The sequence below is a fragment of the Balaenoptera musculus genome, chromosome 1 (genome assembly GCF_009873245.2).
Source record: "Balaenoptera musculus isolate JJ_BM4_2016_0621 chromosome 1, mBalMus1.pri.v3, whole genome shotgun sequence".
NCBI lineage: Eukaryota > Metazoa > Chordata > Mammalia > Artiodactyla > Balaenopteridae > Balaenoptera > Balaenoptera musculus.
The window spans coordinates 175,331,353-175,403,441 of NC_045785.1; the positions used below are offsets into that span (position 1 = coordinate 175,331,353).

Genomic DNA, 72,089 nt, shown 5'->3' on the forward strand with positions numbered 1-72,089 from the left:
CTGAAAAGTAGCGACAGAAAAAGACACATTAGAGCATAAGAACTATGATACAAATTACTGACTTTCTCATCAGGAATAATGGACGCCAGAAGACAAAAATGCAACATCTTAAAAGCGTTGGAAAAAAACCACAAAACAACACGACTGTCAACCTAGAATTCTATCCTATGAGAATACTCTTCAAGCTAAAGGATAATTGTGCCCCAAAGAATGATTATCAGCTCAAGTCATCATGCAGCATTCACCCTGTTTTTCTTCTCCTGCTTCCACCTGTCTGCACACACACAGAGTAAGCCCACACATCTCCCAATTCTCTTTCAGACCTTTGGACAGCTCTTTAATGTAATTTACTTGTGTCCATGTTTTCAGTCTCTCTCTCCATAGTTCTATCAGCCTGTGAAGAGCACATCTTACACACAATTTCAGCAAATCTTATGAAAAATAGTAAATTTCTGTCTCATACTCCTCTGAATATAGTAATTCAAATATAGTCTTAGGGACTAGAAGATGTCCTTGCTCATCTGCCCTTGCCCTCATTCACCTTTACAAAACTAAACCTCATATATATATATAGTGAGTGCTAATAAATACTAGAAACTAAAGGACTTTGTGGTGGAAACGAAATCTGCATTATCAACATCTGTTTCCAGCTAGACTTGCCATAAAATGCCCTCCTGTACAATATTTTTTTTAAATTTTATTTATTTATTTATTTATTTATGGCTGTGTTGGGTCTTCGTTTCTGTGCGAGGGCTTTCTCTACTTGCGGCAAGTGGGGGCCACTCTTCATCGCGGTGCGCGGGCCTCTCACTATCGCGGCCTCTCTTGTTGCGGAGCACAGGCTCCAGACGCGCAGGCTCAGTAATTGTGGCTCACGGGCTTAGTTGCTCTGCGGCATGTGGGACCTTCCCAGATCAGGGCTCGAACCCGTGTCCCCTGCATTGGCAGGCAGATTCTCAACCACTGCGCCACCAGGGAAGCCCAGTACAATATTTTTAACACTCAATTTTCAGCCAAGGTGAACTTAAAAATATGTTCAAAGTAAAACTTATAGAATCAGGGGCATATATATAAATATATACTAAATATTCTTTAATTTCATTTCTGCAAATGTTTTGAGCTCCTAGCTGGTATCCCTAAGAGGGATCCCTGTGAATCTTTAAGAATAACTATTTTCTTAAAATCAATAATTAAAAAAGATTGAAAATAAAATAAATTTTCTTTTAGATTTCTTAACTTTTTTTTTTTAATATATACAATTTTAGAGGAATTAAAGCATTCACTACTGGAGATCAAAGACTTGGAAAGACTAAAGCACATGCTACTGGTGATCAAAGGCTCTGATAATTCCAGATCTTCTTTTCTACTGACCTCTGGGAATTTGTAAGAATAAATCACTTAATATCTATCATCCCTGCCTTTTTTTTTTTTTTTAATGCGAGTTATGGTCTAGATCAGCATTTCTTAGATATTTGGGTTTCATGAAAAAAAAGAAAGTGGAAGCTAAACCAACTTTGAGTTGCCGTTTCTTTTTTAATAAGAACATAAAATAAACAATCATATAAACTGCCATCTCTACTTACAATATTTAATTAAAAACATTTTTAACATTAAAAAAGGCAAAAGGGCAAATTCAGAATAAGTGCTTCATATTAAAAATAGATACAGTTTAAGGAAAAAATTACATATGATCTTTTTTTCCCATTTTCATCATGGACTGGTAAAAATTTTATAAATGTCTAAAGTCATTCCATGGACCTGTGCTTAAAAATCATTGAATTAAATGCTTCTTACTGTCCCCTTCAACTGTGAAACTCTATGATCTACCTTCTTATTTTGATACAATATGTTAAGCAAACATGATTAACATTACATAGCATTATGTCAGTTAAATGTAATTTACCTAATTCAATGTATTTAAATAAGTAAAAATACTTAATTTTAAGAACAAGGGAAAATATGATTGGTGTAGCACTTTGCCACACACATTTTAATGCGTACTACACACGTTAAAGACCTTTTTAAAAAGTTCCTGTGGGAAATGACAGTGTCATTTGGGTCTAGCATCATTCTGGTTGCACAAACTAGAAAGAGAAGTTGCGCTGTGGTAATACTAGTCTTTATCTCAGAGACCAAGAGTCATTTTGCAAATTTGTAGTATCATTTCCCTGAACAACTCCGGACTGAATTGTACTTTAGTTCCTCAGTTCTATATTTTTGCAGAGGCAGAAACACAAGCTCTTGATTTTTCTTTTTAAAGTGTTGCTGACGGGTTGAGATAACTTTTTACTCCATCATGTATAACCATGGAATAGCATTAACAAGTGAAAGATGTAATAAATTAGACATCTCTACATTTTAGAGAGAGAAGATGGAAACATCATTGGTTTTCTTTTCTCAATTAAATATGTGTGAACCAAAAGAAAAAACTTTTTTCAAGTTAATATATGGTTCGGGAAAAGAAGAAACAAGCAAAGAAGCCAAAATCAGGTAAAAATCATAATTTTTTAAGTCAACCTTATACTTTTAAAAACATGATTGACATTGAATATTTGTTAGCACTTGTTTTTAAAATATCTGGTTGAAAATATATTGACTGTAATATTATAACTGAAAAAAAATCTATTTATTAGGAGTAAATAACTGTTAAATCTGTAAGTGTTTTTATTTTTTTTTTAAAGTGCAACAATTTTAACCACACAGGAGAACTAGTAATAATATTTATTGAAATATAATCTCAAATACTTTAAAGTCACTGAGGAGAAAAAAACCAAGTATATTTCGCATATGCTATCCTAATTCCTCCATAAACAGTATTTAAATGAAATTCTTAAGAAAACCACTGAGTGTGTCTAGAGTGAGGGAGGTGGGTGAGAAGGGGTGTCCAGGTGATTACCAATCCCAAATCTGTTTGACAGTCAGAAGGAGAGATATCAATGGTCATCCAAGTTGTCCTGAAGCTAATGCCTTTTCATTACAGAGCTAAGGAAAAGAGAAATAGGCTAAGTGTTCTTGTGCAGAAACCTGAGTTTCACGAAGATACTCTTTCCAGCAGATCTGGGCAATTAGCCAAAGAAACAAGGTGAATAACTTGTAATTATTTGGGGGGACATTTGCTGATTCTATCACTAAAGATTTAAGAAAGAGGAAATTAGGGATTACCATTTTATTGGATATTACACAGTAATATAAGGAAGGTTAGTGATCTCATTTCAAAAAAACTAGAAATATTCCATAAAATTAAACCATTTTAATAGCTTGAATTAAGTAATCTCATAAAAATTTAAAGATGCTCTTTTAAAATTATATACCTGTCAATTTTAAATGATATATTTTACTCCTTCATCACTTTGTATTTTAAACTGGTGAAATACTCATTAATTTAAAAGTTTGCACAATGTCACTGAGAAGTGCTATTCATCTCTTTCTTCAGTAGTTTGGAAAAAATGCCCTAGGTACAGTATCAAGTAAAGCACAAAAAGAGATGTTTTGTAACTTTTAGCCATTTCTTTAGTTCAAACAGAAAATGGAATAAGCTTATACACTAGGATAATATAAATTTTTCCAAATATGAAATACGGCCAATAAAAGATCCAAGACAAATATATTCAATTCTCAATTATCAACATTTCTAAAATATTTGTTGTATTAAAAATGCTTCCTATTTCTTACCCCTTTAAAACTTCATCAGTCAAACTTCCTGTATCTGTTTAAAAAAAAAAATTGTTGCATATTTTGGTAAGAGTTTCAAGGAAATTGCAGTTTTAAAAAAGTTTGACTGAAAGACACTGTTAGATTAGGTTCTTCTATTTGCCAAATTAAGAAAGATAATTGACCTGATTTCTTTGTTTCTAACCTAACACATGATTATTTTTCCCTGGAAAATAAAATAATTCATGAGAAAATAATGTTATTTTAACACATTGTTTTATAGGCAAAAACCAAAAGAAAGTTGACCAATGTTTTTGAACTTTCCAATATAAATACAATTTCCGTTGTATAATAATCAAAGGAGAAATCCTGTGAAATAGGACTGAAAAGAACAGTGTGATAGCACATGTTAGAGCAGATTCACAAGTAGAGTTTCTGCACACTCCATTATAAAACATTTTGTTTCTTGAACAGAATCTCTCCTGAAGAAGCAGTGATATGGGGTGAATCATTTGACAAACTGCTTTCCCATAAAGGTTAGTGCTACTTTTCCCAAATACTTTATTCTTTAATGGAAAAGTATACAAAATATGTATGTAACTATACAAAACAGGTTGTCATAAAAATTTAGTTTGATTGATAATTTACAGCAATGAGTTTTTGATCTACAAAAATAAATAATAGAATAGTCAACTAATAAGAGGATTTTTAAAATCCTCTTATTTTATTAAGAATTACTTATGGTGGATGAAATATTTCTTGGTGCTGGATGAATAGTTTCACATTTTCAGTGTTTTTAGTTTGTGAATGAGACCCTTGGTTTTATTAAATCCCAGATTATCTGTGTTATTTTTACTGTTAAGTGATCAAAAATCTAAAGTAGTTCTTTTCATGGACATTTAGGAAACTTTCATGAAAATATATATTGTTTTAATTTTATAAATGCTTCACTCTTCGCATCAGTCATCAGAATTTTGCAGAGTAGTTGAGAATCAGGTGGGCATTTAAGGTGGAGCTTTGTAGACGATATGGAAAGTGAGGACAAATACTGAGTTTGTCCAAGCACGGGTCAGAGGACAGGCTGCCTGCATTGCTAATCCTTAGAGTCAATTTCATAAGGTAACAGCTGAGTAAGCTTTTTTTTCTTGCCTTTATTCAGTCCACGATTTCTTTCAGGGAGCAAAACTGACAGATTGAACTGAGTAGGCGATGAGGCTAAGCAACCACAGGGTTCATTGCTTTCCACATTAAACCAGGCAGAGTCTGCTTAAGAAACAACACTTTATCACTACCAAAGAGCCACACACTTCCTCTAGCCCACAGCTTTTATTTGTATCTCCAAGTTCTTCTATTCCTTACCTCATTTCTTTGAGTTAGCCGAGGCTAACTACTGTTTACAGCATTGCCAGTGGTTTTCTCATCCTAAGGTGTCTACGGGAAGCAGGAGCTCCTATTGCTGGGAGTGCAGTACTTGCAATTCAGCCTCAAGTACTGTGCACTCTTTGATGAAACCAACTTTTCTAATCTGTCTTCATGTCCGGTAATTTTCTCCTAATTGTCCATCCATCTGTAAGGTTTTGGTGACCAGTTCGTTTTCCCCTGGATTTACTGACAGAGAATCCTATTTCTGCAGACTCTCCCTGAAGACTTTCCCTCTTCCAATGAAAACAGATTCTGCCTCTGAACTGTAATATTGACTCAGAGAAAGAAAAGTATAGGTAGAGAAATCAAGGCTTAAATTTAGGCAAGGATGTAGTGAAAATGGAGGGTAGTGGTAAGAAAGGAAGTTCATGCTGAAAAAAATTTAATGTGTTACTCCATCCTCATTTCACCTTAATGCTCTATCACTCCCTATTTTGGAGAAAAATAATGTGAACAGCTTTCTTCAACTTTTCTTCATTCCCAATATCCACCCATTTCTTGACTTTTGTTAAAATTCTTGCCAAATATATGTAAAACCTATCTCCCATTCTCATTATCTCCTCTGTCACTGTCTTGGTTCAGGTATTTATCTAATTACAACCTGTGTAAAACTTTCCTCCCTAATTCATGCCCCCCAAACTTATTTCTTCTTTTAATCTCCTATTATTTCCACCATTTGGGCACAACTCAGCCCTTGAGCCTCTTCACTAGTCAGAGCAAGGAAGAAAAGAAGTGGAATTCATTTTTTTTTTTCCAGTTTGAATGTTTATTATAAGGAAACATGTCTTTTCATCTGTGGATCTCCAAACCCAGCACATCACCTGGTAAATATTAAGTGCTCGAATAATATAACCAAATTTGTTGCTAGGAAAAACTTAGTCCTGGGTCCCTTTCGAGATTTGAGTTCTGGTTCTCTTCTGCCACACAATCACTTTCTTAATCACTTTCATATTCAGCTTCCTCAACTGTAAGTGGAGATCACAATGTCTTTAGCTCCAATAGAAATAAATTTCTGTCAGGATTAAATGAGATGATGAATAAGAAGCCAATAACTGTTTTCTGTTTTGTTTTTTTTTTTCTAACATCTTTATTGGAGTATAATTGCTTTACAATGGTGTGTTAGTTTCTGCTTTGTAACAAAGTGAATCAGCTATACATATACATATATCCTCATATCTCCTCCCTCTTGCTTCTCCCTTCCACCCTCCCTATCCCACCCCTCTAGGTGTTCACAAAGCACCAAGCTCATCTCCCTGTGCTATGTGGCTGCTTCCCACTAGCTATTTTACATTTGGTAGTATGTGTAAGTCCATGCCACTCTCTCACTTCGTCCCAGCTTACCCTTCCCCCTCCCCATGTCCTCAAGTCCATGCTCTACATCTGAGTCTTTATTCCTGTCCTGCCCCTAGGTTCTTCAGAACCATTATTATTATTTTTAGATTCCATACATATGTGTTAGCATACAGTACTTATTTTTCTCTTTCTGACTTACTTCACTCTCTATGACAGTCTCTAGGTCCATCCACCTCACTACAAATAACTCAATTTCGTTTCTTTTTATGGCTGAGTAATATTCCATTGTATATATGTGCCACATCTTCTTTATCTATTCATCTGTTGATGGACACTTAGGTTGCAAGAAGTCAATAACTGTTTGACACTACACAAATGTAAATGGTTTCTGCTATCATGAAAAATAATTGTCAACAATAAATTTAATAATCTTTTTCTGTTTTGCAACCTGCTCCCAGCTGTATAAACATCACTTACAGGGTTAAATTTCAATGGAAAGAAATATATAAGCTGGACTTCTTTCTTTAACTTAATAAATTGGTATATAATAATTTCATCATACTCTCACGACCCATTAGAGAGAATAAAGATTCTCTCTAGGTAATTAGTCCTACAGAAAATCCTCCCCTGGCATTCTATAATCATGTTGCTTTACAAGTAGTCAAAACCAAATGGAAAAAAATCTGCTCCTCTCTGTTCTCTACTGGTGGAAACACTAAAGTTCTGTAAAATCGCAGCAGTTTGAACCTAGACGGGGTAACATGAATAACAAAAATCAGCACTGACCCACTTGGACATTATTATCATCACTCATGATCAAAGTGCTAATTAAATTATATTGGATTCACAAAAAATTATGTTAATGGTATTCTTTTAATCAAGCCCCCAAATTCAGTTATTCTAAATTGCAAATCTTATTGTAATATTAAATTATAAAGCTTAAAATAATCACCTAAGAAAGTCTCATGGTTGCAATGGTCAAATTCCACTCATTTCTATTGACTTGACTGTAGGCCAAAAAGAAAAAAAAGGAAAGTTCCTATACTCATACATACACAAACACACACACACTTCAAGACCTTGCTCTATCAGATTTTATAGAATTTCCCTTTAGTTAAATGTGTAAGTTTCTCAAATTCTGTATGCCATATCTATATAAAGGAAATGGAAATTGTATTACATTTATTCAAATGGGAAGTGAAGTGATAAGTCAAACAAAATACATCGGAAATTTGAGTATTTATTTGAAAAAAAAAATGCCTGATACTAAAACCACTGCAGAATAATTATTAGCATCTTTAGGAAAGGAGCCATAGAGTAGATGATTCTTATGCTAGATTTTAGGGGATTAATCAAAAATTCACTAGCTGGACAAAGAGAGAAAGAGATCATCCAAGCAGAAAGCCAACATAGGCATGGGGCATTAAACAGTGCAATTTATTTAGCGAACTAGAGAGAAAGTAATTCTTTATTGAGAAATATAATTTGAAAAAGGGTGGCTTAGGGTAACAGGTAATAGCTGAAACTTAAGCAGAAAGAACAGTGTTTTTGCTGTGTTCCACAGAAACCAAAGAATCCATGGAGTGTTTTGATAATTCCACTGTTATATTCATATTTCATTCCTAAAATGTAGCTTAACTCTTTTAAAATTAAAAAAAGCACAGAAGGTAAAATCCAAGGAAATATAACAAAAGTAGGGACTTTAGTTAATAATAATGTATCGGTATTTGTTTATTAATTATAACATATGTAGGGGCTTCCCTGGTGGCGCAGTGGTTAGGAATCTGCCTGCCAATGCAGGGGACACGGGTTCGAGCCCTGGCCCGGGAAGATTCCACATGCCGCGGAGCAACTAAGCCCGTGCGCCACAGCTACTGAGCCTGCACTCTAGAGCCCGCGAGCCACAACTACTGGGCCCACATGCCACAACTACTGAAGCCCACACGCCTAGAGCCTGTGCTCCGCAACAAGAGAAGCCACTGCAATGAGAAGCCCATGCACCACAACGAAGAGTAGCCCCCACTCGCTGCAACTAGAGAAAGCCCGCGTGCAGCAACGAAGACCCAATGCAGCCAAAAATAAATAAATAAATAAATAAATTTATATATATAAAATATATATATAACATATGTACCTTACCAATGTAAGATGTTAATAATAGCAGGGATCTGGAGGTGTGGGGTGTGTGGAAGCTCTGTCCTATCTTCATAACTCTTCTGTAAATCTATTCTAAAAGTAAATGTTTATTTTAAAAAATGAACTCAAATATGTTATACAGTAAATTTAATACACTGTAGTCCATCAATAATTTAACTTCCATTCCTCATTTGTTTCTCTGCAGATATTAGGGTAATTTTTTTCCTGCCTTCCCTGTTTATTGACAAATTTGCCTGAAGCTGCAAAATGAATCATAAAAATCTATGATTTAAAACCATATATATCAATAATTTCTAAATGTTGTTTAAGAAAAACAAAAAGAATAAACCAAAAACCAGTATCAGACTGTCATTCATAATCATCAATTTCAAATTTAGTTATCAGTCTTCTTACCAATTGACCTTATGAAAATAAATGTTACCAATGTGAACTTAGCAAATCAATTAATTCCAATAAAATTACACATATATGTATATTACACTCACATATTTGTGAGTGTTTGTATGCATATATTTATATGGTTCTGTGTAAGACAGCTTTGAAAGTAAAACAATGCTGCTGATAGTACGTAATTTTGAAAACAATTGGCTAAATAGTTTAAAAAATGCCGGTAGAACTTGCAATGTTTCATGTAGGTTTTAGAAAATCATTACACGAAATGATGTCGATGTGTGGAAGATTTCAACAGGCAGAGGAAAAGGTTATTCCTGAGTAGAGAAAAAGGCAGGAAAAGGGCTAGAGAAATAAGCGATTTGAGCATAACCTAGGAAAGCAAGCAGGTCCCTTTCACTGAGGTAAAGAGTAGTGAACAATCACATTGGAAAATCAAGTTGGGGACAAACTCAAGAAGAGTTTGTTTGTTAGAAAGCTAACTCTGATGCATAGAAAGGTAGAATTCTATGCATATAATAGGACTACCTACAAGGTTGTTACAAATATCAAAGTTAACCTCAACGTAAGGGCTATTTTGGAAAGAAAATGGAAGAACTTGGTGACTGACTGAATGTGTACGTATGTTGTAAAGTGAGATGGTGAAGAAATAGGAGATGAAGAAAAAGGAGCCAAAGATCTCCAGATTTTGTTCCATATTAATAGGAAGGTAAGAGTGCCTTTTATAGATCAGAAATAGAGGTAGAAAAAAAAAGATTTGGAGAAGATAACAGGTGAGAGTTTGAACTTTTTTAGTTGCTGGTAAAGTTTATCAGAAGTTTTGCAGGATTTTATAGGCACACATCTAGAATATGGAAGCATGATTGATTATAGAAAGATTTTCTAACCATCTCACATACTTGATAAGTAAAGATTTGAAAGAGAAGGTTATTTCCTATGAAGGGAATCTGTCAATAAAAAAAAACTTCCAACTACTACCTGTTTATTTTCCTGTACGTCCTTTTTTCCAGTCATTGCAAATAATTCCAATATTTTTAATCTTTTTATTAACAACTATTCGCTTGGACTTTTTGCACCTTAAATTGTGATCATATATACTAAGCTTAATTTCGAGAATAATTCATAATAAGTTAGGATAAAAGGAATATGTAAGTCATTTCACCCCCTTGATTTAAAAATATGAACTGATACTGTGGGAAGTACATATTACTGACTTTGAGGAAAGGCTGCAAGGAAGTGCATACTTCTCTTTTGGGGAAGGAAATTAGCACTTCTCCTTACACTTTTCACCTTGTGGCTTTTTAAGTTGCCCTTTCCAATTTTCAGTTACCGTTTTCTGCAAGATAAGGGATTCCAGGGTTCTGCAAATTTAACTTTCTGAATCAAGCTGACCCATAACAAACATGCAATTACTTGATCTATCTAAAAAATAAAAGTAAGTAAAATCCAGTCTAGATTATAAATGGGCCACACAAACAAATCATTACTGCATGAGTAACCACCACACTCTGTGGCAGGTCCAAAGTCAAATACCAAAGGAGAAGCAAGGCAACCTAGTACTTAAGATACCACATTGTACTTGGGTTTCCAACTTCTGAGTTCCTTGACTTTTTGTTTCATTTGGTTTCTTGGCATCAGAAAAATACTCCAACAGATGTCAGAGTTTCAATTTAGCAACATGCAATTACAAGCATTTCATATTTGTATGACACATCGAGACAGCTTCTTCCAGTGTGAATTCTAATCCCGGGTTCTATCAAGCACTTTTGGCAGGTGTCTTCACCACTGCTTCCTTCTAAAGGACTGTTTAGTAAGTTACTGCCTGTGTGTGAGAAATGGTTCCATTGTGACCTGACTTCATGCAGCTGCCAAGTGAGTAAGAGAAACAGGAAGTAACTAGTGTGCTGGGATAATCCTGCACGATATTACGTATTATTTTTTTTAAAGTCATTTACTTAAACTTTTAAATAGATGAACTACTTTCTCATTCATCATTAATTTGTTTCTTGAATCAGTATTTATTCTCCCCTATTATATTCATATTATGCCAACAAGATCCATTCACTTTGATTAACTCACCACGAGCACTTTTAAACACACAGCGCTTTTCCTTACATTAATGCTGTGACTTCATTTTGAATGTCTGTATCAAACTCAAGCCTAAGCACGGTAACGAAGGGCTTTTGCATGATACTCCAAAGCACAACGGCTGGTACAGAGCTGACACTCACTCATGCTTTGTGAATTAGTGAAGGACCATTTAAGTAGCATTCATGTTATTTTCTGGAAGGCTTCTATAGTCATCTTAAGTAAGCTGACTTTTCTCTGCTGCTCCAAACAGAATTAGTCACCCCTGCAATTCTCATTCCTTAGTCCTTGGTCTATACATGCCTGTCTTGCCTATTAATCTCTATATTCCTCAACAGTAAAGACTTTGTTGTTTCATGGCAGTTGAAAGATAAACGTTCTATAATTATAAACAAAATAAACCTGGATTCAAACCCCTGTGCTATCTTTTCCCAGCGGTAAGATTCAGGGCAACTTAACTCTCTGAATCTCAGCTTCTTCATCTGTATAAATGGGTAAAACAGGACTTAACTCCTTAGGGCTGATGTGAAAATTAAATGGAACTGCCCCAAAAAAGGCATATAGCAGTGTGCCAAGGCCTTAGCAAAGACTCAAAACTTCTATTGTAATTAATATCATTGCATTTTCAGTTTATAATACAGTCCTCAGGTTCATACTAGGTGTTTCACAAATAATTAAAGATAGACGAAGGAAGTTATTTTTAATAAGTAACAATTTCAGTTGTCTGGCATATGGATGATCCCTTCTAGGTGTCAATACAAAAAGTTTCTTATAATTGAGATTTATTAATAGGAAAAGTAATGACCATATCCTCCTAAAATTGTCACAGTAATTTATCAACTTGCTTGAGGAATAATTTGGTATTTAAAAACTGATCAATCCGTGCTTCTATATGACATATAGATAGAATAAAATGAAATCCAAAAAGCATTTCCCTTCACTGGAGTCAAAGTAACTTTATTCATAAGCCCAATAAAACATATTCTTAATTTCCTCTTTCCAATCTTGGTCTGACCTGGAAGAGACTGTTCTGTTGTAAGATAGCAGGCATTTTATTTGCTAACTTTCCTTTAATTTCCATTTAAATAGTAACAGAGGAGCAAGTAAGAACAAGACAAATGTCTCTCATTGTGGGAGGGGAAGAGGCAGAACCCACATCATGAACACACAGGACAATACCACCCAATGACAGGCTTTTCAATATCAGAGTGCACATTTCCATACGACCACTTTTGCTTTTTTAATTAGGACTACCTGAAGATGTTCTCACAATCATTTTGCTGTCTTGCTTCCAATTGTTTCCTAATATCTAGTCAAGGAATTCTCCTCAGAAATCTACTTTATAGCAGCTACCGAGCAAATAAGAAATTTCAGAATTCTATTAAAAAATACAAAGAATCTATCAGTTGAAGATAATTATGAGAGATAAATTAAGAGAATATACATATATTTAGGATTCAATCCAGCAAAAAGTGGATGTTAATTGGAGGAAAAAAGGGCAAACATTTTAGAAATTTTAAAGAGGAAGGAAGTATGGGTGCTAAGCAGCGGTTTTTGATTACACTAAAAATTCATCAAGGGGGGATTCTCAATATATTTTTTTAAAGTTCTGGCCAGAGGCTGGGGCATGACTACGTAACTACCTAAAGTTTGGTTTAAGCCAATTGGTCTACAGATGGTTGTTTTTGTTGAGGTTTTTCTTTCACACACCTAAACATTGCCCACATTTCAAATTCTACTTCAATTTTGATTTAGGGGTTGAAAGGCATGTTTTGCCTTAGCCTCCTTGTTTCCTTCTGGGATCATTACAGAAGAAGAAGAAGGAAAAAAAAAAGACAAAAAGTAAAACCAGAGATTATGCAACAAAACCATCTTTGTAGTCACATAAATGGAAAAGGAAGAAGTTTTCAAGCTGTTGCCAATCAGTAGCCAAATGATGCTTATTCAGCCTATTTTCTAAAGTCATCAGCCTGGGGCTCCAGCTTTACCTGAAGTCGGAAAGGTTGCTGCTGCGATGTAGTTTTCAAAAATTAAAGGAATGTAATCTTCGACAATAGTAATGACTCAACCTGCTTTTTTATAAGTTCAGGTACTGAGCTACAGAGGGTAAAAGAGTTGTGGAAAGGAAAATCAAACAGACCACACTAAGGAACAGTAATCCCTAAGACAGCTGGTGGGTTAACAAGTCAGGGTAAAACCCACTTGTCTGACTCCGTTGTTCACTTTGATAGCTATTTTGGCTTAAAAATAATAAAAACAGAGATAGATCATTAACTTTACTCTGAGAATATATACATTTTTAGGTATTTGGGGAAAATCTTCTATCAAAATGCTTCAAAGAATCATTATCCATTTATATTTTCCTGCTACATTCTGAGCAAAGCACACTACACAGCATGAGAAATAAATCTTGAAAATCAAACACTAACTGTGCTAGAGAAATAAGAACAAGAGTGGCTCAATATCACCCACATTGATCATTCTTCCTCCTCCTCAGAGACTAGAATTTGTTGACTTACACAGGAAGCGCTTAGAACTAAGGCCTCCTTGAGACAGCTGTATTTGACTAGGAATTATCTTACCAGCATCTAATCACTGTGGACAAGTTCTGGGTTGCATGTCAGTCCTATGATGCCTTCTCAAATTTTTGTTGAGACTGACCTTTGCTTGTCTTCCCAGTTTCTTCGTTAAGGTTTAACCACTAACATCTGGTGCTCAGGATCAATTTACCAAGGAAAAGAAATGGCAGACTCTCCCCTCACCCCAATGAAAACACCAATGGAAGGAGCAGCGGAGTAGAAGAGGCCCACAGGGCTCGTCTATCATGGTAGTGTTTGGAGAGATCCCATACCTAACACTTAGGGAATGTCTGTAGGTTATGCCATTTCTGGCTGTTGTTTTCTTACATTAAGTTCCTGGATCTCTAATATAATCAAACAGTTGCTTTCAGCATTAAAAACAAAAACGAAAACACAATGCTTCATGACAAACAGGACAAGTTCTAGATATAGGAGAAATAAATGGTGACATGTACCACATGATTTGAGGATTGTAGTAGTTTCCTGTGGCTGTGTAACAAACTATGATAACTTTAGGGACTTACAACACAAATATATTATCTTACAGTTCTGTAGGTCCGAAGTGTAGCATGGATCTCACTGGAAAAATAATCAAGGTGTCAGCAGGCTGTTGTCCTTTGTGGAAGGTCTTGGGGAGAATCCCTTTCCTACCCATTTGGGTTCTTGGCAGAATTCAGCTCTTTGCAGTTTTGGACCAAGGTCTCCATTCTCTTGCTGGCTCTAAACTAAGGCCACTCTCACCCTCTGGAAGCCACCACATTCTTTGGCTCTTGACCATCTTCTTCCATCTTGAAGGGCAGCAACAGTGCTTCTCACACTGCATTCCCCTGACCCACTTCTCTGTCTTCCTCCTCCACTTTTAAGCACTCATGTGATGAGATTGGGTCCACCTGGATAATCCAGGATAATTTGCCCCTCTCAAGGTCCTTAACCTTAATCACATCAGCAAAGCTTTTGCTCCATGTCAGGTAATGTAGTCACAGGTTCTGAGGATTAGGGCATGGACATCTTTGGAGGACTGTTAACTCGACCTATGACAGAAAGTGCTGCCTTCTTGAGAAAGATATACTTCTACAATTTGTTTGTTTGAAAAGTGAGATCTGGGACAATTGAATTTATATGAATCTCAGTTTTCTCAGCTATGAAAATGAATATAGGACATATTCCAGACATATGTTGTAGTATTAAATGTAGTAATGCATATGAACAGCACTTAGCCCTCAAAACCTCTACACATGTTAAAAATGCAAACCCTCTTAGTTATCACCATAATTCTACCATATTCATTCTTCTTGCTTCATTCTATATGGAACTTATTATATTACAAATAATCACGGACCATGAGGAATAGTTCTAGAGAACAGTGAATAGAAGAAATGAATATAAGTGAAAATAAGTTGAGTAGACAAAAGAAAGCTATCATTTACTTCAAATATTTTGCCTTAATGCTAGAATGTATGCTTCTCCCTCTTTAAATTCCTGACTTTAAGTCTCCAATATTTTGTTCAGAATCTTTACATCTGTGATCATTAGTCTATAATTTTCTTTTCCTTTTCCTTTGTTAATCTTTATTTCTGGGGGTGGTGTTGGTGTTACATTTGTCAGGTTTTGGTATTAGAGTTATCCTAGCCTCTTAAAATGAGAAGGAAATTATTCATCCCTCCACTGTTTTCTGGAAGTTGTATAAGATTAGAATACTTTTTTCTTAAATGTTTGATGAAATTCACCAAATCTGGGCCCAAGATTTTTTTTTGGGGGGGGTGGTATTTTTATTATAAAAATCTATTAAGATAGAGTTTCAGATTTTTCACTTCAGTGTCAGTTTGGGTAGGCTTTCTTTAAACAATTTTCCCATTTTATTTAATTTATATTTATTGGCATAAAATCATTCATAATATTTACTATCTTTGTAATATCTCTAAGATCTGTAGAAATATCACTGATTTGCTTCCTACTACTATGAAACAGCCTCACTAGGAGTTCTATTTTATTAATGTTTTCGAAGAACCAACTTTTGGCTTTGTAAATTTTCTCTATGGTTTGTTTTCTTTTACACAGACTTCTTTTATAATTTTTTTTTCCTTCAACTTACTGTGGCTTTAATTTTCTCCTGTTTTTAAAGCTTCTTAAAGTAGAAACTTAGATTTTATCTTTTACTAGTATAGCATTTCATGTGGTAAATTTCCCCCTAAATACGGTTTAAACTGCATCCTACAAATTTTGATGTGCTGTATTTTTATTATAATTCAATTATAAATAGTTTCACATTTCTCTTTTGATTTCTTCTTTGATCAATAAATTATTTATATGTGTTGTTTTATTTCCAAATATTTGGGGGTTTTTAAAGCTATGTTACTAGTTGATTTTTTTTTAAAACCTTTATTGGAGTATAATTGCTTTACAATGGTGTGTTAGTTTCTGCTTTATAACAAAGTGAATCAGCTATGCATATACATATATCCCCATATCTCCTCCCTCTTGCATCTCCCTCCCACCCTCTCTATCCCACCCCTCTAGGTGGTCACAAAGCACCAAGCCCATCTCCCTGTGCTATGCAACTGCTTCCAACTAGCTATTCTACATTTGGTAGTATATATAAGTCCATGCCATTCTCTCACTTTGTGGCAGCTTACCCTTCCCCCTCCCGGTGTCCTCAAGTCCATTCTCTATGTCTGTGTCTTTATTCCTGTCCTGCCCCTAGGTTCTTCAGAACCATTTTTTTCCCCCTTAGATTCCATATATATGTGTTAGCATACGGTATTTATTTTTCTGACTTACTTCACTCTGTAAGACAGACTCTAGGTCCATCCACCTCACTATAAATAACTCAATTTTGTTTCTTTATATGGCTGAGTAATATTCCATGGTATATATATGCCACACCTTCTTCACAAATTCATCTGTCGATGGACACAGGTTACTTCCATATCCTGGCTCTTGTAAATAGAGCTGCAATGAACATTGTGGTACATGACTCTTTTTGAATTATGGTTTTCTCAGGGTATATCCCCAGTAGTGGGATTGCTGGGTCGTATGGTAGCTCTATTTTTAGTTTTTTAAGGAACCTCCATACTGTTCTCCATAGTGGCTGTATCAATTTACATTCCCACCAACAATGCAAGAGGGTTCCCTTTTCTCCACACCCTCTTAAGCATTTATTGTCTGGAGATTTTTTGGTGATGGCCATTCTGACCGGTGTGAGGTGATACCTCATTGTAGTTTTGATTTGCATTTCTCTAATGATTAGTGATGTTGAGCATTCTTTCATGTGTTTGTTAGCTACCTGTATATCTTCTTTGGAGAAATGTCTATTTAGGTCTTCTGTCCATTTTTGGATTGGGTTGTTTATTATTTTGATATTGAGCTGCATGAGCTGCTTGTATATTTTGGAGATTAATCCTTTGTCAGTTGCTTCGTTTGCGAATATTTTCTCCCATTCTGAGAGTTGTCTTTTCATCTTGTTTATGGCTTCCTTTGCTATGAAAAGCTTTTAAGTTTCATTAGGTCCCATTTGTTTACTTTTGTTTTTATTTCTATTGGTCAAAAAGGATCTTGCTGTGATTTATGTCACAGAGTGTTCTGCCTATGTTTTCCTCTAAGAGTTTGATAGTGTCTGACCTTACATTTAGGTCTTTAATCCATTTTGAGTTTATCTTTGTGTATGGCGTTTGGAAATGTTCTAATTCCATTCTTTTACATGTAGCTGTCCAGTTTTCCCAGCACCACTTATTGAAGAGGCTGTCTTTTCTCCATTGTATACTCTTGCCTCCTTTATCAAAGATAAGGTGACCATATATGCGTGGGTTTATCTCTGGGCTTTCTATCCTGTTCCATTGATCTATATTTCTATTTTTGTGCCAGTACCATACTGTCTTGATGACTGTAGCTTTGTAGTATTGTCTGAAGTCTGGGAGTCTGATTCCTCCAGCTCCATTTTTCTTTCTCAAGATTGTTTTGGCTATTCAGGGTCTTTTGTGTTTCTATACAAACTGTGCAATTTTTTGTTCTGGTTCTGTGAAAAATGCCATTGTAGTTTGATAGGGATTGCATTGAATCTGTAGATTGCTTTGGGTAGTATAGATCATATCTTGGGTCACAAATCAAGCCTTGGTAAATTTAAGAAAATTGAAATTATATCAAGTATCTTTTCTGACCACAATGCTATGAGACTAGATATCAATTACAGGAAAAAATCTGTAAAAAAATACAAATACATGGAGGCTAAACAATACACTACTTAATAACCAAGAGATCACTGAAGAAATCAAAGAGGAAATCAAAAAATATCTAGAAACAAATGACAATGAAAACACAATGACCGAAGACCTATGGGATGCAGCAAAAGCAGTTCTAAGAGGGAAGTTTAGAGCAATACAATCTTACCTCAAGAAACAAGAAACATCTCAAATAAACAACCTAACCTTACACCTAAAGCAATAAGAGAAAGAAGAAGAAAAATACCCCAATGTTAGCAGAAGGAAAGAAATCATAAAGATCAGATCAGAAATACATGAAAAAGAAATGAAGGAAACAATAGCAAAGATCAATAAAACTAAAAGCTGGTTCTTTGAGAAGATAAACAAAATTGATAAACCATTAGCCAGACTCATCAAGAAAAAAAGGGAGAAGACTCAAATCAATAGAATTAGAAATGAAAAAGGAGAAGTAACCACTGACACTGCAGAAATACAAAGGATCATGAGAGATTACTACAAGCAACTCTATGCCAATAAAATGGACAACCTGGAAGAAATGGACAAATTCTTAGGAAAGCACAACCTTCCAAGACTGAACCAGGAAGAAACAGAAAATATAAACTGATCAATCACAAACACTGAAATTGAGACTGTGATTAAAAATCTTCCAACAAACAAAAGCCCAGGCCCAGATGGATTCACAGGCGAATTCTATCAAACATTTAGAGAAGAGTTAACACCTATCCTTCTCAAACTCTTCCAAGATATAGCAGAGGGAGGAACACTCCCAAACTCATTCTACAAGGCCACTATCAACCTGATACCAAAACCAGACAAAGATGTCACAAAGAAAGAAAACTACAGGCCAATATCACTGAAGAACATAGATGTAAAAATCCTCAACAAAATACTAGCAAACAGAATCCAACAGCACATTAAAAGGATCTTACACCATGATCAAGTGGGGTTTATCCCAGGAATGCAAGGATTCTTCAATGTACGCAAATCAATCAGTGTGCTACGCCATATTAACAAATTGAAGGATAAAAACTATATGATCATCTCAGTAGATGCAGAAAAAGCTTTTGACAAAATTCAACACCGATTTATGATTAAAACCCTCCAGAAAATAGGCATAGAGGTAACTTACCTCAACATAATAAAGGCCATCTATGACAAACCCACAGCCAACATCGTCCTCAATGGTGAAAAAGTGAAACCATTTCCTCTAAGATCAGGAACAAGACAAGGTTGCCCACTCTCACCACTATTATTCAACATAGTTTTGGAAGGTTTAGCCACAGCAATCAGAGAAGAAAAAGAAATAAAAGGAATCCAAATTGGAAAAGAAGAAATAAAGCTGTCACTGTTGGCAGATGACATGATCCTATACATAGAGAATCCTAAAGACACTACCAGAAAACTAGTAGAGCTAATCAATGAATTTGGTAATGTAGCAGGATACAAAATTAATGCACAGAAATCTCTTGCATTCCTATACACTAATGAAAAATCTGAAAGAGAAATTAAGGAAACACTCCCATTTACCATTGCAACAAAAAGATAAAATACCTAGGAATAAACCTACCTAAGGAATCAAAAGACCTGTATGCAGAAAACTATAAGACACTGATGAAAGAAATTAAAGATGATACAAACAGATGGAGAGATATACCATGTTCTTGGATTAGAAGAATCAACATTGTGAAAATGACTAGTTGATTTTTGATTAAAACCCTTATGGGCAAAGGACATACTCTGTAAGACTTCAATCTTTTGACGTTAATTTAAATTCATTTTACATCCTAGCATGTGGTCCATCTTGGATAATCTTTCTTGTGCACTTGAAAAGATGTATTTGGTAGAATGTCATATAAATGTCAATTAGGTCAATTTAGTTGATAATGTTCAAGTTTTATATATTCTGATTGACATTCTATTTGTTCTATAAATTTATGAGTGAACAGAATTAAAATCTGCAAGTATAATTGTGGATTTTCCCCCCTAGTTTCCTGCTATCCTTTTTTTTTTTAATTTTTAAAAAATTTTTGGTTGTGTTATGTCTTCATTGCTGTGCACGGGCTTTCTCTAGTTGTGGTGAGCAGGGGCTACTCTTTGTTGCAGTGTGCGGGCTTCTCATTGAGGTGGCTTCTCCTGTTGCCGAGCACAGGCTCTAGGCACGCGGGCTTCAGTAGCTGTGGCACGCAGGCTCAGTATTTGTTGCTTGTGGGCTCTAGAGCGCAGGTTCAGTAGTTGTGGTACACAGGTTTAGTTGCTCCGCGGCATGTGGGATCTTCCCAGACCAGGGCTCAAACCCATGTCCCCTGCATTGGCAGGCAGATTCTTAACTACTGTGCCACCAGAGAAGTCTTCTGCTATCCTAAATTAAATAATTTCTATCTTCCTGTCTTCTAGTGTACTCATCTTTTCTTAGGCAGTTGTTAATCTGTTGTCGTGCTAATCCAATTAATTCTTTTTGCTTCAGGTATTTTCCATTTTAGTTCTAGAATTTCCATTTGATTGTTTTCTATAGTTTCAATTTCTGTTCTGAGTTTTTGCATCTATTCACTCCTTATGTCTTTTTTAACCTTTTCATTCTTCAACATATAAATAATAGCTTTATAACATCCTGTGTGCTATTTCCAACATTTCAGATATCTTGTGGTCAGTTTCTATTGACTGCTTTTGTTATTGATAATGGGTCACATTAGACATTTCTTGCATGCCTAATAAATTTTTATTGTATGTGAGCAAGGAGGAAGATATAGGAGTCTAGATTATGCTGTCTTCCTTTAAACAGCGTTAGATTATTTTTCTGGCAGTCAGTTAAATCACGGGTGGATCCTCTTGATTCTTTCTGATCAGTTTGATATTTAAAACCAATCTCTTTCCAATTTATCTTAGTTTGAAGACAAAGACCTTGCCTGTAGTATTTATACCAAAAACATAGCCTTTGTTGGGTATCTCCACTATAGCTGGGCCAGAAATCCAAAGTCTCCCAGACCCATGCAAACTCCCTGATCTCCATTTACGTCTCAGCACCACCACAGCTATACTCTTCTGGGCTTCACAGAGTTTGCCCTGCCCGTGTACAGACTGACCCTCAGCCAAGGATCTACAGGCAACCTGCATGTAGACTTCCAGGCACCCTCTGCATGTTTCTTTCTTCTTTTTTTTTTTCCTCTGTACCCTGACCCACAAATTCCAAACATATTATGATCCCCAAACTCATCTCTGCCTCCTCAACAAGATTTTTTTTGCTAGAACTTTTGTATTTTTAATGAAAATTTGTACTTTTTCTCATGTGTTCAATTATTACTTATTTCTTCCAGTAAGTAAATATTGAGTGCTTTCTTCATGCTGGGGATTTTTGTGGCAAATTAGACAAGGGCCTTCATCTCATGAATCTCACAATATAGCATGAGAAACAAAAATAAGCAAGCAACTGCAGCACAATAGTTTAAATGTTACCCAGTGTAGGAAGTCATATATGAAGGACACCCAACTTATTTTTGAGAGATCAGTGAAATCTTTCCAGATAAAATGATCTAATTTAAACTTCAATGGGTGATACAGATTAGCCTGACGAAATTAGATTGATAAAATTGGAGTAGGAAGAGAAAATGTTTCCAATAGAAGCTAAAGAGATGTGAGAACATGGCACATGAATGGAACTCTAAGTTATTTCACTGTGCTTGGAGCTTAGAGTGTGAGAAAGAGAGTGGAAAGAGATTAAGGGCATTGTTGGAAAATTTTCAACAGTGAAGAAACATAATTAAATTTGTACTCTAGAAAGATATTACTGACTAGAATGTGAATAATAAACTTGGAAAGTGGGGGGGGGGGGGGGTTAGCAGGGGAGGGAAGCAAGGGAAGCCTGGAGTTAGAGTCACCATTTAGAAGGTTGTTATAATAATCTATGTAAAATATGATCCTGGTCTGAATAAGGGTAATTCCAGATTGAATAAAAATAAAAAGACAGATGCATGATACATAAAGGAGATAAAGTTGACAAGATTTGATTATCAATTGAGTTGAGAAGAAAATTGGGGATCCCTAAGGATGCCAGGGTTGCAGGGTAAGTTGTTGAGTGGATGGTGTCACTGCGTGGGAACCATTCTGGGAAGCTTTTGGGTGAAGATATTGAATTCATCTGTGATGTGATTATTTTGGTGGGAAATTCAGTGGAGATGTTTACCAAATGTTGGTGATATGAGCTTGGAGCTCAGGAAAGAGATCTGAGCTGGAGATCATTTCTGAAAATCATCAGCATATTCATTGTGTTGAAGTGTTGAAGTGATTGCCCTGGAATTGGAATTAAAGGGAAGAAGGAAGAAGGATAAACTGAGAGGTATTTAGAAAAGCAGTAGTCAGAGGTATAAGAAGAAACTCAAGAGTGTATATGCCATAGAAAAGAATTACAGACATATCTCATCTTCGCCTGCTGTCATAGAGAGATGAAGTAATATATGGATTGGAAAAAAAATTTTTCCATGGAATATAACAGTAAGTCATTTTGGTAAAAATTATTCAAGTCAAGCGTTGAGTAGAAACCACATTTTAGTGTATGGGGAGGTAAATGAGTGGAGGAGATTAAGAGACCAACTGCAGAAAGCTTACTCAGAAGACTTTGTAAGGAGAAAGATATAGATCAATAGCTGGAGGAATATCTGAGGTGAAGAGAAAAATTTTCTTCTAATGATTTCTTGTAATGAGATTAAAATCTTTTAATTAGATCAAAATTAGGGGGAAAGGAGTTTCAGGAAAAATGTTAGAAGACGAGGATACAGGAAGATAGAGAAAGAAAAGGGAGGTAGAAGAGGCGAGAAAAGGAGAAGAATGTAAAGAACAGGATCCCAGCGAACATCACATTTAACCAGGGAACAGAAGACATTAAGCCAGGCTTAAAGTAATCGCATGGTATAAATTAGGAGGTATGGTGTCCTAGAATCCTAGGAAGAAGAATATTTCAAAAAGGAGGGGATCATTATTATCAAATGCTGCCAAGTGAGAAATCCAGACAGGACTAATGAAATTTCCTCGTGTAATTACTCACCTGTGATAGCAGAAAGAGAAATGGGTCATAACTATGAGTAGAGAACAAATCTAAAGAAAGATTGCTAAAAATCATTTGTATCCAACTCAAATGTGAATTTCTCTGAGAAAATGTATTTATTTATTTATTTATTAATTTATTGGCCGTGCTGTGCAGCATGTGAGATCTTAGTTCCCCAACCAGGGGTCAAACATGTGCCCCCTGCATTGGGAGCACAGAGTCTTAACCACTGGACCGCCAGGGAAGTCCCTGAGAAAATTTAACTGAAAAAACTAGATGGAACATTTTTACCTTTTCTCAATGCTTCTATAATGCTCTCTTCTCTATTTCAAATACCATATGACTGAACAGCTTCACTTCTCTTATCCCACAGAAATGAAATATTATGTCTACACACACACACACAAAATCTATACATAAATGTTTATAGCATCCTTATTGATAATAGCCCCCCAAAACCTTCAACGGGAATGGTTAAACAAATCCATACCACGGAATACAACATGGCAATGAAAAGGAACAAATTACTGATATATTGATGAATCTCCAGCAAATCATGGTAGATGAAAAAAGCCACCCCAAACAATATAGACTACATGATTCCACTTATATTCTTGAATTGACCAAATTATGGCAATGGAGAACAGACTATTGGTTCCTAACATTGAAGGAGGGGTTGGGTGTGGGAAAAATGTGAGTATAGCAGTAAAAAGGCAACATGAGATATCCTTATAATCAAGGAAATATTCTGTATCTTAACTATATCAATATCATTATCCTATTTGTGATATTTTTACTACAGTTTTACAAGATGTTATATTGGTGGAAACTGGACAAAGGGTACATGGGCTCTGTCTCTGTTATTTCCTACAACTACATGTGAATCTATAATTTTCTCAAAGAAGTTTAATTTTTTAAAAAATACCGGGGCTTCCCTGGTGGCACAGTGGTTAAGAATCTGCCTGCCAATGCAGGGGACATGGGTTTGAGTCCTGGTCTGGGAAGATCCCACATGCCGCGGAGCAACTAAGCATGCGCTACAACTACTGAGCCTGCACTCTAGAGCCCTCAAGCCACAACTACTGAAGCCTGCGCGCCTATAGCCCGTGCTCTGCAACAAGAGAAGCCATCACAATGAGAAGCCTGCGCACCGCAACAAACAGTAGCCCCCGCTCGCGCAACTAGAGAAAACCCACGAGCGGCAACAAAGACCCAACGCAACCAAAAATAAATGAAAAAAAAAAACTATTAGCCAAAAAAAGTAGAATATCATAAATAGTTGAAAGAACCCTAGTATTAAAGTCAGATTGTCTTAGTGTTGAATCCTGAGTCTGCCACAGTTTTAGCTATGAAACTTTACCTAACTGAGCCTAAAAAAAATGATAGTCATCAAAATCATCAACATCATCATAACCATCACCCCCCCCCCATCAAAATCCAGATAGAGTACTTGCTATATGCCAGTTTCTGTTTTAAGCGTCCTGCACATTTTGGCACATTTAATTCTCTAAACAGCTCTATCAGGTCGGTTTTATCATTATCTTAATTTTAAATATTGAGAAACTGAGGCACAGAAAGGAAAAGTAATTCACTCAGGACCACATAGTAACTAGCTGAACAAGAACTTGAACCCTGGCAGTCTTCCATAAGACTTGATACCTGCCCCTAACATTCATGGGGCTCAGGAAAAAAGTAAAAATGGAGGCCCCATACTATATTTCTAAATGCTTAAGAGTTATAGATCAGGCTAATAAACTGTTAAAAATAGACATTTTATCCTTCTATTGTGACACTTGGTAGATTACGTTTGAATATAAAATTCTCAGACTCTTCCCAGTTCTACCCTATAAGTGTAGCCCACCTCCCTTCACTTTCCACCCATGGTTTGGTTCCACACTGTGAGAGGCCTCTTTGCACATTTGGGTGGACACTCCAGCGTGCAAATTCAAGTGTTGTCGACACTCAAGCCTTGGGGTGTGCATTCCACGGAGTCAGGTGCCTTTGGTGGATGTATTTGGGGAAGAGGACCGTGCCAATCCTGGAAACATAAAGCCTTTTACAGGGAATTTCAGGGTCCTGAGTCCAAGAAGCATGGTCTAGAAATTGAGAGATGGTCTCCAGCTGGAATTGCTCTTTGGCTCTGTAGGATAACCCTACCACACTCACCCCAGGGAAAGGCACAGCTGAGAGAGATCCAAAGTGAGGTCCAGATTTAAGGTCCCTGTTACTCAGTTCTAAGTATGATACCAGCCTCATTTCAACAGAAATGGTACTTACCTTTCATAGTTGTGAAGATTCCAGCTAATTGTTAACATGGTTCCTCATGAGAAGGATCTGTGCTACTGCCCTGAATCAGGGGGAAGACGCTTCTTCCACTAACATTCACGGTTGTACTTTAATATCAAGTAGCATATTTTCTCAGCATCAATATTTTTTAGTTAAAATATATCACTTCTTTTCTTGGTAGATGGACTGGAGACTTTTACCAGATTTCTTAAAACTGAATTCAGTGAGGAAAACATTGAATTTTGGATAGCCTGTGAAGATTTCAAGAAAAGCAAAGACCCTCAACAAATAATTCATAAAGCAAAAGCAATATATGAGAAATTTATACAGAATGATGCTCCACAAGAGGTAAAGATGATTGTAAAAATTTACATCTGTTTGAAAACTTTTTGAGAGAATATGTTTTCATCAAATCGGTACTGCCATACATTCTAACAGAAAGGTCAGAATTTTGTTGAAACAAAAATGGTGGTTATTTACAAGCATGCCTCATGTTATTGCCCTTTACTTTATTGCACTTCACGTATATTTTGTTTTTTACAAATTGAAGGTTTGTGACAGCCCTGCCTTGAACAAGTCTATCGGTGCCATTTTTCCAACAGCATTGGCTCACTTCCTATCTCTATGTAACATTTAGGTAGTTCTCACAATATTTCTTACTTTCCCATTATTATTATACTTGCTATGGTGATCTGTGATCAGTGATCTTTGATGTTTCTACTGTGACTCACTGAAGGCTCAGATGATGGTTAGCCTTTTTTCTCAATGAAGTATTTTTTAATTAAGGTATGTACGTTGTTTTTTTAGTCATAATGCTATCACACACTTAATGGATTATCATGTAAACATAACTTTTTTATGCACTGGGAAACCAAAAAATTTGTGTGACTCGCTTTATTGTGATATCCCCTTTACTGAGGTGGTCTGGAAGGGAACCCGCAATAGCTCCGAGGTCTGCCTGTATATAGGTTTCTATTTACAAACAGAATGCATTATAAGATATTGCTATGGAAGGAAAGGTATAATTGAAGTTACTCCTCAGGGTATTTTATTCTAGACTAAGAGTGAATACAATTAATTGCAACATTTAGATTCATTCATTTATCATATTAATCACCTTAGCACAAGTAACTGCTTGTAGAAACTAAAGATTTTTATACATGATGAAGGTAAGAGAAATCAAGAAGTTTGTATTATGTACTATTTTAATGTTAGCTCATCTACCTGTACAAAGTTTCATTTGCCCTGTAATTACTATCCCTACACATTAAGATAGACTAAAAGAAAATTTCATAATAGAAAGATGAGGAAAACCTAATTTGGCAATGGTTCAAGTGAAAAAACAATTGTGATTTTTTTTTTTTTACTGCAAGCTCAGTATGAGGTAACTGTATGAAACAATTGCTAAAATGGCTATTAAACCAGCAAATATTACTTCACTATCCTTGAATATGAATTAAATAGAGTTTCTGTATTTTTAGTACGTGCTCAATAAATAGTGTCTTTTCACTGAAGTGTAGAACTGATAATCTGTCACTGTTAAGAGTTCTGTTTGACTATAAATTGTTGCTGTCCACGAGGTAGCATTGCTTATGTAGATATTGTCGCACATGAAATGACAGTTATTTTCCTTGTTTCAGTATGTCTCAATCTGTTTTGTGTTTCAATGTATTATCCTGTCTTCCCCTTACACACAAGTAAACAAAGGCAGCTGGCTATGTGGTGTTACCCACCAAGGAAAAGGAAGAAACCTACCTGAAAACTGAAAACTTAGCACCATCAAAGCTGAATATATCATCAATGTTTTGATAAAAAGCATTAAAGGATTTTATATCTTTATATATATATACACACACACACGTATATATGCATATAGGCATTTTCAGCACACGTTTGCTTGTAGGAAAACATCATAATATAATGAAAAGAGCACTGGGATATAGTAAAAGCCTCACATTGAAATCCCAAATATGCCCCAAACACACTGCTTGCCCTCACTCAAAATAATTGAATTTCTACAAAGTTTAGTTTCCACTTTGAAAATGAGTTGAATCTAATGATCTCTAGGACACCTAACATTACATTGTTCCATGATCCTACTCTAGCAGAGAGTGATAAGGACCGGGTGCAAAGGGAGAGAAGAGCCAGGTAAAATGCCAGCCCAGAGTGAATCACTGGATCCCTAGACCCACAACAGGAAAAGCACCAAGCGTCCAAGTGCCATATGCCCCCTCCAACGTGGAGTCAGTCCTTTACTTCTGTTTCTCAAAGGTGTTTACTTAAGTAGATTGACGATAATTACACTTTTATTACTGTTATTATTATCCAGGTTAACCTTGATTTTCACACCAAAGAAATCGTCACCAGGAGCATCACCCAACCCACCCTCCACAGTTTTGATGCCGCACAAAGCAGAGTGTATCAGCTCATGGAACAAGACAGTTACACACGTTTTCTGAAATCTGACATCTATTTAGACTTGATAGAAGGAAGACCTCAGAGACCAACAAATCTTAGAAGACGATCACGTTCATTTACCTACAATGAATTCCAGGATGTAAAGTCAGATGTTGCCATTTGGTTATAAAGAAAATTAATTTTGCTCATTTTGCTGGCAAGCTTGTATATCTGCTTCTAAGATATAGTGTGTTTATGTTAACAAATTGGTAAGTCTTTTAAAATAAAGTGCGTCATTTGAAATGATTTAAAAAATGCAAACCAAAATTTTTATTTTAACAATATATACTCTATCTGCCAACATATTCTGTAAAAGCTTCCATCTGACTTCATTTCATTCATAGTCAGAAAAACATTGCTTAATTAAAAGGCAGAAAAGAAGTAATAATGATGTTGTGTAAGATTGTAAAAGTTAAACTTTTGCAAAATTTCAACAGTTTGGCCAAATATCTAGTTTGGACTTTTTTTCTAGATGTAAACTATATGATGCTCAGATAGCCATGTATTCGGACAACATTTTCTATAATGATGAAGCTTTTCTCTGGCTCAGTTATAGAGAGTATAGAAACCTGGCTCAAGAATAGCAATATATCACTTCTAGTTATAAGCCAGCAACAGGAACTTTTGGGAGGACACATTCATCTCTACAGAACTTCCAGGTCATACATAACCGAGGTTGATAATCAAGAATGGGATCCACATTTGTGCTCATTCCTAAGTGAGCATGGACTTACTCAGTTACACGGAACCGCTTCTGCTGGTCAAAGAAACATGACCAGATGCTGCAATAGCTCCAGGTTGGGACTGAGTGGAGCATCTTCTCATCTATGAGAAAAACTTGCCGCTAAAATAGTGGGCAGTCAGTCATCTGAATGATGACCAGAGGAGGTTTATCCCCAGAGTCATGAACCTTTATTTTTGGAATGAAAGGAAATAAAGAGGCAAGGAGTCCAAGGCCCTGGAAACCCAGGCACATGCCACATTGGCTCATATTCAGATAGTGTTCCTCCATGGGTCATATCCTTATTCCAAATCTCACTGAATCATTTAATACTATATTATTCAAATACAATGATGCTAATAAGTATGTATGTCTCTACCTATAGGGAAATAGTTACTTTTAGATGTGTGTTGCATGATGTGTAAATGTCTGTATTTAAAATGTCATACCCTTGGCTTTGGCAAATGTTATTTTAGTTGAACTGTAAAGTATAAAGCTGTAGATCACCTATAGTAATAAATATTTTTTAATTTCTTCATTCATACAGTTAATGTTTATCTCACCGATTATTGATGATCCTTCCTGTCATCAAATTAGACAAAGACATATTTTCTTATTTTAGAATGGTATTGGAGTAGAAAGTATTAATCGAGTTATTTTGTCACTGATCTTAATGCTAAATCAATTCCCAATATTGTTGTGAATATGAAAACAAGGCATTATGCATTTCAAAGATCAACTAAGAAAATTATTTTTCTTTTTTCTTTGGCTGATTTGTATTTTCTTTTTTTGTGGTAGTCTCTTTTCAAAGAGTTTGATAGCTTTATACACAGAGTTAAGACTTTATACAAGCTGTCTGATCTCATCAGAAAAAAATCATGGACTGATTTTAACAGCATTTTTCTAGGACCACAGATAGCTAGTATGTAGCTTTTTCATTTGTAATACTCTTTAGAAGCATCCAATATCTTGTTTAAATTATGAAATATTCCATGAGACCCTTCAAAAACATACCAGGACTTTTTGATGAAGTTAAACCTTGACTTCAAGGAGTTTGTGTCTGTAGGGGGGATAAGTAGTCAAATACAGAAAACAAAATAAACAATTGTAGAAGTGAAAGAAGTCAAGTAAAAACGTGCAGACAGTACTGAACGCTGGCTGAAGGAATTGTAGAAATATACAATGAAAGCCTGAGAGTCTTAACGTCTGGGCTCCTTATCAGATGCCCGATTCTCAGAAATTCATTTAATTTCTAAGCATCCTTCCTCCACACATTCTTTTCAAGATAAGGACTCATGATTTCTAATTTCTAATTTTCCTTATGGTCCTCACATTTATGGATTCTATCGATTTATTGACCTGATATTCTCCAAAGCACCTCTTGGTTGATGCCCAAACAAGAAAAAGAGGCAAATAATTATGGTTAATGAAGGAAATTTTCAGACTAAAAGTTAATATGGGATATTGGTCTAAGAATAGGGAACAATTTTATTAAAAAATTAGAAGTACATGAAAGGAAAAAAAAATCACAGGAAATATAGCTTACATTTTTTTGACCAGTCACATGTATAAATACAGAATGTCTTTAAAGAGAGACTTGGGTTGAATTAAATCATCTGAGGTGTCATAAAGCCCATAGACAAAAGTCAATACCCAGACCGTCATATTTCGTACATAACAGAAGCTCAATAAATGACCTTGGAATTAAATGGAAGCAATAGGAGGCCCTATGAGGAAAGTAGTACATATTTCAGCAAAAGGTAAAGGCTTTCCAATGTGGCATATTTTTATTTAAATCCTGGTTCTGCCACTTATCAAAAGCAATATGTTGGGAAAGTTACTTAAATATTCTGAACTTCACTTTTTCATTTGTAATATTGGAATAAAACATTTACAGTGTTCTTAAGATGATTAAATTTTAAAATATTTGTGAAGTGCCAAGTATAGATTAATTTACTTTAGTGCATGGACAGGATTATGAAAAGTATTCCCTGTATTTAAGTACCACATTCTATTTATTTATTTTTAAAATACTTTTCTGATTTTTTTTGGTGTTGCTATAAATTTATTTATTTTTGGCTGCGTTGGGTCTTTGTTGCTGCGCGTGGGCTTTCTCTAATTGCGGCAAGCGGGGGCTACTCTTCATTGCCGTGCGTGGGCTTCTCGTTGTGGTGGCTTCTCTTGTTGTGGAGCACAGGCTCTAGGCGCGCGGGCTTCAGTAGTTGTGGCACATGGGCTCAGTAGTTGTGGCTCACAGGCTCTAGAGCACAGGCTTAGAAGTTGTGGCGCACGGGCTTAGTTGCTCCATGGCATGTGGGATCTTCCTGGACCAGGGCTCGAAGCCATGTCCCCTGCATTGGCAGGCAGATTCTTAACCACTGCACCACCAGGGAAGTCCCTTAAGTACCATATTTTAATTATAATATAAAATTTCTAGTAATGTCTAGGTTGCAAATCAGACAAATATCCTTTGAGAAAAATGAGATTTCCAGAATAACATATGCGGGCAGCTATTGCTCTCATGAAATCTTTTATAATTTTGCACTGCAAACAAAAGTAAATAATGACTTTTAGCTAAATGAAAAATACTGGAACATTAAAAGCTTAAATTGTTTTTAAAGACAAAGCTGAAAAAGCTTAACTTTTTGGTTATGTGCAGTGTAGCCCTTCTTTAAGAGAAAAAAAGGGGACCAAGAATATTGAAGATACACAAACCCTGAATGCTCACAGACTTAACTATATAGCATTAACTAAATTTAAACACATTAAATTTACTTTCACTGTGTCATATTAACTGGCCTTATATTTGATTGCCTTGCTCTTTAATTATCATCTGTCTTAAAATGAAAACAAAACCGAAAACCCTTGATAATTTGACAAATTGGTTCATCTACATCACCTAAAGTCTTTTCAACAATGAAAATAAAAGGTAAGATAACATATCCAAACCCATTTTCTGTAACATGTTGGTTGAATGAACAAATATTTATTGGACACTGTGTATTTGATTGGTACTGTTAGCTGTTGGACATTCAGACATGAATCAAACAGGAGTGAAAGGCAGGGAGAAAGAAAGAAACTTTCTTCCGGGATGTTCTCTGATAAAGTTTGCATTCTACAATATGTAGCTGAAAGCCACGCTTAAACAAGACAATCCTTCAAATTTATCCCAAATCGCAAATCCATCTGTGACTGATGATGCAGGTATCATTTATCTTTTGAAGCTAGGAGTTGAGTAGCTAATTTCATTTAAGAGAAAAACAGTAGACCCACTAATTTGCACAAACTTTGCTTATCTTATAAAACGAAGGCAAAACTAACCAAAAGCATACACACATATATAAACACATTATAATTAAGGTTTTTTTGTTGTTAACTTCATTTCATTGTTTTTGCCTTATCAGTCAACAAATTGTAGAAAGGGCCTCCAAAGAGTAAAAAAAGGTCCTTCAAATGGTTAAAGAAAAAAACCCCACATAATTGTAAGCAACCTTATAAAAAATAATATCACTTGAGAAACAGTAGAGAGAAATTAATAGCAGAAGTGGTAAAATACTGCATTTAATAAAATTAAAAGACAGTATCAACTGTGATTTTAAAGAATATAATCATTCTACAGAAAATCATATTTATGTGGAACTTAGCCTTCTAATTAAGTTTTCTATAGTAGAAATGCAACTTTTAGCATTAATAACCAAGGGAAATTCTTTATCATAGATTTCATAAAAACAGCAGCATTATCTTTAGATAGTCTGTTTACAGTCTCATCTCTGATATCTTTACCTACTGGGAGGAAATAAGTAATAATTGTGGGGAAGATGATGATTAAAACTGTTAAATTTGGAGCTACTAAAAATATCAAAATTGTGCATAATAGACTCTATTTACTAGAGCAAAGAACTGAATAAAAACATTTGAAAAGATTGCCATCAGTATGTGAAATCTCCAAGTTATTGTCTGAACATTAAACTTTTGTGACACGCAGAGAAATTGGAATATTTAAACATGAACTCGAATGAGGGCATATCCGTATTAATGATACCAGTGATACATGTATTTAATAACCCATAGTTTGGAATACCTCATGCCTAATTTATCCTTATTTAATCATACAGAGCCGCTGCAACTCAATAAACATTTGCTACAACTTCACCTCGGTTCCAGTCACTGTACTGGATGGTAGGAAGGCAAAGATGAATAACACAGTATAAAGTTTATCACTGAGGATATTACACCCCATGGTGTTCCTGTGTAGGCAAACACATAAACCAGTCATTTCAATATAACATGCAAAACATTCACATATATCTCACTTCACCTATCTCTAAAAAATGGCAAGACAGTTTCACAATGATGTAGTAAAATACCAGAGTTACACCTTTGTGTCTTCACAATATGTCTGAGTATATTTTATGGTATAAGGTTAGGTACTGAATTGCTCTTTCCAATGAAATACTTTCAAATGCTTTACTTTACTTTCAAATGCCAATCTCTGGAAACCTGAACTGATCTCATGGAATAGATAAATGGGCATTATTCACATCATAATGTGATTCATTACAGGCTCCCTTTAAGTAGGAGCTCCCAGAAATGTATTTAGGCATTATTCACAGAAAATTATTTCACATAGAGTCTTTGGAAGTAAATTTTTCGTAGAAAACTGAAAAGCAGATAAATGAATATCACCCCCAAACCAGATATATGATACCTCAAACTATGAAGTAAATTCATTGAAAAATCATGGTTCAATCCAAAAAATTTTATTTATCTATATTATTCATAAGCATATCCATTATGAAATGTAATATACACATTCTCTAAAAAATCATAGGATCATGAAGGAAACAGTAACTTAGCAACTTGGTCCATTAATTTATTTTTGCTAGCCAATTTCAGGTATATTTTCTTCTATTCTGTTTTTTATTTGTTTTTTTCCTCTAGGTGGCTATTTTGCCAAGAATTTGTAAAATAAGATTTCAGGGTGATATAGATAGATACATACATACATACATACATATATAGATATATACACCTATGGTTTGATTCTTAAAAGATGATAAATAATAATTATAATTATTCTTCAGTCTACTGGGTTAAGTGTATTTTCTCTGTCACTCAATTTCACTATTTTTCCCTCACTGAAGAAAGTCCTTAGGCAAATGTTTGGGGTGATATAATATGACAATATTTACACTTTGCAAAGGATTTTGATTAGGAAATTAAGCTTATAAACATCAAATAAAAAGTATTAGAGAAAAGTCAATAAAATAGTAATTTGAGGGCTTTAAAAAAGTGTGTGAAAAGAAGAATTTTTAATCGCTGAATATTGCAAATACTGATTGTTTATTCCAGCAACTGTGAGTATCTGCCGAAAAAAAGAAAAGATATCATTTAACCTGCATTAAGACAAAGACACGATGAATGTAATAATGGCTCCTAAAAGGCAGTATTTTATTACAAGTAAAACACTGTGGGATGCTCTTGAATAAGAAAAAATTAGCAAGATTTGAAATTTTCTATTTAAAGCATGACATTGTTCTGAAAAGGGGAATCCAGTTCATTACTGGCAACCTGCTTTAGACAGCAGATTTCTTAAATTTTATTTCATCACTGAACACTAGTGCTGAGAGGAGATTTAGAGATCATGTTCCATCAACCTTTCACATTTTAAAAGTCAGAATAATGAAGTCATCTCTAGAATAATTTAGAGCAATAATAAAGAATTTGAGTGAAAAATGACTCAGATATCAACCATTATTGTTTATTTATTCATCTCATCAATAGTAATTCCTTAATGCCTCCTAAGTATCAGGATTCTCTTCTGATAAAACACAAACTGTCAAAAAGTCATCTTGTTTGTTTTACTGGAAATTAAACCTTAATCAGAACTCAACATGAAACTAGATTCTTTCCTTCAAATTTATTTTTGCTGATATTATAAATATGTGTGTTAGTGAATATACATATACACAGCCATAATTGTTCAAAGAAATGCAAACTATATTAAAGTTAATTGTTTTTTATTTAATTTTACTTGTAAAATGCTAAAGATATTACAATTTAATTGAATGGTAATTTTCAAAGCAATGAAAATTCAAAGAATTTTATTTTATGGAAGAAATGAAGTAAATTAATTATGTTTATTGGCATAGTATCTGAATTTGTTAGTCATAATTCTTATCAGTATTTAAATTCTAGTCATTTCTTGACTTCCTGATTTTTGGAAGTATTGAGATACTTAATAATATTTTTCATATTAAAATTGCATATTTAATCTAATAACTACTCAATTGTAAAATACTAAGTTTACATACTTCTGTCTTTGGCTTTAATACTTAGGATATGTGTCATATAGTAAATGAGTTGATCTCTTAAATTCACTTTTAAATAGAACTACCTTAATTTTTGGATACTTGGTTGAATAATTTTTATAAGACCTAATTAGAGCTACTGGTTTATTCTTTTGTTTTATTTTAAAATGTCCATTGTTTCTTTTTACTACTTTACATATGCCACACAGGTTTGCTTCCAAGATTCCAATACATCTATAGAATAAATGCTGGAATGACTACTACTGGTTAAAATTAATAGTATACAAAGTAAAAATTTAAATTATAAACTTTGATCACAGAGATTAATTTTTCTCTTCCATGACATAAGACTGTCTTTAGCAAAGATATAAAATGAGTTGTTTGCTCAAGTCTCTTCAAAGGATGCTTCAGACCAGACTTCACATTAACAAGAAAAAAAAAAAAAAAGGCTCAAGATACCAAATGTAAAATCACAATCATACATTTGTAAGTTTTTGATGAATATATCCTTTTAAAACCTCTAATCATGTTACATAAAGTAAAGGAACGTTTAACATCATAGAAAAACAATGAATCACACAGAAGGAAAGTAGGCTTAGACAGCAATGGGAAAGAAGGAGGTTCTGGGAGAACCAGATAATTAATCTCCATGAAAACATTCTCAAATAGGAAAGACTTTTGTGCATGTAGTAATATGTTATATGTAACTGAATCATAGACTTTATTAAACAATCATTGAATCTACTTATATTTTTTGTTTTACAAACCCTGAGGTCAACAGCTTGACAATCTTACTACTTTATATGTTATGATTCTTTTTTCTACTTTTTTAAAATTAAAATTTCTAAAAAAAAAAATTGGGTCTCATGGGGTTTTATAGATTGGCTATTTTATCTCCTAGGCTGCATCTTCCTAAACTAAGTAATTGGTTATTGACATTATTCTGAAATCTATAAGCTCTCTTTATAGGTCTGTTTCCTTTAAACCTGGCTTAAAAACAAAACTATTCCTGGGTACGAAAATAAAACACCAATACTTCTATTTTTGATTCCATGCATGACATTACATTCAAAAGCACTTTAAATTGAAATTGAATCAGGATGTTTAGATAAAGGAAGTAAAGTCCATGTAATATGATTTCAGCATTTGAAAATAAGATGCAATGTGAATTTAAAATAAATGGTGCATGGGAAACCCAAAGTTTTTCTCCTTCTTCTTTAGTATACAAGACATTAGTGCCACCAGGCATTATAAGGTTATATTTGTGAATTTTTAGGAGGCAACTGAGACTTTGTGAACAGAAAATACACAACTTGCGTTTTATTTTCCTCAGAAATCATCAGAGATTAAAAAACTAATCCAAAAGCACTCTTAGATAAAACTGAAAATAGTTTATTATTTGTAACTACTACATGCAAAAGCACATCTTTCATTTCTAGGTATTTAAGGTATTTTTGTTTCTTAATATGTGAATATTGGAAGTACAAATTGAGGATTTTCAGATATTTACAGAATCAAAATGTCTTTGTCTTTATATGTGTTTCACCGATTTCAAGCAGCCTGAGAAAAATGTCAAATATGCCAATATATGGTATGAAAAGCACCCTCCAATTCTGAGAATATTCAGAGCTAATTGTTGCCAGCACTTTTTTCTTTTCTACTATATTCCAATATTTTAAGAGTTGTTATTTCATTTTCATCCTGAGACAAAATATTTTAATTTTTTGCCAATTGTCTAGATTTTTATTTCATTATATAATAAGATCGATGACTTGGCATGCTAAAAGCGTCTCAAACTTCAACAACATAGAGGAAGAAATACTTTCTGAAAATGATTTTCCTAAGCAGATTCATTTTACAATTTAATTTCCTTCAATGAGGTAAATGTCAGTATGAGGCTATAAGAAAGTTAATTTGCATGAGGTATGCATAAGGAATATGAAAATAATACAACATGAAATATTCCTAATTCAAGCTTTTAAAACCAACCTCAGGGCTAAAAGAGTAATTATCAGAGAAAATAGCTCAACAATTACAACAAACTTTTTTTGATGATGTCAACTAACACACTCTTATCCTGAGAGACATAGAGAGACAATCCTGTAGAGTAACAAGTTCTCAGAATTAGCAATCCTTTGTATTGCCTCCTTCATATGTTCATTGGCTTTAGAATATGTTTATCAGTGCTAAGTTTGTCAACTCTTAATACAATTCTCTGTGCAGTTCTACTAGTCAAGTAATTCTAAGCCAGTTTTATCTTTACGCTGATTACCTCTTTGCATCTCACCAAACTTACACTAGTATTTTTTTAACCATGGCAACCAACATGTGTTTATTCATTGGCTATGCCCCATGTTTATCTATTTGAACAGGATTCTTACTCAGATTGTACTCTTATTCACAATAGTGTGGCAGACATCTGTTGATCTGTTGTTTATCTAAAAATCAAATTATTTTAATAAAATTGTCATAGAATTATGATCTCTCTCAGGGTCAATCAACTGATCCCTACCCTGTTCCCTTTAAATCAAAATAACTAATAACTCTACATTTCTTGATAAGAAAGTCTGCTTTTCTTGAACCCTATTGAGCATGTAAGAGAGCTTTTTGAAATTTTATGATGGATCCTGCAAAATATTAATTCAGAGACATGACCCTGTTTCTCTGCTGAGCTGAGTTATAATGCCTAAAAAAAGCACATTGCACTGCATATCTTGCTCCCAGATTTCTTCCTGGAGCATCTGGGTGTGAAACCTCTTACAATCCCTCTATGTCTCCTGAAGCTTCCTCTCTCCTTTCACAGCCACCCTGACCTGAGAGAGCAATCCCAACATGGAGTCCAGATTCTTGGTAGTTTGTTGTGGAGATTTTACCTAGTGGTAGTTTGCTTCTGTTTTAGTTTGTATGGTCATTTTAAGATTTTGTCTTTTTTTCTTTCCTGGGTTTTCTTAGTCAATATACTGAGAAGTCGGACAGCACGCACTACTGCAAGCACTGCTAAACAGAAGTTACTGTGAATTAGAAGTTCTTTCCTAATTTGATTTTATACTTCTCTAGGATGGGTATTCTTCCAAAGAGGTTCTAACAGAAAACGGTAACAATGCTAGTTAAGTAAATGTATGTATTCATGTCCTTTTGGTTTTTCTATACTATTTTCTTCTCTAATAATCCTAAATAATAATCAAATTACTAACTACATTTTTTTTTTTTGCTGTGCTATGCAGCTTGTGGGGAATCTTAGTTCCCCAACCAGGGATCAAACCTGGGCCCCCTGCAGTGGAAGCATGAAGTTCTAACCACTGGACCGCCAGGGAAGTCCCACTAACTACATTTATTGAGGGTATAATATGTGTTAAGCATAGTATTCTATCCTTGCCACTTACTGGTGTTTTGACTCTGACAAACAACTGCTTCGTGACTGGTTTCCAACTATATAGGAGGCAATAATAATGTCCCTCCCTTACAGTTTCTGGAGGACTAAATGAGCTAATGTATCAAAAGAATTTAGACAAATGTTTGATACACAATAAGCACTCAATACATGTTAGCTCTTGTTCCATGAAACACGTCGATTTCCAAATAGCTGAACTATAGGTAGAAAAGAGCCGTCCATCCTTTCCTTACTCCCATTCCTAAAAGCAGATAACAATGAAGAAAGAGTAATATTTAAATGACTGTTTTCCTTGATTTTGCCTCCGTGTGTGTGGTGTGTGTATGTGTATGTGTGTGTGTCCTTATTTATTGTGGAAGCCAGAATTCTAAGATGGCCCCCAAGACTCTCGCTCCCTGGTGTACACATCTTATAAAACCAGGAACCCTTGAATGTGGGTGTAACTTGTGCATATGATGGGTACTCACTCCCTTGGTTGGGTTATATTATATAGCAAACTATGATGGAATTGTCACTCCAGTAGTTACACAACCAGGCCAATACCTTGATTTCAGCCATGAGACCCTGAGCAGAGAACTCAGGTGAACCCTACCCAGAATCCAGACCCACTGATAAGTTTGTGGTAGTTTGTTACACAACAATGAAAACATGAATAAATGTCTTTAAACCTCTAAACCCCTTTATGTGCACACCTTTCCTCATATTTATATAGTCATCAGCTGATACTAATCCAGCTATTAAATATTTATTGAACAACTATTATATATCATGAACATATAAGAAGTATTGGGGATACATAAACTGATAAATTAGACATGATCGACTACTTATTTTTAAAATGTTATGCCCCAAATTGACCAAATACATCAGATGATTTCACACCAGTGCAAAGTTCAATGGGACATTGATCTGACTGTACACTTTGCTGCAGACAAAGGAAGCAATAGATTTTTGGGGGCTATTTATTCAATGTTAGGTCATTTATTCCCAAAGAGAAAATTCTTTTTTGCAATGACATTTTTAGAGAGGAGATCTGTTTCATTTTTCACGGAGTTACTGTGAAACACTACAAAGATTTTTAAAAAGCATTTTAAGCCTCTTGAAGGAAGCATACTTTGCAAATGCTAAAGAAGATTACTATTAATAAAAGGCAGTTTAATGATCTTATCTATAGAATCACCCTTATCCAAATATATTGCCATAGTGTCCTATTTATTTAAGAACAGACTTAATTTTTAGTTACTTCATCAAATCAAGTATCTTCCGCCATGTTTTAAAATCTGTTAGGCAATGATTAGTGCTAGAAATGAATATTAAAGGGCATTTTTATAAGCATCTTTTAAACCTTAATTTCAACAGGCATCAGACTCACAGTTGATTATGGTTTCATAATTTCAAGTAGTATAGTAAATTAAAATACAATCTTATATGTGACCCTCATTTTAATATTTACATTTAGAATTCCCAAGACAGATGTCAGTGTAAAGTGCTGTCTAACCTAATCACTTTACTATTGTTTTACCAACAATTCCTGTAAGCCTCCAGACAAGAAAACTGATATATTGAAATTCCAACTGCCAATTGCCTGCTGCCATGCTTAATGACTCCAGGATGCAAAACCCTTAGGTCAGGTTGCAATTAGAGACAGAACAAAACCATCACAAATAAAGAACAGACACACACCTTTTCAAGGTGGAACTCGACTCTGATTTGATTTGAAAAAGAATACTGGGAAAACACTTGCTTTTCACATCACACATATACACACCCATCTGTCTTTAGCTTGAAGCAGAAAAGTAAAATGTCAATTAGAAGCTACTATTGGTGCTATGGAATGAACCTAAACCAGAAAGCAGTGGACATTTCTAGAAACATCTACTGTAATTGTCATTTGGAGATTAACATATAGTAAAAACTGTTTTATAAGCAGCTTCATGATACTATCTGAACTTCTGAACAACTACTTAATGTACACTAAAATTATTAACTTTTAAAATAATTCTATGATCTCTGAAAACAAATATAAAAAACAAACAAACATGAATTTAGTAAGCAAATTTCTTTCATGTAAAGGCCTATGTTTTTCCTGACCTTTTTGAACATTTTCTTTCTTTACCCTGTGACCAAAATTTTGTCTCATCCAGTATGAGACACACGTTCTAGGAGGATGAGTAAAGGGGTTAAGAGATGGTGGAAGAGTAAATGAATTCTTCTAAGGTTAGTTCTGCAAAATCCAGGAGCCTGTAAAAAAGAATCATATGTGGGAAAAAAAATGTTTATGAAACTCTGCTTATAGTAATTCTAGTAGTAATATCCTAGCCACCATCACTCTAGCTGTTTACCTGCCTCTCTTTCCATGAAATCTGAGTTCCTGAAGGATATGAACACAGTTTGGCAAAATGGAAAAACATAACTAGTGTTGGGAGTTCCTCACAACCATGTTTTGTCCTAGCCTTTCACCTTCTATCTGTGTAATCTTATTTGTCAAAAATGAGCAGTGGCTAAGTCAGCTTCCTTTTTCTGTCTTAATAAGCAGGCGAGGGCTGGTCTGGAGGCTGAATAGGACATCTGTAGGCTAGGCTCCTTTTATCTTTTTGCTTGATTTTCTTCTCGCATGCCTTTGTCCCCATGGCTGCAACGTGCTGCCGCCACCATAGGCCTGATGTCTACTTGCCCAACCGAAATAAGAGGAGGACGAAGGGAAGAGTGCAAAGGGCTCTCTCCCAATGAAGTACCACCTCCTTTATGGAAGGACACCCTCCCCAAGGACTAATCACATCAGCTGTGTTCCCTGGCCACAGGTAGTGTGGGGATACTGCAATTTCAGTTTTATAATTTTAAAATGAATGACATTTAAATGATATAATATACATGAAAAGCCTGTCATACGGCCTGACTCACACTGACACTAAGTGAATATCAATTGCATGAATGAATACATAGAATATATTTATTTAGAAATTAAAAAAATATTTACTGAAGTATCAAGTTTTTTTTAAAATTTATTTATTTTGGCTGCATTGGGTCTTCGTTGCTGTGCGCGGGCTTTCTCTAGATGTGGAGAGCAGGGGCTGCTCTTCATTGCGGTGCGCGGGCTTCTCATTGCGGTGGCTTCTCTTGTTGCGGAGCACGGGCTCTAGGCGCGTGGGCTTCAGTAGTTGTGGCACGCAGGCTCAGTAGTTGTGGCTCGCGGGCTCTAGAGCACAGGCTCAGTAGTTGTGGCACACGGGCTTAGTTGCTCCACGGCTTGTGGGATCTTCCCAGACCAGGGCTTGAACCAGTGTTCCTTGCATTGGCAGGCGGATTCTTAACCACTGCGCCACCAGGGAAGCCCTGAAGTATCAAGTTTTTTTCACACAGTGAAGGTGGGGATGTCAGGATAGGGTGTGTTGGTTTGTATTTCAGTACTTCATTTATAAGCTGAGTGTTTAGACCTAAAAAGAGCTTTTCCCAGTTGTGCAGTTCATTGAGTAGCCTGTTTAACACAAAATATGCATACTTCTATTTAACCTAAAACATACTTGAACTATGTCAGCAGAATGATGTATATGTTGTACTGAGTGACTGGGTCACTCAGTTAAAATGAACCACATCCAGATTGGGGGTGGCTGGTGTCTCAGGATGTCTATATTGAGATGCGTGTACATTTGTTTATGAGAACATCTCATTTTTATAATATCTTTATATATGGTATATACTTATGTGTTTATATGTAAATATTTAACTGTTTAAGTAGAAGTATCTATTTTTTTTTAAATTCAAAATGTGGATTCCATCCATCTCAGTTTATTCTTTTATTGTCTTTTGAGAATCATGAGTCAGGATAAATTAATACATTTACCTAGACCAGATGAATTCTAACAGATCAGTTAAGGATAGCTAGACCAGACCAGACAAGGAGAACTCTTGACAGAATAATAATGCAAATTCTTATTTCTATACAAATTAATTCACTTAATGAAGATAGTCTGAAATTTTTTGGTAACAATTATGACTGCTCTAATTACCTATCCAGCTTACTGTTCCTACCCCAGAGTTTAGATGTATCAGGTGAGTTACAAAGTCTGCATTAAATCATTCTTTTTTTTTCTTAATTCTTTAAAAAAATTTTTTTTTAAGTTTATTTATTTATTTTTCTGCTTTGCTGCGCGTGGGCTTTCCCTAGTTGCAGCGAGTGGGAGCTACTCTTCATTGTGGTGCGCAGGCCACTCCTTGCAGTGGTTTCTCTTGTTGCAGAGCATGGGCTCCAGGTGTGCAGACTTCAGTAGTTGTGGCACACGGGCTCAGTAGTTGTGGCTTGTGGGCTCTAGAGTGCAGGCTCAGTAGTTGTGGTGCACGGGCTTAGCTGCTCCACGGCATGTGGGATCTTCCCAGACCAGGGCTCAAACCTGCATCCCCTGAATTGGCAGGTGGATTCTCAACTACTGTGCCACCAGGGAAGTCCCAAATCATTCTTGTAGTAGATCCAATGCTGACTTTGGTACATCATTTCTCTCAACTGGTTTTTCTGCTTTGCACTTTAGTTCTTTAGTGACAAGTATGGCTTTGAGCTTGTAAGTATTATGGCACTTGAATTACCTTTCTGGAGTACACAAGAGTGCAGAGTGGCTATGAGCATAGAAACTGGAGCACAGTGAAGCTGACTTAAAACCTCTGCTCCAAAACATACTGTCCTGTGGACTTGCCCAAGTTGCGAACTGCTGTTTACTCATAAACCTTCTCATTTGTAAAATGAAAATAATTATTCCTACTTCATTTATTTTTTAGATTTTAAAAATTCAAGTATAGTTGATTTATAATACATTAGTTTCAGATATACAACATAGTGATTTAGTATTTTTATACATTATACTCCATTTAAAGTTATTATAAAATATTGGCTATACTCCCTGTGCTGTACAATATGTCCCTGTATCTTATTTACTTTATACATAGTAGATGTACCTCTTAATCCCTTACCCCTATATTGCTCCTCCTCCCGTCCCTCTCTCTACTGATAACCACTAGTTTGTTCTCTATATCTGTCAGTCTGTTTCTGTTTTGTTAAATATATTCTTGGTGTCATTTTTTAGATTCCACATATAGGTGATAACATAGAGTATTTGTCGTTCTCTGTATGACTTATTTCACTAAGCATAAAACCATCCCATCCCATCCATGTTGTTGCAAACAGCAAAATTTTATTCTTTTTTATGGCTAATATTGCATTGTGTGTATGTGTCTCTGTGTGTGTGTATACACACACACACACATACCACATCTTTTTTATCCATTCATCTGTTGATGGGACACTTAGGTTGCTTCCATACCTTGGCAATTGTAAATAATGCTGTTATGAACATTGGGGTGCATGTATCTTTTTGAATTACTGTTTTTGTTTTCTTCTAATATACACCCAGGAGTGCAGTTGCTGGGTCATATGGTAGTTCTATTTTTTAGTTTTTTGAGGAATATTCTTAATTGAATTAATTGCTTGGGAAACTAAACGAAATAAGACATTTATCCAATTAATACAATATTTGCTTAAAATCCACTATGTTCAAGGTTCATAGTACTTATTTAGAACAGGGAGCCTCTTTTATTTTATTGCCAAGAAAATTTTTTGTCTGGCGTACTCAACACCTCTTGACTTTTGTCTTTCTGTGTACGGGCAGAATTCTTTTCCAGCCATATCTCAACACTACTCTTTGCTAAATACTCCCTGACTCTCAACTGAAAATTGTGCAGTCCTCTTCGAGCCTCCCAATCTCTTTTCTTTTGTAGAAATATTAGACATTTCTCAAGGTAAATACAGTGATCTCCCCCCTTCTCACATTTCAAGTCTTGAATGTTGGAAATGCTCTAAATTCTAAAAACACATAGATCACATTCTGATGCAATTATCCTCTGCACAAATTTATGATTATTTATATTACATTCTGTTATCCTCCCTACATAAAAGTCTCATTGAAGATTCTAACTATGGTTTATTTACCTTTGTATCCAACACAGGGTCTTATACATAGTAGAAATTGAAAAAAGTTTCAATGAATAAATGAATGTCTGAGCTGAAAAGCAGAAATTGACTTTTTCAAGTCAATTTTACACTAAAAATTATTTTAAACATCCACTCCTGTTTTAACTACTTTAAGGGGATAGTGGTTGAAATGGGATTAGGAGTCAGATCCAAACAAAGAGGTGCCAGTGCTTATGACACTGGCACCTCTTCAAGGGACTTATATGTCTGGGAGACAAAAAGGACAAAAGATGGTCGGGTCAAAAAGGCTCCGTGTGGAAGACACAGTGGCAATTTATTTTAACAACCACACACACACATACAGATACACACACACACACACACACACTGTATTTAAGTTTGAGATTTTTATAAGAATAAATTTTATACTTTATATTCACACTTTGGCAGCAGGGGAAGAGCAAGATGGCGCAGCACACAGTGGCTGCCCTGATTCAGCTTCACTACAAACACACCGATACTGTTCTGTCACTGTCCCCATACACAGGGCAACCCACTTGCAGTTTAGAAAGCTAATGGAAATCTACTTCTTGTTGCACTGAGAATTGTAGCACTTTCTTATATGAATAAGAAAGATAAGTTAAGAGGAAGATTTTTCCTAGAATTTCAATTTTCAGAAATTCATCTATTCTGTCTCTGTAGTTTCCAGAGTTCTACTTGTGCAAACATTGACTCATCCCACCATGGAATTTTTATACGATTGCCAAAGGTATCGGGAAGTGCATTAAATCACTTAAGTCCTGCCGAAGGGAAAAAAAATAACCACGAAGAGAGTTAATTCTGAAAAGTAATTTCTTAGCAAATAATCTAATTACCTTTTACAATAGCAAAGGAAGGAACGTACTGTTTTCTTTCATTTCAAATATGCTAATAGGTACAAACTGATGAAAACTAAAGATTTAATACTCTTTCACTTGAAGAAGATTTATTTTTAATCTAAGAGGAAGTGAGTTTAGCCATAAAATATGATAAGAATAACTAAACAAAGAATGCATAAAACATAGGCCCTGTGCACTTAGGAGGTTATTGTCATAACAAAATTCACGAAACATGCTCAAGGTATTGGGTAGCATATATTACAAAGGTTGGACCGTATCTGCCTTCAGGATTTGAGGTGGCAATCTTCGTTTTGTTTCTGTCTTCTTTCATCTATGGACTATTTTATATCATTCTCTATTCTTACTGTTTACTATGTGCATTGAGAGCAATTATATTCTATTTCTGCCATAAAAGTTTCAATATTTCCAAACCAAGGTAAAAGTGGAAAACCATTATAAATTAAAACTACCAAGAGGATAATAGGATGCATAACAGAGGCGAGTCAAGGAGAACTGATGAAGACAGGTTACTACCTTCAGTTTTTAGAAAATCATCATGGATATAAGGCTTTGTGACAACAACAAAAAATAAAGGTGCAAGTTATTATTGGGTGGATGCAGATCATTGTTTTAAGTCTCCTGCCTTGCTTATTCTAGGTTCACAGTATCTGCCCTTGGAATCTCTCTTTATTAGGGTAATCACAACTAATCTCTTGACACAGTAACGTGAAAATCCTCTATAAGATGCTTGTACAAAGTGATATTTTAAAATCTATCTTGAACAGCCTCTGGATATTACAGTACACCATCAACAGCATCATTGCTTGAATACTGGAGGTATAAGAAATTTCCTTTCAAGTCTGTTTCAAAAGCAAGGTGGCATTGAGACACATCTTATATAATAGGTAGAATATATGGGAGAGATGGAAAGGGGCATTTCAGACATGTAAGGAAAAGACAGCCAAAGTCTAGATGTATGAAAGTGCTTCTTCTCTTCTGAAAATGGTTAGCTAGTACTTTGGATGATAATGGCACATGAAGCAGGAGATGGAGATGTGAATTTGTGAGGCGAGCTTTGAAGACAATGTGGCTGGAAAGGGACTTAGGGACAGATTGTAAATGGATTCAATGGTTTCATCTATGAAGCCGATGTGCTGTGGAAACACCAGAACAACATTCACCTGGTAAAGGAATGAATCACCAATGACATTTCATGCACAGAGATCCGGCAAGCCCTCAGTAGGGACCAGAGCATTCGCTACTTGGTACCAGATCTTGTCCAAGAATATACTGAAAAGCATACTTTGTATAGCTCTGAGAGTGAAGAGAGGAATGTTGGGGTTATCCTGGCTCTTTTGCAGAAAAATACTGTAGAAGCTAATGCATAAGAAATTCTACAGCATGATATTTTGGACTTCCCTTTAGGGAATTTTAAACAATCTGGGTGTTAGTAACTGGGGGAAGGAATTGTGATCCTCTTTAATAAACTAAAGCTTAAAAGTTTGGTTAAAAAAAGTTTTTTTGAAAAGTAGATTTTAGAATCAGATTTTCATATCGTCAATCATTTAACAAATATTTGGGGCTTCTATTAGGTATTAGGTATTGTTCAAGATGCTCAGATTAATGGCAAAAAAAGTCATAGTGCTTCAAAGAGGCTAGAGTGTGACTGGCATGACAGATGATCAGACTATTAATTATAATAAGTTTTGATAAATATATGGTGCCATGCCAATCAGCAATATAAAGACACCTAATGTTTGAGGGTGTCAGGGACAAATTCCTGAGGAAGTAACATTAAACTAAGAATTAAAGGATGAATCACTGCCCTCTGGAAAAGAGAGAAGGAGGCTAGCATAAAAGGAGATGTATTCCAGGAAAACATAAAAAGAAACTATTGCAAAGATAAAAAATAATCAGTACGGACGAGGATATGGAGAAACTGGAACACTTCTACACTACTGGTGGAAATGTAAAATGGTGCAGTGGCTTTGGAAAAGTGCCTGGCAGTTTTTTAAAAGGTGAAATAGAGTTACCATATGACTCAGCAGTTCCACTGAAAACTATACATTCAAGAGAACTGAAAATATATGTCCACACAAAAACATATGCACAAATGTTCATAAGAGCACTACTTCTAATACTGAAAAAGTAGAAACAATCCAGAAGTCCATCAACTGATAAATAGATAAATAAAAGTGCTGTAATATCCATACAATGGATTATTATTTGGCAACAAAAAGAAATGAAGTACTTATTCATGCTACAACACAGATGAGTATTGAAACTATTATGTTAGGTAAAAGAACAAAGACATAAATCATAAGTGTAAGCTTCCATTATGACATGTCCACAGGAGGCAAATCTAAGTTGACAGAAAGTAGATTAGTGGTTGCCTAGGGTTGCAGGAGGGTAGGGTGGAGAGGAGAGGACCAGACTGAGGTAGGGAATGGCTGCTAAGGGCTATGGGGTTTCTTTTAAGAGTGATGAAAATATTCTTAAATTGATTATGTTGATGATTGCACAATTAGGTGAATACACTAAAAGCCATTGAATTGTACAATTTAAATGGGTGAATTGTATGATATGTGAATTATATCTCAATAAAGTACTGAAACTATTGCAAAGCCTAGGGTGCAGGAAAAAGCGTTAGTCCTCCAAGAAACAGAAAAACCCTGTAGAGTTAAAACTAGACTATATGGAGAAGAATCTAAGTGATTATACTAGAGATGTAAACAAGGGTCAGACATTTCTAGACTTAGAAAACATGTTAAGAACTTTGGGTTTTATTTTAACACTCAAAGAAAACAACTAAGTTTTATGAACTAGGAGAATGACACGATCATCTTTTTTTTTTCTAGAGAGGTCATTAAGGCCGGCATTAAAGAAAATAAACTAGAGAAAAATAAGACAGGAGGCAAAGAGATCATCAAAATGCTGTAGCAGTAATCCAGGAAAAATGATGGTGTATTGGCAGTGGAGACAGAAAGAAATGGATGCGTTGGAGAATAATTTAGAATCAGATACAATGAAACTTGGTGATTCCTTAGAAGGCACAGTGAGGAACACAAAACAGATACAGACTGTGCTTTGGGAGTTAGTGTGGCTAGTTGGATAGATACTAATATAATAAATTGAGAAGGTTAAGGTTTTGTGAGGCTAGGTAAAAGGAAGCTACAACATTGCACATACTAACTTTCAAACATGCATTAAATAGGCAAGTGTAGAGGTGGAGTGAGAAATGTATGCTCTGTATGGATCCAGAGCATATTGATTTAAAGTGCATTAAACTTATAAAATACTTATAAAAAATCATGTCTTTAGAATTTCACTTATCACAAGAACAAATGTATTAAAGTTTTCTTTTACAGTTCTCAATAGCATCTTGTATTATCCTTTACAGGTAAATCATAGAATCAGTAAAACTTTTTCTTCTGGATTGAAAGCATATTGTAAATGAAAAAAATTTTTTTTTCATATAAAAAAAGATAAAATTTAATCCATATCCCTTATTGCATACATAAACAAGAATTAATTCCAGAACGACTAAAAACCTAAATGTAAAAAAACAAAACTATAAAACTTTTAGAAGAAAAGATAGGAGAATACCTTTATGGTAAAGAAGAGTATCTTGAACAAAACATGAAAAGCACAAACTTTGAAAGAAAATATGAATAGATTTTAGTACTCTAAATTTAAATATTTGATATGATGTTCATAAACAAAATAAAATACAAGACAGATTAGAAGAAAATATTTGCAAATGATATAACAGTGGATTATGTATCCAAACCATATTAAAAGAAAACTCCTAAAAACAAGTGAAAAAAGTTTTTAGAGCAAAAATTATGAATTGTAAATGAAAATCTTAAACTTATTTTTGTTGGGTATACAATATGCTGTAAATCACATCACAAGTTAACATCAACATGTACAAATAAGGCAGAAGTAAATATTCAACATTTGATACCCATATGCATTTTTAATACAATTTGTTTTTCTATAAATCTAACATGTCTGTCAAGCTTTTTAGTCACCTAAAATAATACGAAAACCTTGTTTATTTCCACTTACTCAAGTAAAATATTGGGTGTAAAATTTTAGTGAGGCATAATGATAAAATCCTGTCTCATTAAGATCTTGGCCAATTTTATAAATAACAAAATAATAGTGGAAAATTTTTCCACGTTTAGATTTAAATCAGTAAGTTGTACTTGATCTCAGAGCCAGTGCATTTGATATTGAAGTATTGATTCTACTCTCCTGATAGTTATGGATAATCACTATGTAATATGGTGTTTTAGAAAAGAAAGAGTCTTTGAATAAAAATAAAATTTTAAGAATGAGATTTTTTTATTAGATGATTAACATTCAAATAAAACTATACAAAAGATTATATTTTTAAAACACGATTAATTATATTAGATGATAGTGATTTGCTAAAATTAAGACAATATAAATTTAAGTGCCAAAAGATGCAAACTATTATATATAGAATGGGTAAACAACAAGGTCCCATTGTATAGCATAGGGACCTATATTCAATATCCTGTGATAAACCATAATGGAAAAGAATATGAAAAAAATTGTATATATATATATATATATATATATATATATATATATATATATATATATATATATATATATATATATATGTATAACTGAATCACTTGGCTGTACAGGAGAAATTAACATAACATTGTAAATCAACTATACTTCAATAAAATAAAGTTTTAAAAAATAACTGTCTTTTAATGTTTTCTAAAGCTTTTTTCTTTTAAAATTGTCATAAGCTTATTTACATTTATTTAATCTTATATTTAATTCTGTGGAGATGTTGCTTGCTTATCTGCTGGATTTTAATGTTGAAAAAGAGAAATCTGAGGTCAATCTTTTTTTTTTTTTTTTAAAGATTTATTTTTTATTGATTGATTGATTGATTTCTATGTTGGGTCTTCGTTTCTGTGCGAGGGCTTTCTCTAGTTGCGGCAAGCGGGGGGCCACTCTTCATCGCGGTGCGCAGGCCTCTCACTATCGTGGCCTCTCTTGTTGCAGAGCACAGGCTCCAGACGCGCAGGCTCAGTAGTTGTGGCTCACAGGCCTAGTTGCTCCACAGCATGTGGGATCTTCCCAGACCAGGGCTCGAACCCATGTCCCCTGCATTAGCAGGCAGATTCTCAACCACTGCGCCACCAGGGAAGCCCTGAGGTCAATCTTATTTTGATTTTTTTTTGCTTTTTCTTTTTACTTCTAGAGTTTTTTTGTTTGTTTGTTTATTCTTGGGAAGAAAAATAGGTCCATTATGCAATAATGGTGGACTAGGTAATTCAGAAAACCTCTGAGAACATTTAGAAAAGATGTAAATAGTATAGAAATCATCTGCCTGAAGTCATGGAAAAGGCTACAAGGCAGTAAAATACTATGTGACTAAGATCCATGAAAAAAAGAAATCCTAGAGAGAGAAATTTGACATTTTGGGGTCTCTTCCTGTTTGAACTTCAAGCCTGGCTTTGCTCAAATACTAAGTAGCATTTGTCATACCTTTAAGGAGCTGTAGGGACAGAAATGGAATGTAGGACACTAATGGAGGAGATGCTTGATAAATCAATCTCACAGTTTGTACTCTGAAGGCATATACCCAGCAGTAAGGGGTAAGGGTGAGCTAGAAATAAAGTGAACCCTAGCTTCTAGATGCCTCAATCCCAGAAACTGAATTAAGAACATCTAAAATTACCAGCTCTTTAGCCTCAGATTAGAGGAAAAATAAACACTCCCTAGGGGCAGAAAACAGTATCTTAACTCTCAAATTATCTTGACAATTTTTGATATAAACTTTCCATAACTCAATTAAAAATAACTAGACACTTGAAAATTTATGATAATAATAGGATCAATAGATAGCAGAAAAAAAGTCAATAGAAATAAACCAACAAATGACACAGAAAATTAAGATACTGGACACAAACTTTACTAATTATATTCAACATGCTCCAAGAGATAAAAAACTGTATTGGCAGAAAACTGAAAATTACAGATATCAAATGGAAATTCTAGGACTGAAAAAAAATGGAAAAAAGTGAACATTCATGGGTAGATTTAACAGCAGATTAAACAGAGATGAAGACAAAATTATTAACCTGAAAGTTGAATCAGAAGAAAATACCCAGATTGAAAGTTGAAGAGATAAAATTAATGGAAATTAAAAAAAAAAGTTAAGAGTAAAGAATACAGTAACATGTTCTAATGCTTATTTTAATTGAAGTACCAAAAGAAGGGGAGAGAGAAAACAGGACATACAAAATATTTGAAGCAATAACAACTGAGAATTTTCCAAAGCTAAGGAAAAGTTGATAGTTCTGTACATCTCAAGCCAGAATCATTTAAAAAGTCAATCTAATTGTGTCATAGTAGAACAGTTGAAAATCAAAGACAAAGAAAAAAAAGTCTAAAAAAAATTGAAGTTGAAAAATATCCCCACATTTCCTTCAGTAAAGCATCAGACTGGCAGCTAACTACTGAACAGAAATAAGGGAAACCAGAAGTTAAAGAGGAGCAATATTCTCAAAGTCTTAACATTAAATAACTGTATATACAAAGCTATCCTCAGGAAAAAGATCCATCAAGAATAAAAATGAGATACAAACATATTTGGGCAAACAAAAACTGAGACAAACCAACAATAGCAAATCAAATGTAATACAAAAACTAATACATATTCTCCACAGAGATGAAAAATGATCTCAAATACACCTTTCACAAAAAGTAACTCAAAATGGATCACAGAATTAAACATAAAATGCAAAAAATATTAAAGCTTAAAAGATAACACAGGGAAAAACTAGACGATTTTAAGATTGGCTATGACTTTCAGATAGAACCCCGAAGGCATAATCCATGAAAGAAATAATTAAGTTGGACTTCATTAAAATTTAGAATTTCTGCTCTGCAAGGCACTATCAAAAGGCACTGACTGAGAGGAAATGTTTGCAAAAGACATGTCTGATAAAAGATTGTTACCCAAACCATGCAAATAACTCACAAAAGTCAACAATAAAAAAATGAACAACCCAATGAAAAAATGAACAAAAGTTCTCAACAGACAACTCACCAAATACAGATGACAAATAAGCATATGGAAAGATGTTCAACATCATATGTCATCAAGGAATTGCAAAATACAACAATGAGATACTACTACACACCTATTACAAAGGCTAAAATCCAAAACACTGATGACACCAAATGTTAGCTAGGATGTGGAGCAAGAGGGACCGTCAGTAACTTTTGGTGGGAGTGAAAAATGGTACTGCCACTTTGGAAGACACAGTTTGCCATTATCTTACAAAACTAAACATTCTCTTACCTACTATTCAGCAATCATACTCCTTGGTATTTACCCAAAGGAACTGAAAACTTATGTTCACACAAAAACCTGTATACAGATGTTTATAGGAGAGTAGGTAAGGATAAATAAACTATGGTAAATCCAGACATGGAATTGCATTTAGTACTAAAAAGAAATGAGCTATCAAACTACAAAAAGATGTGGAGGAATCTTAAATTTATATGGCCAAGTAGAAGAAGCCAATCTGAAAAGGCTACATACAGTATGATTCCAACTATATGACATTCTGGAAAAGGCAAAACTATGGAGACAGTAAAGAGATCAGTGGTTACCAGGGATTTGGGGGAAGGTAAGAATAAATAGGCAGAGCACAGGAAATTTTTAGGACAGTTAAACTATTCTGTGTGACTCTACAGAGTTAGATACACGTCCTCACGTGTTTGTCAAAACCCATAGAATGTACAACATCAAGAGTGAACCCAGATGTAAACTGTTGACTTCAGGTGATAACAATGTGTCAATGTCAGTTCATCCACTGTAACAAATGTACCAGTGTGGGAGATTAATGTGGAAGGCTATGCATGTGTGGGAGGGGGCAGTGCATGGGAAAGCTCTGTACTTACTGCTCAATTTTGCTGTGAACCTAAAACTGCTCTAAAAACCAAAACTCTTGTTTTTAAAAATATTTTAAAGAAAGATCACAGAAAGTCAGTTATCAATCAGTTCTGAGACACAGAAACTACATAATAATTTGAATAGAGAACATTAAATATAAGTAATAACTAACGGCAATGGGGATTGGGGAAACGAGAAGTTGGCTAAGAAGAAGTAAAGAGAATTTTTAAAAAGACAGAGCAGATATAAGGAGCAGCCACTATAGAGTAGCAAGTAAGAGACCCTCCTCCCCATACTGAGATCAAAGCCTCTCTAGAGAGGGTGAGGCTTTGGCTCACAGGTAGTCAAGTTTTTGCGGTTTAGTGCTAGTGGAACTGGCTAGAAATCTACCGTCAGGAATGTTGGGGGAAGCTGTTCAGAGGGAGGTGTCACAGCTAAGCCATCAGAGAGGGGGGCAGTCATTAGCAGAGAGGTGTTCACCAGCAACACTCTACTGTGACGTCACTCAGTGGGGTGCTGGGGGAGATGGGTAGGGGAGAAGCTGCGCTTGCTGCAGGAGCCGAGCACTAGAAGATCTGCACGAGGCAAATGCTGGTGATAAGGGCACCTTGGAACCAGGAAGAGAACACTATCTGTTCCTCACTGTCTGCTCTGCGCCCTCTGCTGACAAAGTTTAGCATCACGTCAGCCTGCAAAGCCACATTTACAAAGTCCACCTCCATGGCCACAGAACAGGCAATGATGAGTGGATTTGGAGCTGAGAGGCAAGGAGTTGATAATTGGCACCAGCAGAGCTGTTTGTAGGAATGAAAAGCAAGAAAATGGTAAATAAGTGAGTAAATATAAATCAATACTGACTATCCAGACTATAATAATCATTAATTTTGAGCTAAAAAAAAAAAAAGAAAACATTTTGAAAACAGAATGAAGATAACATGACTATAGTAGCATAGGTGCTACTGGATATGAAATATGATTCAAGTAGTCTACTCACTATTAAAATGGTAAAGAAATATGTAATAACTATGGTAATGGAAGGGGAAAACAAAATTGTTAAAAATACATAGTTTAAACAAAAAGCTGAAAAGAAAAAAAGAAAATATAAAAAAAAGGCAATACAAATAGAAAAAAATAGTAACATGGTAAATTTAAACCCAAATATATCAATAATTATATTAAATATAAATAAATGAGAACAAATTAAGTATTGCAATTAAGAATGCTAGATTGGAATTTTTAAAGAACCAAATATATGCTGCTTTGGAGAGATATACCTTAAATATAAAGCAGAGAAATGTAAAGTGTAAAAGGATGAGAAAAAACAACTGACAAAAACTAACCAAAAGAAAGATGCAGTAGCTATATTACTATTTCATAAAACAGACTTCAAAGAAAACACAGAATACAGAGAGATATTTTATAGTGGTGGGTGAGAGTTTTAATTCACCAGTGTATTATAAAAATCCTAACTTCTTATGCTGTTAATAACTCAGCCTCAGAAAGTATAAAGAAAGAGACTGAATAAAAGAGCTACAGAAAAAACACAATCACAGTGAAATATTGTAATATACCTCCCAAATAAGGATTAATTATTATTTATAAGAGTATTCAGGAGTGTTCTTGATACAACTTCAATTTACAAAAATAAATTTTTCTATTTACTAGAATCAATCATTAGGAACATAAAAATTTCAAAGGTGCAATTTAATAATACATCAATATATCAAATATCTAGCTATAAATCAATTGAAAAAAGGTCAGGACTTACACACCAAAGACTACAAAACACTGCAGTGAGAAATTGAAAAATCCTAAATTAATAGAGACACATCATGTTTATGGATTATAAGATTTACTATCTTGAAAATATAATTTTTCCCCAAATTAGTCCAAAGGTTAAAAAAACACACAACTGAAGTCCCAGAAAAATATTTTTATGATAATTAACAAGGAGCTCCTAACCTTTGTATGGAAATATGAAAAGCCAAGAGTCAAGACACTCTGAAAGAAAACAAGTTAGGTGGAAAATATCTACCAGATATTAAAGAGCTATAATAAATAAAATATCATGGTATTAACACAGAGACAAGTAGTCTAAAGTTACAGACTAAAAAGACCATAAAAGTCCTTTTTATTGAATATCAATTTTTAAAAAAAGTTCAACATTCAACTATAAACAAAAATCAACTCCAGGTTCATTGTACATCTAAACGTGACAGGTAAAACAATAATGCTCCTAGACATAGTATAGGAAGGAGAATATCCTCATGGCCTTGGGATAAGGAAATATACTTTAAGCATGACAGAAGCAGGATTAATCAAAACAAAAATTGATATATTGGTGGAAATTAAAATTAAAATTCTGTTCATCCTAAGAACCTATATGAGAGTGAAAAGGCAAAGTGTAGGGAAAACACTTTTGATACATAAAGGCTAATGTGCTAACATCCAGAATATACTTTTTTTAAAAAAAAGAAAAGAAGAACTCTATAGGTCTATATAACTAAAAACCCAATACCAAGAAAAAAAAAAAGGCAAGCATCATGAACATACAAACATGGTAGATGGTACCCAAATGATCAGTAAACATATAAGAAAAATTCAAAGTCATTTATCATCAGCAAAATGCAAATTAAAAATGCAATGCCATATATATGTGTGCATCCCTTGAAATAAGGCTAAAAATAAAGGCTCAACAAACTGTGTAGGTAAAGAGCAATGGAAAATTTCACACAGTGCTGGTAAAAGTACACCTTGTATTTGTAGTCTGCTAACAAACACAGAAATAGAGGTGCCAGATGAACAGAGAAGCACCATTTCAGAAAGAAATTTCCATGGATAAATCAATCTGGCTTATCAAATGTTGGTTAGTGCAGCATTCATTTCAGCCAGGCCACACCACTGGTGAATGGGGGCAAGCCTCCAGTGGTGGACCTCCAGTTAGGGTGTTTTATTTCAGATTGGCAGAGAATATAATGATCACTATTGGTGGTCACTGTGGTCATTGTGTTTCCTACTACTATGCCAAAGGGCTCTGATATAGGAATAGTTGCTTCTGGTTTCTATCTCATAGATACTTCTATTCTTTGTTTTCAGTGGATTTGAATATCTTCTTTCTTTTTAAAAAATTATTATTATTGCTATTTTAGGTACTGTTTTTTGTTTGTTTGTTTGTTTTCCTTCTCTTTCATCCAGGATAAAGATGCTTGAAGAACAAGTTTGGAAGCAAATAAATCATGTCTTCTGATACCTTCACCCTATTTGGATAACTTAGTTCAAATATCATCACTAACTTGAATATCTCTGTCATTGGCATTGTCTATAATTTGTGGCTACAGCAATTATGAAAGAAGGAATAATTTATATGTTTAGCTTTGATAAATAAGCCATGAGTTCCTAAGTTCAAATTAATCAAAAAGATAGCCACGTTTGCCACTTAACTGCCATTTGTCATTTATAGTTTTTAAAATGTTATTTATAGTTTTTAAAATATATTTTCTTTCTTCCATACTTTTTCAAGCTTTACTTTTCAATATCTCTCAAGATGCCTTTGGTTTATTCCAAAAAATCTGAGACTGATAGGTCAATTTAGTGGAGAAATACAACCAAAAGTATGTCTCCCAATCATAACCTTAGGTTTGCTCCAGTAGAAGGTTTTCTTTTCTTCACCCTTCCTTCTTTCTGTTTCTTTTTCTTTCATTTTAAATGTCCTTTTGTGCATTATATACTATTTGGAAAAAGTCATCAGATTGTCTTAACTTGTTAACAACTTAAAACATAAATTACCTAAGTACATTTCAAACAGATGCATTTTATTATGTTATGTCCCAGAAACCCAGGAAAATATTAAGTGGACAGATAAGATTTCTGGTTTCTAATTTCCTCCAGTAGTGAAGTCTACAAATTCTTCAAATATTACACATATTATCTTTTCCCAAATGTTAAGAAACTAGTTAGATTTTTTTTATTTTTAAAAAAGCTCTAGGGCTTCCCTGGTGGTGCAGTGGTTGAGAATCTGCCTGCCAATGCAGGGGACACGGGTTCGAGCCTTGGTCTGGGAAGATCCCACAGGCCGCGGAGCAACTGGGCCCGTGAGCCACAACTACTGAGCCTGCGTGTCTGGAGCCTGTGCTCCGCAACAAGAGAGGCCGTGACAGTGAGAGGCCCGCGCGCCGCGATGAAGAGTGGCCCCCGCTCGCCGCAACTAGAGAAAGCCCTCGTACAGAAACGAAGACCCAACACAGCCAAACATAAAATTAATTAATTAATTAATTAAAAAAAAAAATCTCTAACCCCATTAAAATAATGGGGTTATCACACTCATCACTCATTTAGATAAGTATAATTAGCTAGTTACATTTCATTCTAGATTATTTCTCTTTGGCTCGAGAAATTGATCGAGTGGTACCTAATAGCATATGTTTCTTCTCACAGGTTAAAATAATTACTCCTTTGGGAACATTTTGTTAACTTCATTTATAGAGATCTAAATTCCATCCAAGCAAAACAAAAAAAATGTGATAAATGAAAAACTCGATTGGAAAAATAAGTAGGTAGATGTCTTTATATCTAGTGGAAACAGACTTTAAAAGTGCCATTCCATAACTGTAACGACCTCCCCATTTGGTAGGATATGTGTGGAATAAAACTCAGTTGTCAGATGAAGGTGAAAAGAATATGATGTATAGAAATAGTGGAGTCTTTGCCTGGTCCTCAAGGGACTGAAGCAAAGAGGAGAAAAATGTTCACAATGTCAAACACTGCAAATACAATGAGCAGCATTTAACACCTACAACAGAGTCAGGGTGTGTTTGGAGAATGTGAACAGCAGTGCTAGGGCATAAAATACATGTTATAAGAAAGGCTAAACTGCTTATAGGAGCTTCTCAATTGGTTCTGAAAATTCCCCAGACCATCTGGGTTAAACAAAAATTTATTTTCCCTCATTCAGATATCTTTACACATTTTTCTTTTCATTATGGTATATTTGTGTTTAATCTAATCTAGTTATATAAATCATCTCTTGTGGTGTAATTTTTTTTTTTTTTCTGAAGAAAAATTTCCCAGATATAGCTATTAACTTCTCCCTAGTGGAAGGTTATATGTCAGTTCTCTGGTTGATTTTACTCTCCTTTCTCAATTTCAAAAACAGTGATCATATTTACAGATGTGAGGGGGAATTCACTGGAAGCAGACTGTCATTCCTAAAGATGATGTAGGGGAAAGAGATACTAAAGCCAAAAGCATGGTGACATTTACTCCAACTGTTCTGATATTTTGTTCTGCACCAGTAAAGTGGAAAATCAAAATTTACATATTATTCTCTTACTTTGCTCAATAAAAATAATTTCATTTATTTATCTACTAGTTGTCATTACTAAAAAAGTATCAGAAATATAAAAAAGTACAATAAATTGTGAGATTATTTTTGTAAGAGTAATTGTGTGATTAAGTAAAGCAGATAACGTTAATGATAAAAAAAATGTAGATTCCCTTCATTCAAGGGGCAGAAGAGTTTCCACTGTTCTATTCTAGGAAATAACTTTTAAACAAATTTCTTGAGAGCAAGGCCTCTAAGTTTTGGGGTGTACTGGACAAATTGCATGATGTTAGATGCCATATCTTAAACTTATCGTCCTGAAAATAGAATTTAACAATTCAAGTAGAATAATGAGGAGGTTAACTTTTTCAAATTTCACCTCTTTTTCTTCCCTCTTTAGTTCTCAGCAATTCCCCTCCCCCCCCTTTTTTTTTTCGAGATTATGTGACTCATATCATTTTAGTCTTGGTTGCTCCAGAGACATAGAAGGTGAATGAGAAAGCAATGAAGATCCAATAACTTGGCAAAATATTTATAAATATGACTTCTGGTTTCCAGTCTGACATATAAAAAGCCTGCAAGTCATCACTTCCACTCATAACAATAAAACAACTGAGCAAACTGAAATCAACAACTATTCTTAGATCCATCAGAATTGAGGTGACAGGGCAAACTGCTGCCCTGAAAAATAGACAGACAGATGTATACAGACAATCACAACTTACCAGGAGCAGAAGCCCAGAAGCAGAAGCCCACAGCTGAAGCCAATACCAATAAGAACATTTTAAACCATAATTGACTGATGGCTGGAGGCTCAGTGTAGACTAGCTCGAGAGTTAAAAACTCCAAAGGGGACCAGTCTTAGAGGAGCTTCCACATTTTGCCTTACAAGGTTCTTATTGTGAAGATCACAGAATAATTCCCTAGCACTTCCAGCAGAGAGTGGGGAAATGTAACCATTTTGAAATATGCCCAGAGCTTTCTGTTCTCCTTCACAAGGCCTGTTGTGAAAGGAAGCTATTTTACCAGAGTCTAACCCACTGACCTGGGCGTAGAAAAACACCCAACTCCAGCCCCCTCTAGACTTCCACATGGAGGAAGAGAAATACCCAATTTAAGCTCACTGTAAGACACAAACCTAATCATAGGATTATAGAATGCTTTTCCTCCTCACTCGCCTTACCACCACTTCAATAGAATTCCTGTAAAACAGTAGAAGATTCCAGTTAAAAAACTGCAAGCCTCAGATCTGACTTAAGAAGTCTCTAGGGACACCCAAAAACAACAGGAGAGACACAAACAAAGATACAAGAGAAAATTTTAGCCCCTGACACTAAGGCTACAGCAAACCATATAAACAGCCAAACTCCTAGTCAGAGGAAAATGAAAACTTCACACTAAAGGTCTTTCTCCCTCAGTTCCTTTTACCTGTTACATCATGCCTGGTTTCAACAAAAAGTTACAAGTCATGCTAAAAGGCAAAAAAACCAAAAAACCAAAAAAACAATCTGATGTTACTAAATGAACAAATTCATAATTTCTAGATTGATAAATCTGAATGTTCATACATGGCAGAGAATTTAGAATTATTAGACTAGAAATTTAAAATAACTATGATTGCTATGCCAAGGGCTCTAATGGGAAGAGCAGACAACATGCAAAAACAGAAAGGTAATGGAAACAGAACAATGGGCACTCCATGGAAAGAATCAAAAGAAAATGTTAGGGGGCTTCCCTGGTGGTGCAGTGGTTGAGAATCTGCCTGCCAGTGCAGGGGACACAGGTTCGATCCCTGGTCTGGGAAGATCCCACATGCTGCGGAGCAACTAGGCCCGTGAGCCACAACTACTGAGACTGTGCGTCTGGAGCCTGTGCTCTGCAATAAGAGAGGCCGTGATAGTGAGAGGCCCACGCAACGCGATGAAGAGTGGCCCTCGCTTGCCGCAACTAGAGAAAGCCCTCGCACAGAAACAAAGACCCAACACAGCCAAAAATAAATAAATATTTAAAATAGTGTGGAAAAAAAAACAAATCAAAAGAAAATGTTAGAAATCAAAAATATTCAAACAGAAATGAAAAATGTGGTTGATGAGCTCACCAGTAGATTGGACATAGCCAAGGAAAGAATCAATGAACTTGAAGATATGTCAGTAGAAACTTCCAAAATCAAAATGTAAAGAGAAAAAAAAATAAAAAAGATGGAACAGAATGTCCAAAAACTGTATTGGTAATATCAGGAGAAGAAAATAAAAAGGAATAGAAGAAATAGTTGAAGAAATAATGACTGAGAATTTTTCAGAATTAATGACAGCCACTAAACCACAGATCCAGGAGGCTCAGAGAACACCAAGCATAATAAATACTAAAAAACCTACACCTATGTATATCATATTCAAACTGCTAAAAATCAAAGACTAAGAAAAAACCTTGAAGAAGAAGAGCTGTGCCTCTGAGTCTTCTCAGATATTAACTATCTTGGACAGGGCCCTGGAAAGAATGACAATTTATAAAATATTTGACATATGAAATATGAAGCAGGTAACAAGGTATTATATGATCAGGTACCCAACAAGAAAAAGTGCATTAGGAAAACACAGACTCTGAGAAATGGAGTATATAGCCATGGTCTAATAAATTAGGTGAGACATGATATTTCTTCTGGCTGATGCATAGGAGCTAGTTAAGGGTTGTTCAGAAAGGTGGATATTCTAGGAGAGAGGGCTGCCTGATGAATTTCAGTCAACAAGTATGTATTTTGTTTCTGTTGTTTGCAAGGTACTCGGGAAAGTGCAGTGGATCATAAAAATGCATCAGACATAGGCCTGTTTTTAGTAACTTAGAATCTATTGGGAAAAAAATGGTAGCCTTCATATAGAAAGAGCACATTATAGTTAGAGTCAGAGATCTGGGAATCTCTTAAACTCTGAAATTAATCAGTTGTGTGGCTTGGGGACATTATTTATTCTATTAATGAACAATTTATTCCCTTGAAAGATAAAAATAATCACACATTTCTTGTGTGTATTTTGTGAGGACTAAATAAAATATATGTGAAACTACCAGGCATATATTCACATGTGTGCTTGCTGAATTTTTTGACTGTAGCATTAAATAATGCAAGAGTTTAAGAGTAAAACAAGGCAGCCATAGAGTTAATCTCCGAGGGGTATTTCCAAAAGCTGTGACTTCAGGTAAAGGTCATGTTACCAGATGATGCCCTTCATTTGGGAAGACTTTCTTAAAAAAAATGGCACTTTAATTGGATATTAGAGGATATATAGGGCTTAAATAAACAGAGAGAAGGGAAAAAGACATTGCCAGTGGGAGGAAAGTTTGCCTGACTGAGATCCATAACAAAAACGTAGGAAGATTAACTTATGTAGAATAGAGGTATCATTATGAACTCTAGTGAGAGATAAGATTTAAAAAGTTTATAGGAATCTAAGGCAGAGAAGCATTGATTTTAATGACCTATTAATTAAAAACTCACAATGAAATCAAAGATGCACTGATAATAGAAAATAATAATGTGCCCATGTTACAGTTTTATATTGAAAGGAAGAAGCAACAGGATGTTAAAACAGGTTTCCAACATGGGAGTTATTTGAGGAATATAATTTTTGCTGTTGTGCAGAGGCTATATTCAGTTCAGGAGAAGTCACAATAGAGCATCTAGCTGGGAGATCATTGCAAATGGCAACATGGCGGTAAATACTCATGATGGTAATGCTCTTGCACACCTATTCTCTCCTCAAAGCAACTCCAGAAACTGTATTTCTAGGGAGTGACATTTTAAGAGACAGGAAGAAGCTTTCAAAAGTGTAGTTTTCTCTACCTATAATAAACACTTCAGTGATGAGTGCAAGGCTGTGAGCTTAAAAAGGTGGACAAACTTTTATTTTTTTCATGTTAGGAGGAAATTTTTAAAAATCAGAAAATATGTTAGGTTTTATATTTTAATTGGCTTATTATTTCTTTTACTTTTTTATACAGAATATTGATCAATATCTGTGATTTTTCCATTTTCCTACTTTTCTCAGTTAACCCTTTTTAAAAGGTAAGAAATATTCCAGGGACTTTAGGGTTCCCATTTTTTTCTTTTTGATTCAAGTTGAGCCCTTGAAAGCCCACTTCACACATGAAAAGCACATAAAAAAATAGGTAGATAGATTTCTCTACTTGCAAACTTTCAACTTAAAAGCTTCCAGATGGGGCTTCCATGGTGGCGCAGTGGTTAAGAATCCGCCTGCCAATGCAGGGGACACGGGTTCGAGCCCTGGTCCGGGAAGATCTCACATGCTGTGGAGCAACTAAGCCCGTGCACCACAACTACTGAAGCCCACGTGCCTAGAGCCCGTGCTCTGTAACAAGAGAAGCCACACCAATAAGCCCGTGCACCGCAATGAAGAGTAGCCCCTGCTCACCGCAACTAGAGAAAGCCTGTGTGCGGTGACAAAGACCCAGTGCAGCCAAAAATAATAAATACAAATAAATAAATAAATAAAAATAAAAAAAAAAAAAAAAAAAAAAAAAGCTTCCAGATGGATTATAAATTAAAAATGGATTAAAAATGGATTATAGGTCAGATTTGGCCCATGGGCCATAGTTTGCCAAACCCTGATCCAGAGAATGTGGTTTCCTCATCAGGAAACATGTTCATATTCGCTTGAGAAAGAAATCAAATCATATTCACTGACTTTCCCAGGGCTATTTTAACTCCCATACTCTCTATTAGAAAAATTAACAATCTTGACTCTTTGTAGAATAGCTCACTGGTCTACCATGTTGATGACTTTATGCTAAGTGAACCTAGTGAACAGAAGTATCAAGAACATAATGGATCCCCTGGTAAGACACACATATGCCAGAGGGTAAGAGAGAAACTATACAATAATCAGAGTCCTGCCCCATCAGTAACATTTTTAGCGGTCCAATGATCTTAGGGAGGAAGGGGACATCCACTACATGGTAAAAGACAAGTTACTACATTCTTAGCACTATGAAAGAGGTATACGGTGGTCCTTTTTGAGTTTTGGAGGCAATAACTTTCTAGAAGTATCTTTGTAATACATCTTTAAACCATTTGTCAGGTGACTCCAGAGCTTGGTGTCTGAGGGGAAGCCAAAAATGGGCATTTCCACACACAGCTCCACTCAGGGGTGGCCCTAATGACATGGTGAAGAGAAATCATCCCAGTGGTAAGAACTTTAAGCAATACACTTGATTACCTCCTTTTAGGGAGGAATAAGTGGTTGAGATAAAGATGCGTACAGGTTGTTGGGCAATGGCAAATGGCTTGGTTAGTTGGTTAGAAACTAGAAGGAACAATATTGGAAGATTGAATAAAGGAGTTATGGTGAAGAGGAATGTGGGTGGGTCTACGTGAATGGACCTGAAATATGAAGATTTTTATGTGTCACGTCAAGGTTCACAAGAGAACATCTACTACAGAGAAGATACTGAACAACCAGGTGGATAAGATGACTTGTCCAGTAGATGTCAGTCTTTGCCTTTGACCTCTGTCTTTAACCAGATGGCCTCTGTATTTGACTATTCATTGCTTGCACAATTAACCAATGAGCAGAGTGTCTATGTTAGCAGGGATGAAGGCTATGCATGAGCACGAAGGCAAGGACTCAGTTTTACCAAGGCCTTTATAGTTACAGATATTGCTGAATATCTGAACTTACAACAGCAGAGAACCACTTTCAAGCATGTTGTACACATCAAACTTCATCTTTCATGAAGGGAGCAATGATTCATCCTTACTGCAACTGAAACGTATTCTGGAATGATGGGGTTTTTTTCCCCTTGCCAAAGCACTACTATCCTAGTCCTGACAGATTTACTGGTGTGGTATACTAAATAGTATTGCCTTAGGCCAAGAAAGTCATTTTATAGCAAAGGAGATGTAATAATGAACTTGCACCTATTAGATTCACTAGACTTATCATATAGTATATCACCCAGAAGTTCATGCCATGAATTTTAGAATGAATACTCAAAGGTTCATCTAAGGTAACAACTAGGAGGAGACACTCTGCTGAGTTGGAGCAATCTCCTTCAGAATGTAGTATAAACAGTGAGTCAACGACAGTTAGATGGTGCTATGTGCCCAGTACCTAGAACACATAGAACCAAGAACCATGGGGCAGAAGTAGGAATGGGTCTTATCACCACTCTCAGTGATCTATTTGGGGAATTTTTGTTTCCTTCCCACGCAACTTTAGGCTCTAAAAGTAAGTCATCCTAGTGCCCTGCGTTGGTGAAGCAGGGGGATGCTTCTTCAACCAGAAGATGCAGAAAGAGTTTCATTAAACCCAAAACTACAACTGATACCAAATCATCTTGGGCACTTCACACCAATGGACAAGAATACAAAGAAAGGAATTACTATCATAAGTATCTAGAGTGGATGATTCACATTGAGAACAAGGAGAAATATGTCTTGGAACTTGAATACTATGCTGTGGCATCTCTTGATGTTCTCATGCCCAGTAATAATACCAGGGAAACAATTATAGACACCATAGCCTGACAAAGGCAAGGTAACCAGAAATTCATACCCCTCAGGGATAAAGGTGTAGGTCACACCACCAGGCAAACAACCTCTATCAGGAGAAATGTGTCTTATCTCATGTCCCCTTGATGTACCTGAGTGCACCTGAAATTGTGGTTTCTGACAGGGATGTGTGAGGGATGGAGATGTTCCCAGAGCAATCTTCTGCCCAGTGTGGGAGTCTGTACATCAGTGTCCTAGGCTCCCATTGCCCGGTAAGATAATTCAGAGGCAAGTTTCTCAGAAATTCCCCCAATGGGATTGAGTCCCAGTTGACTATAGTGATAAACCATTAATAAATGCACATTTATTTGACTTTTCTCTTGCCCCTATTTCTGTTTTACCTCTTTTTCTTTCATACTTCCTATGATCACTCCTAAATAAATTATCTGCATTCAAACATTTGTTTCTAGGTCTGCTTTGGGGAAAACCCAATATAAGTCATATAGTATCTCAAAATATGTAATATACAAATTAAATATATGTAATAAAGTGAATATATAAATATATATATTCAACAAGGCCAGTTACATCACTTTATATGGATACTGACTATACCACTTCTTCTCAGAGGCAGGTCTTGCCCAGCAGTCATGTGGGTTAAAGGAATATGAGAGTCATCCTCTGATCCTAGCAATAGGAAACATACTAAAAACCTTTGCAACCCATAATGAATATACACATTATATAATTAGATCAGCAAATCAAGCAGAGAATTTAAGGTCTAAATGGAAGACAATTAAAATGGTCTCCATTATTCATGCTGAGAGACTGATCCTGGACAGCACATGCACTGCAAGAATTGTTATAAAATAAAAGAGAAAAGAGCCTGCACAGTTGGACCAATATCACATTCCCTGGCATGTTCTTGGAAGGGCTTTTAAGACAGAAGAATTAAACCTACAGAATTAAACACTGGAAAACTGGTTCCTTCTGCTAAAGCAAGAAGAGCATTTAAAACCTATGTAGAGAAGGTTTATTAGGCACCAGGAATAATCTAGATGCCTTTAAATATGCATATGAACTGAAATAATGTGTTAAAGGCTAAGAGTTTCCATACTTTGTAGAAATACAAAACATCATTTAAAATTTCCATTTTCTATCCATATATACATCAAGGGTCACGGTCAAAGCCTAAAACTTCTTCAGTTATAAAACTCTCAACATTTAAAATTATAAATAATTCTCAATAAATCAAATGCTAAAAAATGCACTCTGTATTAAAATAGAGATGAAATAAATGATTACCAAAGTGAAGAGTTTAGAAAAATCAAAGGATTTAAATTTGTGATATTTTCAAGTCGTTTTAGTCCAATTTAATTTAGAATTTACTGAACTGTTTTGTTTTACATCACTTTGCTTTTCTCATTCCAGAGTTTTTCTCTCTTTCAATTCCATTTGTTATAACCATGATATTAACTAAATAATCTACTCTATGACACTGTAAAGTTAATTTAAGTTTCTTTTAAAATTATTGTGGTCATTTGGCCTTAAGAACTTTCATTTGGTGGCAGATATTGAGTGGCTGAAGGGGGGAATGAAAAGGGGTTTAAATGCATAACTTTATTTGGGTGCAAAAACCACAGTAAAAAAGACAAAGGGAGGAAAATGAAAGAAATATTAAGAACTGTACTTTTTCTGAGCTACTCTTCAATTTAATATATATTTTATAAGAATTTAGAAAATCAGACTAAATTATTAATAGTAAAAATACAAATTTATAAACAATCATTATACTTGTAATCTCCCAATAATTTAAAGTACAGTGCATATTTTTTTATTAAAACTCAACAGTTTGAACTAAGTAAATGAATTTTATTTTAAAAAAGTTACCATTCTTGTTACTTATAGAATAAGAAATTAAAAGAATTAAAAATCTGGATTTGATTTTAGGCTACTGTCCAGAGTTAAATTTTTAGTCGATATCCATCTCCATAAATATATCACATAATTCATATTATTTTATGTTTCATATCGGAGAGGGATTAGACAACCTCAGAAGTATAGAATTGTTGCTGAATATTGAATTTTATAAAGATCTGAACCTTTTTATTACTGATAAAAAGCAAAGTGTCTATAGATGAAACGATTCTTACAAGAACTATGATGTTGTAAGTGGAGTGCCCCAGAGAGGGTCTGGCCCACTCCTTGTTTTGCAAACAAATAAATCTGCATTTAGAGACATTTAATAACAATCCTAACTGATAGAAAATGGAATATTAGATAAAACATCTCCTGAATTCTTTTTACTATACTGTCTTAAGTGTAAAAAAGGATCATGTTTTTTGTATCAGATAGTAATCATTTCTGACCCCAAACAGATAGGAAGCAACACTGATGGAAAGAAAAATATCATTTTTAAGGTTATGGGAGATAAGCTCCGAGCTTTCAGTAAAAGTGGTTCAAAGTTCCAGATTCACATTTGATAAACAACCATAAAGTATTGTTTTCTTCAATGTGATTTTTCAATGATTCTAAGACCAATCTGTGAAAAAAATGAAAGATGATGAAAATGAATCATGAAGATACAAAGCAGCATTACCCATTTTATATAACCTTGTTCCTTAAGAATGGAGGGGTCAAAAAATGTGAACAATAGATTATGAAAGAAAAAGAGTCATATCTATATTAGGTGTTGTTAATCACCCATATTTGTGTGATTCTTTTTGGCTTCAAATTTTCAACTACTTTATCTTTACTTGTTTCACTTTTTGCTTCTCACAAAAGGTGGTATTTAACTGAGAAACATAACCTGGTTCTATATATAACATGACCTAGAAAAAGTAGGGCAGTTGATGTCAAGGCGACACAAAAACTGCTGTTATCAGCAAACCGTAACTTTCTCAAAGGAATAAAGGCAATTTTCTTTAAGAGTCTCACTCTGAACCTACACTTAGATAATTTTTTAAAGAGACAATTGGTTTACCAAACTCCCATCTTTCTTTTCTCTTGGTTCCAGTAAAGATGGCTCCAAAGTAAGGGTTATTTAAACAGCCCCTTCTCATAGGGCAGATGTGGACCTTCTCTTCCTTGCAAGCCCTTCCTAATTTCAGGGCCCGTCAGATGTTGCTTTTTTCATGCTGCCTCTATTGCAGTTGACAGAGAAGACAACTCCCATACTCTAGTCTTCTAACAATTCGGATATCTCCCTAACTCGAATTAGTAGGTGAGCACAAATTGAAAATAACATTTACTTGCCACCTAGCAGGAGGAAGAAAAGCAGTTTTTTGTTTTGTTTTTTTTTAAACCACAACCAAAAACAAATTAGGAAAGGCATTACTTTTGTTGGGGAGGAAGAAATTTTCCTCTACCCTTTTAGGTTCTTCTGGTTGCTCTAAGAATTTAATTGATAAGAGACAGATTAACAGGAGAAAATCAAACAAAAGCTTAGTAACATGTACACATGGGAGAAACCCAGGAAAAGTGAGTAATTCACCAGAATGGCTGAAACCCTCACCTTAAATACCATCTTCAGCTGAAGACAAATGAGGATGTTGTGGGTAGTGGTTTGGGACCTCAAAGGGGAGGAAGGCAATGCACATGGAGGTGGAAAAGTAAGTGTTTGGTAAATAAATGTTTGCTGAGCCTTGGAGAGATGGGATACAGAGAGGACCCTGATCTCTAAGACCTTCCCCCTCCACACCTAGCCACTATTCATTACACAGATCTCTGGTGACAGCTCTCTTCCTGTAATAAGCCCTCTACGTAAATCCTTTCAGGCTGCTAGCAGGAAGGTCAAAGTTTCTTCCTGAGTCTTTGAGCCTTGATTGTTTTCAGCTCGAAATAATCCACACACCAAAGAGACATTTTAGGGCGGCAAATTTTGTTCCCCTAAGCTTTTGTTTTCCTTTTCATATTTTCAGAAAAAAAGGACATAGCAGGTGACAGAGTAAAACCAAGGAATCGTTGAACAATAAGGAGCAAGGAATCAAAAAAGTGGTCATATATATTTATGTATTTGTATATATGCACATCTATATGTTTGTATTTGTATATATGTGTGTGTATACATATATAATATTAAAGAGGGAAGAAACTTTAGAGAGAGATATATGATGACATTTTCCCCATTTTATCATTGTAACTAAGGCCAAGCCACCTTGAATTTAATCTAATTTATGCCTATAGTATAAATATAAAAAATTTCAAGCTGTTCTGAGGCAAACATGGAAGCATATAAAGTGCTAGTCTGAAATCTGATATTTCAGATTTCAGTGACTTAGGAGTTGAGATTGCAAAGCTACAGCAGTGGTCTTAGACTTTGCAGAGCAAATAAAAAAATAGATGCATAAAGCAATTGCAACCAAAGATATAAAATGATCTTTCTTAAAGGCTTATGAAATGGCCCATTTAAGAAGAAAAAAGTTATTAACAATGTCAAATAAATTGGTCTCTTGATTTTTAGGAATTTGTGTTGTTTCCTATGAATCTTTCTCAAAACCGCAATACACATTTCACCATATTGTCATGTCATCAATACTTGATGATTTAAAGTATTGATAAACAGTTAGAAAAATTAAGAATATTCATGGCTTAAATATATAATAGAGGGATACTGAGCTAAGAATAAAAATCGGTAATTAGCTTTATAAGGCTCACAAGTCTATGTACTTTTCATTCACGTCTACAAATTTTAACGCGATCGTGGGTCCTACACAGCCACGCAAAAACATCAGAGGACTTAAACATCTTCGCTTTTAAAAGATTTAGTGTAGGGCTTCCCTGGTGGCGCAGTGGTTGAGAATCTGCCTGCCAATGCAGGGGACACGGGTTCGAGCCCTGATCTGGGAGGATCCCACATGCCGCGGAGCAACTAGGCCCGTGAGCCACAACTACTGAGCCTGCGCGTCTGGAGCCTGTGCTCCGCAACAAGAGAGGCCACGATAGTGAGAGGCCCGCTCACCGCAATGAAGAGTGGCCCCCGCTTGCCGCAACTAGAGAAAGCCCTTGCACAGAAACAAAGACCCAACACAGCCAAAAAAAAAAAAAAAAAAAACCGACAAAAAAAAAAAACTATTAAAAAAGATTTAGTGTAACATTTGAGCTAAAACTTGATCATTTTTTATAAAGCAGCATCTGCATGCTACTTTCAAAATGCCTGAAATTTGGATATCTTTACAGAAGTTGCACATAGTGAAACACAGTATTCCCGATAAATTCTTGTAGAGAGTGTGGTCCCTGGAGTCAGCTGGGGCTGCGGTTGGAAGGCAGTCCCTAACTTCTGTCATTCATGAGCTCTCCAGTAACGTCGGCCCCGAGCTAAAAACTCCCACAGGGAAGTAACGGTAAGAGAGGAAGGGAAGGGAGTAGTGGGAAGGTCCATTGACTGCCCTTCAATTTCCTGAAATTGCCCACTCAGAATTCTTATTTCGACGTTACAAGCCTCACCTTCTCAAGTGTGAAGCCTGAGTGTGCTGAGCTGACATAAGGTACAGGGAGATGTCCCTCAGCGCTGCACGTTCAGGAAAAAGGAGGGACCATCTACCTTGAACAGAGAGAGCAGCCGCACCTAGGTGTGTACCTTTATCATGAGGAGGGAGGAGGAGACGCTGGCCACGGGAGCATCTTAAAAGCAGGCTGGCTGACTGTTTCATCTGTGTGAGCATCTGGCCCTTCCACATGTCAGAAGCCTGGCTAAAGGAACTACATTAAAAACCGCCCCATTTACTTCTTCTTACAAACATCTTTTTAAAAATAATGTTTGTTTGTTTATGTGAATCATCTGGAAAATCAAACGATATATCTTAATGTTCTTAAAACAAGAAGACCTCCTTTAAGTTTCATGTAATGTTTTTGAAAAATAGAAGGATTAAAATCCTCCATGTGTGAAAGCATTTAGCTAAGGGATATTATTCTCTTTTACAGAACATAGTGTTCGAGGCAGATAGTAGCTTTTTCTTAGCAATTCAGACTATTGTGAATTTAAAGGCTTGTGTCAAAAAATAAAAGGCATTTGAAGCTAAAATGATCCAGTGTCCTCTCATCCAAAGCACAGGTAGACTGTAAATAACATGCATTGTTACCTTGGTTGTGGAGCAAAATTAGTCTGGAAAAACCTAAGTGTGTAAAATATGCTTTAAAATTTTTCTCTCATATAATTGCCATGCTTCCTTTGTTATCAATATAGAAAATCTATGCAGTTTCTCTTGGTTATTTAGTATTCTATAACGTGTCTTATTCCCATTTCCTTTGGTTTCACGTGTAAAGCATGTACTTTGGGCTAGCACAAACAGAGAGACAATATATTAGAATATTATTCAGATCCCAGCTGAAGTGACTCAGGCCTTTGAGTTTTAAATAAAATGGTTTCGATTACTGTATCCTGTAATTCTGTGGGCAATTCAACGCCCTCACAAGTATGTGCAATTTCCAGGACTGACACTTGCTCCACATCCTTGTACCTAGTATTTCATTCTCAACTTAAGGTTCCTCTCCCTCTCTCCCTCCTCTCTGTGCCCACGGAGATGTGTAGCTCCACCTCTTTAATTTATTCAAAACAAACAAAAACAAGCCTTTACACAAGGCATTTTGCAGTATGACAGACTGTAGGGAAGTCTGGGGCTGTAATGGGGATGAACACACAGCAGCACCAGCAGTTATAAATATTAGATGCCACCTTCCCTCTCTCTTTGTAGAAGTCATTTACTGACACCCAGGAGGATCAGCTTCTCTGCCTCAAGACTTTCTCACCTTTGTACGTCCCTTCCTTCATTAAGCAGAATAACTGAGCTCAGTACTTTCCACTCAGCTCTGAGCTTTCCTTTGTATGAACGTGCCCTGATAAGGCACATCCATCAAGAGCTTTCTTCCACCTCCATTTCTTAAAGGGAAAGGAGCAACAGAACAATTTATTTTCTCTCTCTTGGTGGTACTCACTATGGTCACTGGTGCTGTCCCTGAAATATTTCTGACTTTCCTCCTCTCCAGATACATGGTGGGGTTGTACTTCTAGGCCTCAGTGGTTTCATGTGATTCATGAAACAATGTAACATGTTCTGAAAAATGAGTCACGATTGGTGAATGTCACTTCTGAGCAGGATCATTTAATTTCCACTGTGAGACCCTCTCTCTTCCCCCTGCCAGGTACCAGCAATGCTTGAGAGGCAGGTGCCTCAGTGCACCTGAGTGACTGCGAGAAGGAAACACATCTGCTGACCCACAGTAGGGGTGTTGTGTAAGATATGAACCAGGAGACCTTCAAGATGGCAGAGGAGTAAGATATGGAGATCACCTTCCTCCCCACAAATACATCAGAAATACATCTATATGTGGAACATCTCCTACAAAACAACTACTGAACGCTGGCAGAAGACCTCAGACCTCCCAGAAGGCAAGAAACTCCCCATGTACCTGGGTAGGGCAAAAGAAAAAAGAAAATACAGAGTCAAAAGAATAAGGACAGGACCTACACTTCTGGG

At 35.3% G+C, this 72,089-nt stretch overlaps 1 protein-coding gene across 1 annotated transcript; it reads left to right on the forward strand.

The window, feature by feature from the left end:
- The first annotated feature begins 2,187 nt into the window (after positions 1–2,187).
- Positions 2,188–28,791, forward strand: RGS18 (regulator of G protein signaling 18). Its single transcript, XM_036869315.1, has 5 exons — positions 2,188–2,490; positions 2,981–3,082; positions 4,126–4,187; positions 25,300–25,466; positions 27,448–28,791. The coding sequence occupies exons 1-5, from the start codon at positions 2,372–2,374 to the stop codon at positions 27,703–27,705; spliced, it is 708 nt and encodes a 235-aa protein (XP_036725210.1). The 5' UTR covers positions 2,188–2,371; the 3' UTR covers positions 27,706–28,791.
- Positions 28,792–72,089: the final 43,298 nt, after the last annotated feature.

Coding starts and splice junctions, on each gene's coding strand:
- RGS18 (XM_036869315.1), top strand. CDS start 2,372: ATGGAAACATCATTGGTTTTCTTTTCTCAATTAAATATGTGTGAACCA. Junction 2,491..2,980: donor AGCAAAGAAGCCAAAATCAG/GTAAAAATCATA, acceptor TTTTCATTACAG/AGCTAAGGAAAAGAGAAATA. Junction 3,083..4,125: donor CAATTAGCCAAAGAAACAAG/GTGAATAACTTG, acceptor TTTCTTGAACAG/AATCTCTCCTGAAGAAGCAG.